Source organism: Trachurus trachurus (assembly GCF_905171665.1).
Source record: "Trachurus trachurus genome assembly, chromosome: 16".
Classification (NCBI taxonomy): domain Eukaryota; kingdom Metazoa; phylum Chordata; class Actinopteri; order Carangiformes; family Carangidae; genus Trachurus; species Trachurus trachurus.
The window spans coordinates 15,712,900-15,784,988 of NC_139902.1; the positions used below are offsets into that span (position 1 = coordinate 15,712,900).

Below are 72,089 nucleotides of genomic sequence, written 5' to 3' on the forward strand. Positions count from 1 at the left end.
ATAATTACAAACAAACTTTACATCATTACCATAATCTTTGTTACCAATCAAATAATTGCATTCAAAAGAGACAAAAAAAAAACTCCTGAGAGCTTGACTGTTGGCAATAACTGACTGAAAAGGCGTGACATGATAGTTACCCGTTGTTTTCTGAGCCATGAGAGGTTTGGTGCTGAAGGAATGTTTCCAAGCACAAAAATGTCTCTGTGCACTCTGTGCATTCATAAATAACCTCTGAAGAATTTCTTTTACCATTTTCAGTATGGTCCATATAGTCATCGTCTAGGTCCTCTGCATTAGCCTTTTCTAGAACAAGGTCCCCATTGGATGCACTACAGTTAGAAGTTTGTCCAACATCATCTGCATCTCCAGCATTTGGGTGATTTTGAAGGTGAAGCTCAAGAGATGAAGAATTCTTGAACTGAGCTGGACACTGGGGGCGCTTACTAGGTTCCTTTTTGTGATAACGCAAGTGCCGTTGGTACACACACAACAGTCCAAATCGCTTTCCACATTCTTGACACTTGTAATTAACTCGCCCTACTTTTCCTGATTGTTTCTCCTTTGGAGTCTGCTCCGGCGATGTAGATTGTTCATTGTCAGAGGAACTCTTGGTTTTCTCCTCTGGAGAGCTTGGTCTTTTTTCACCATTAAGAGACTTTTGGGAAGGTCCATTTTGTGGGGTTGTATACAGGTGTTTCAGCCCGGGTTTCTTTTCCAATTCAGTTTTGTGGTACATAGCGACATGCCTCCTCAAATCACAGCGCTGTGGAAAATGTCTACCACAAAATACACATGTGTGCATAGTACCCTTATGGTACCTCATGTGCCGAGATAAACTACTAGAATGATTGAAGACACGATGGCAATGCTTGCAAGGATGCAGCTTGCCATTTGGATTGCTCCCTCTTCTACACTTGCCTTTAGACTGCACTTTTACGTTACGTTCACGTTTTACTGTCTTTTGTGATTCTTGATTTAGCTGATCTATTTCTTCCTGAGTCTGATGTGTGAGATGATGCTCCTTTAGAGCTGTTAACTTTTGGAAACGATCCCCACATAAACCACACCTATATGGTGTGAAAGAGTATTCTGTATCAATGTTGCCACTTGCATCTCTAAAGATCTTAGTGTCCTCATTCTTGAGATCAATAGATGTACCATTGCTTTGGCAGTTTCTAAGTGGTACATCTAGGTTTTTAGAGTTCTCTTCCGTTTCAATTTCAGATGCAAAAGAGGCATCAGGTTCTTTTCCTTTGCAATGGTACAGTGAATGTGTCTGAAAATCTGACATCCAGAAAAAATTAAACTTGCACTTCCTACAGGGATATGTTTTCTCAAACCTCTTTTCCTGCTTATGCTCGGATTTACCCAAGGCTGTAGCCTTAGGAGAGATGTGGTTCTCTTTTTGATGAGCATTTAGTGCATCCACTTTAAGGAATCGCTTACCACAATGATCACAGCAGTGAAACCTTTCATTTACATGATCTTGGAGGTGTCCTTTAAGGTCCTGTCTGCCTTCAAAGATCTTACAGCACAAAGTACACTTGTAACCTCGCTCTGTGTTTCGATATTGCTGGTGACGATGTAAACTCTGCAGGCTGGTAAACGATCTGCTACATATTTCACAACGGTAATGGCCTTGGCGAGACTTGTCCGAGGTCAAGTCAGATGGTCTTGACCTAAACACATCTCTGTAAGGAGAAGGCTGTGGCCTTAAAGTAGGAGACAATGGTTTAATTGGGGCTAGGTAATGTGAGGGAAGGACTCCTGGAGATACTGGTTTGACAGAAGAATGTGATTGTGCCAAGCCATTCACAACTGTCAATGTACCATTTTCTTGTAGCACATACTCTCGGGGGACTTCAAAGCCATTGGATGAGCCATCAAAAGAAAATGTCTCCAATGGTCCATGAATGGCCATGTGGGCCAGCACATTAGAGTATTGACTGAACCCATCTCCACATTCTGTGCAGATGAAGGTACTTGGTTCTCCACCCAGCTGTGTTGAAGCAACATTAGTCACAGATTTCTGCTTTTCCATGATGGTATTTTGTCCATGTGCTGATGGCATCATTTTTCAATCTGCAAGTAGAATTCTATCCAGCCACCAACAAAATTGGTTTCCATGTGGGAGTCAATATATCCACTCTCTCGCAGACTGACTCTACAAAGATGTCCTTCTGAGCAGTACGTTTACTTCTCTCCTGAGGTTTTCCATGTTGCATCAGCACCTGAGTTGGGGATAAAAGAAATAACAATTACACCACTGAAGCTGAAGTTTGTTTTACAACATTTGAAAACTTACCAGAGCTCTATCTTTGTTAAGTTAATGTAAAATCACCTTAGCAAGGTTGGTTGACTCAGACTGCAACGACAGGTTTAACCTGCTTAACTGTGGCTGGTTAAGACTTTGTTGTCATGGAAGTGCTGCGTTTCATTTGAAACTGCATTTTTAAGGCTTAGGACAAACACTGCCTACTACTGCAGTAATGCCCCCCCCCCCCCCCCCTTTAATACCAGGAGAGCAACAACTGGCTCTTAAACCAGCCAGTCAGTGGTTGTGCTTTACAGACACTCGAGAGCTTGTCAGTTTTGGATCAATCTACAGCAGAATTAGGTTCTGCTGACCCAATTTCAGTCCCCTTTTTGGATCATACCGGTAGTTCCTCATTGGAGATAGTGATCTGATATGTATTTCATGTGTTCACATCACTGAAGACTAGGGATGGGTACCTTTCACATTTGAATCGATATGGTACCGATACTCGGTACCCGGGAATCGGTACTCAACGGTACTTGTTTTCGGTACTTTTTGTGTGTGTGTGTTAAAGTTATTTTTTCTATTAAAAATAGTCAAAATTATGAATTTTTTATATTTATTTCTCAACAACATCACAACTCCTCAACCTTTAGAGAGTATTTCATGTTTTAGGGATGGTCAATGATTTTTTAATAATCAAATAGTCATTAAATGAAAAAAAATTAAAATAAATAATAGCCTAGGTCATGAGATCTTGTCTGAAATATATGTACGTTCCCTTTGTTACTGTGGCAGAAGGAGAAACATGGAAAGATCAGAAAGTTGTGTGTGAAACTCTGTAAATAAATTTAAAAAATGAAACTGAGGAGCAGCACAAACTCTGCACGGTGCGGACTGTGATGAGAAGCTACCGGAGAATATTCACGGAGATTTCGTCCGTGACGAGGAGTTGAGGACTTAATTGAATGGTCATTGTGATGAGAGGCGGTACTGGCCTACCGATTCTCCTAACAGTAAACAGTCTGTTTCATTTTTAAATGACGGACGGCTGTTCTTCAGTTGGTGATCTAAAACGAAGGCAAGCGGTAGCGCTCCTGATTTCAAATGACGGACGAGAGCAAGCGAGCGACAGAGAGAGTTTGTGTGTGTGAGAGAGAGAGAGAGAGAGAGACGAGCGTGTGCGTGTATGAGGTGGTGGTGGTGGGGCTTTCATATTCGCGTCACGGCAGATCCATAGACTGGATGCACTCTTGCTGACGCACGCGACGTGAAGGTGCGTTCAGGTACCGAAATGTGGTACTGTTTGACTTCATGTGAATCGGTACTCGGTACTGAGGTAAGGAGACAGCTGTATAACCAGCGTAAATGGGGAAAAGCATCTCAATTCAATTCAATTCAAAGAACTTTATTTTTCCGTTAGGAACTTCATTTGTGGAAAAGCGTCAGTGCATGTTTAAACAAGATAAATATACAAATGTAAAAAGTTAAAAATACGAAACAAATGTTAAAAAGAGAGAAGGACGCACACACAGACACACACGCACTAGCTAGCACACACAAGCCAGACCAGGTCAGCTGTTCAGTAGTCTGATCGATGATGGTACAAAACTTGTCATGGCTCTCTTCGTTTTAAAAGTGAGGGATCTGTATCTCAGGCCTGAGGGTAGGAGACTGTAGTGGCTATGTAGTGTGTGTGCAGTGTCTGACGCTATTTGAAAACCTTTTTGTTTAGTCCTTCTGCTGTAGATGATGTCAAGTGGTTCCTGTGCCAGTCTGATTATTTTACTGCTCATGGTTATGATCAAATCTGTAAATTAGTTTACTGATAACTAAAACAGTCATGAAATAAAAGAATACAGACGGAGCTGGTTAGATAAGTAGCTCTAGGCCAGGGGTTCTCAACTAGTCTCACTCTGGGACCCACATTTTCCCATGGTCATTAAAAGTAGTCAATCAGTAGAAAAGGAAGTGCAAAATTGCATTTCTGAGTTTTTCTGCCTTCAAACTGCTGTGAACCAATGGCAGACACAAACTGGCAGTTTCAGGGAGACTGGAGCTGACGTGTCACAGCTCCAGGGGAGGGCACTAGTGCTACAAGCTCCCGCCCCGCTCTGCATCTGGCTCAGAGGTGAAAGGCTTGACAGCTATAACAGGTATAGCTCACCTGGTAGAGCAGCTTGCACCATGAGCAAGGACTATATTCCAGTCTGGGATCGAATCCCAGTGTGCAGTTTTATGCTAAACGCACTGAATCGGTAATTGTACAATGTCCAGCTGTCAGCAAGCGGGGGGTGGGGTGCGAGGAGGTGGCTGGGCGGGTGCAGAGCAGCGCAGTCTCCGCCCCCCCCTACAGAGGTGCATTGCTAATGAGCTGCTGGTTTTAAAATGACCAAAAAGGGTCGCGGGAGGGGGACTTTAAGACCCACTTTTATAGAATTCAAACCAAGATTTTTTTTTAAAGCCTTTAAAAACTCATTTTGCTCTTTATTGAGCAAAGTGCATTTCAGAGCACATGAATGAAACTGAGGAGGACCATGATAACTGCACAAAATGGAGACCAACAAAACGATATATTTGACTTCTAATGCATCTCTGCATTCAGAGCATATTCATAGAAGTGAATAAATATCAAATTGCACAAAATAAAGACCCACAAAACAAAACAAGATTCACTGCATTCAGGCCACAATAATAAGAAACTGATATCTTTGCATTCAGAGTAAATAATAAGAAACTGAGGAGGACCATTACAACTACATGTGTTCACGTGACGCGTGCCTTTCAATATAAGTTATTTTTCAAAATAAAAGACATGTCCAACATCAGATGGCCATTAAATATTATTTACTTTTTTGACCAGCTGTCCGTGACCCATCCAGAACAGGTCCGCGACCCACTTTTGGGTCCTGACCCACCAGTTGAGAACCACTGCTCTAGGCAACACTGCAAACTTACTTTGCTGTTCTCTTGAAAACCATTCATGTTGTGCACGGTTGTGGTTTCATCTTTAACCACTAGCCTATAGCAAAAAAAACAAAACAAAAACACAATTCTATCTTCTACACCAAGAAACACAGAGTAAAACAAGATATTAAAGTTCTTCTTTAACAGTCCAATGTTTCACTGAAAGTACTCTTAGCAGTGAGAAGCACATGAGAGAAGCCTTCTGCATTACCAGGCTCACGTGTCATGCCCCTTTCAGACATTATAGCAGCTAAAATCTGCAGTTACTTTACTTTGAGATAAGCGGCAATAGTTAATTTGCCCTGATAATAGTATAGATTAAAGGAAACAAGCCAGGAATCCTGCCTGCCTTGGGTCAACAGGGATTAGTGGTGCTAAACATGAAACCAACTATACTGGACCAAAAAATATGACAAGAGTGTGTAAGACACTGAAGACTGTGTCACTGTACTACCTAATAAAAGGCATAAAATGCAGAATAAAATCTAAAAAAATAAAAGCCCCAAAACTTAACATGAGACCTTACAGAACATGGAGGCTCAGTAGCTGCAGCACATGCTGTCTCTGATGCTTCTGTGTGCATGTTCCGCCCAAGCTGGATGAATGGGCAATATGAAAATAAACAAAACCCAAACAAGCCTCCTATCCTCAAAGCGGCAGCTCTATATTGCGCACAACAACATCCTTCTGCAAACGGTATGTTCCAGCCTGTGTCAGTTAATTCACAAAAACAAATGTGAGTCCTTGTTGGCTGGTAAGTTACCGGTAGTTAGTTTATCTGACAGTTGTTGCTGGTTCATACAACATGCAGTTCATGTCAAAAAAAGGGAGCTTATGATAAATGTATACCAAAACGTCTTCTCAAAAGGAACAACAAGCTAATGTCGTGCACGCTTTATTTTTAAACTCTATGGTTTCTTCGTCACCCAATGTTAGGGAAACTAATTGCATATTGCGCAAGCGCAGAACGTACACGCTGCTGTGTAGTTGGCAGTAGTCGATGCTGATTTCTCGGCATGAAACCTGATGTTTTAAACAGGTAGAGGACATATTTCTTTCTCATGGCACAATTCAAACGGATCACGAAATAAAACTTTCACTCCCGTTCACTTGTATGGAGCCTTTTTCCGAGTTGAGGACCCATGGGGCTGCTTCTGCTTCGGCACTCTATAGTCCTCAATGCAGGCCGCCCTGGTTCGAATCCTGCGCCAAGCAGCCCTATCCTGCATGTCATTCCCCCTCTCTCTGCCTCCCCATATCCTGTCTCTCTCAACTGTCCTATCAAATAAGGGCATGAAGAGCCCAAAAAATATACTTAAAAAAAGAAGAAGAAAGAAACAATGTATAATTTTCACATCTGATGTGAAACATTGATGGGAATAACAGGACATGAGGCTGAATGCCTGGGAAGCACTTCTGTTGCTTGAAACTGAATTTGTTTTCTTATTACTCCCAAGCAGAAGTCCAAACAGACTGGCATACAACTGGCCTGCTTCAGAGAATGTGGATAGATTATGGTTGATCAAGCCCATGCTTTTTGGTCCTGCCACTCCAACTAGATTTTCTGGAGGAAAGTGGCAAAAATCGATTCTAAGGTTCTGTGTTTCAATATCGATGTATGATTCACATCCCTCTATCTTGGCAATATGCCAGATGGATTGCGTCAAACCCATACAAGTGAGTAAAAAGGCCATCACCAAATACTGGCTCCAGAAAAACAACCTCACTATACTTTTGTTATTGTAAAACAATTGCATTTCCAAGAGCAAATAACTTACTCAATCTGCCTCCCAAAAGAACTGGGTGAGAAATAATGGCAAAAATGGCATGCTTATAAGAGAGACTGAATAGTATGGTATTGTCTTTCATCTGTGATCTCTGTCATCAGTGGATGTGTCATATTCTAGGCTGTGAAGATGAGCAAGGAGGAAAAAGGCAGCAACTGACAACCTTGAGAAAAATAATTTGTGGTGGTCTGCTAAAGAAACAAAATGTTTGGTGGCGATTTGAGCATCTTCAGAATTTCAAGAAAAGCTAGAAAGCAAGAAAACAGTCCAAGAAAGAACAATGAATTTCCCTTTTGGCCTTAATAAAGTAAGGAAATTCTTATTTAATTCTTATCTTGGGTTCAAACCCAAGCAGAACATGGGGCGATGTTTAGCTCAGTTGGTAGAGCACCTGCCCCATGTGTTGAGGCTGTAGGCTAGTCCTCACTGCAGGACTATAGCCTATAGCCGGTTCGAATCCCGCGTCGAGCAGCCCTATCCGGCCTGCCGAGCTGTTGTCTTGCTGTCTCCGATGTAAAAAAAAAAACTTTAAAAAAAAAACCATAAAATGTGCTCCAATGATAACAGGCTGGTGGACAAGGCCTTGCTGTGCGTTCACAACAAAAGCGTCGGGAGCGTCAGCAGCATGGTCAGTAGACGCTCTCAACGCTCTGTTCACGGCCTGCCAGCTCCAGTGGCCGGCAGCCAAAGGGGTGGGACTTTCAAGCAGCGCAGAAGATGTGTCCACTCAGTCCTCTCGGTCAGCCGGTGAAGCAGCGGGTGACGAGCGTGGCCAAATGTGACGTGATGCTGAAGCGATTTGCTCCGGCTTGAATATAAATTTATACGACGTGTCGACGTTATCAATTATGTCGACTAGCCTAATCGTTGCAGCCTTACTATACAGTCTATAGCAAAGAGCAAGTTGAATCGGTGCCAAGTAAACTAAGCTGCTCTGGATCTGACTCTTTCTTTCTATTTTTACTAAAACAACAATAAAACCATTTGATTATATTATATATTTTCCATCTTTGTTGAGGACAAGATTTGTGCAAAATTAAACAAAAGTCTGTACCATATAAACCAGGGCTATTCAATTACAAATTCAGTGGGGCCAGATTTTAAAACAGAGACCTTAAGCTGGGCCGAACATTTTCAGCGGTCAATAAGAAGGTTATGACAAATGAGGGGCATTTTTAAAACCCAGCATTAGCTATTAAAAACAAATCTACACAGCCATAAAAAAGAGAATAAGTCAATAAAAGTAGTACCTATAGTAGTAGTAAAGGTTTAGCTGTTAATGCTTTGAATTGGAGGTTTTTTTTTTAGGAACTAAAAGTTTCCTGAGGCCTACTGTCTGAGTTTCCACTGAGGTTTACAGCAGGGGGTTATGTAAATCACTAAATGTAGCGTAGTCTTAAAATTAGGCCTAAAGATGAACAAATATTTATTTTCTAACATATTTTGATTGGTCAAAAACAAGGAGCAAAAAGCCATTTGTGGCAAATTACTCTGAGAAAGTATTTGATCACGGATTATTCCTTTGAAAAGTAGCTATCCTAATCAAGTTACTGTTCTGATTCCATTTCAAGTATTTAGTTGCGTTAAAATTAAAATATTGGTTAGCCTACTTCATTCCCTCAAAAAGAAAAAAGAAAAAAAGGACAGCGGAGCGTGGCGTGCTGTCACTGCGTGGACGGTGTGACTGAAAGGAGTGGAGAGACTGGTGGAGTATTAACCAGCCACCACGGTTTATTGTTGGCTGATGGGAGGGCGGAGGATCGGTCAGCGTGCTCTCCACAAACACCGTGTCGTGCCACTGTGGCCCGCTGTGGAGTGTGAGGTCCGTCGGTCCTGGACGGACGGGGAGACTTGTCTCTCGCTGACCTGTAGCACTGCGCACCACAGGACCACGGAGGGCAGCCTCGGCCTCGGCCGTCCGGACATCCGCCGCGGCGAAGCCTCCCGTTCCGTCACGAGCGGCTGTGGCCCGACACGGTGTTTCTGGAGAGCAGCTGACCGACCAAGCCTCGGTTCAAAACAACGCACTGACTGGGTGGGTGGGTTGTGTGTTGCTAGGCTGCGTTGAGTGGTGCATTCACTGTCTGAACTACAGTAGGGATTTTGAGTTCTCGCAAAACGTGTTTCCCTCTGTGTCTTTTTTTTTTTTTTTGGGGGGGTGACCATGAGCCGGGCCACTCGGACATTGGTTCGGGGCCGGATGTGGCCCGCGGGCCGCCAATTGAATAGCCCTGATATAGACGCCTGGAAGGAAGACGGTTCAGGTCCCTGAAAAGTAGGACAAACAGGCTAAAGAACAGCTTCTATCCGTGGGCTGTCAGAACTCTGAACGTATCTGTTTCTCATGGCTTACACTGAGCACGAGGGCTCATATGGAGCTAATTTTGGGCTTATTTAGCCAGAAATTGCACTCTAAGAGTGCTTCTGATGTTTTTTTGTGTTTTCTAGTGATATTTAAATTGTGTACATTCTTGTACCCTTCTGGTTTTTATCTATTTATGCGCCGTCCATGGGTTGCAGCAAATTTCATCATGCATTGTATGATGACATAAAGGATATTCTATTCTATTCTATAAGACGGGTCAGTTCGGCTTATATAAGGGACAGTCTTTGGTGTGATCTCACACCGCAGGACAATTTATGTCTGGGCCTGTGAAAAAAGCTTATAAAAAAGTGGAATTTAAAAAAAAAAGAATCTGCTAAACACCAACAGTTAAAGAAAATTCATACTTTGAACATTAGAATATCATATAGGCTAATGTCATAAAAACACTGTTTCACCTTAATTTGTCAAGTAGCTACCCACCTGCACATTCACCACGCTATGAGATAATAACAGACATCGGGGACAGTTTTTCGGCAAGCAGTCTCTGCATTTACCTCAAAAACAACTCCGTCTCATAATGTTCCGTTATCTCATATCGTGGTGAATGTGCAGGTCACTACTTGTCCACGAGAGCGTTTTGGAGTTGTTGGATTGTGAATTTGATGAGTTTGATGAGGGAAACTAAGAAATTCCATGAGCTTCCATAGCATAGCTCTGAGCAGCTTGCAGCTTGGCTCTGCCGTTCTAAAAACAGCTTCCACCGACAATTAACTCATTGAGTGCCGCGCTCCTTTCCAAAGTTTTAGTCAAGTGTACCGGCAATTTAGACCATTTTTGACGATTTTTGTAGAGCCAGTGTATTCTATATTATTGCCACCAACACATACTGTGGCTCATTTGAAAGGTGAAACTTTCAAGCTAAACATGGCTGGGTTTCACCAAAATCCCTCCTTTTTTTCTAGAAAAGGAGATAGAGCATCTTTTATGAAAGCTGCTCTGTTTGTGCCTGTCGCTCTTTGACACTCGCATTTCTGGATCAAAGGGCTCGTGTAAGATAAATATATACAACAATGTTCTATTCACAAAACCACCATCGGGGGCGGGGGGGGGGGGGCGCCACTAAACAACAATAACACAGACGCACCGTGCCGTGTCACAGCCTCTTGCCGCGGAACGTGATGGTCTGTCGGCCACAGCAGGTCCGGAACACCGGTCCCACCGGTGGTCGCGGCCCTTCTGTGGTACGGGTCGGTGATGCCGGTCTGCTTTGACCGATGGATCATCACATTTTACCGCGGGAGGACCTTGGGGAGGACATGGTGTTGCTCCAGATGAAGACCGGGCGGGACAGTCGGCTGAGAGCTTCCTGTTTCGGCTCCGAGCTGCTGGAGCCTCGCCAGTGACAGCGGAGCAGCTGCGCTGCATCCACATGCAGAACTCCGTTTGCAAAAGCCGAGTTATGATAAAAAAAAACTTCCAGATCATGAGCTGTCATGAGTTTTTGATCGTCATCTATTTCAGTTCTACTCATCATAGAGTCCCCAAATTTACACATAAGGTGTGTTAAAGTGTCTAGTTTCATAATTAAAAAAAAAGCAAAAAACGAGAAATCTCGTTTTTGGCACTCAACGCATGGGAACCAAAAACGAGAAATTACGTGGTTGGCACTCAATGAGTTAAAGGTAACAAACCTACTCCTAAAACTATAGAGATTATGGAAATGGGCCAATTTGCCAAAATGTTGAACTATCCCTTTAACCCTGCTTTCTGAAACAGGGCCCTGTCCTCCTTGATGAAAGTTTTATGTTCCCTATATTATAAATTATACATAAATACATTGTAGTTTTGGAGCAAACCAAATTTTCACATTACAACAAGCGGCATCAAAGCACTGTTTAATGCTAATTTCTGATAACTCTAGTTAGTAGGCTATTTGTTTTCTGCAAATCAGCCTTTATGAATAATGGTTAAAACAAGACAATAACAAAAAACAACAACAGGCGCAGACCAAAATAAAATTCTAAAGGAAGTTTACCAAAGACACTGCACGAATCACAAACTGATCATATCCTACACATTTCATTACTTTTCGCACACCTGGCCTGTAGTGGGCATGTGAGGGTTTCAACAGTACTACAGAACTGAGGAGGACTAAAACCGAATGGGACAAAATGTCATGTTATCTGCTACACCACGTTTAAATGCATAAATCTGAATCATTATACTGCTGTTAACCCTTTTCCACCCAATCTCACCTGCCACCAAAGCAAACTCTATTTTCAGTAACTGTGCTATTAGTAGGCTACTTATTTGTCCTGTATTCCTTAATTGTAAGAATATCCTCACAGATAAAATGGAGCCATGAACTACTAGGCATTTAATGGACTGTCAGTCAGAGCAAAAGTACAAATAATCTACATGAAGGTAAACATACTGAGAACATTTCTTCATGAAGACAATAAGTTCCTTTATAACCCAATGCTTTGGCCTGCAGATAATACCAAAATAGCCTACAAAATATAAAATAAACAGGACATAATTTGATAATTAATTCCAATGAAAGAGAATGAAAGGAAAAACCTTGTTTAGTTTTATTTTATTATATATAAAAACTGATCGTTTGGGGCATTTGGCTGTAAACACTTAGAACGAAAGTCAACATGGTCCATGACCTACTCACAGACATTTCAGTCTACGATCAGGATTTCACATTTACCTTAAGCAGTGTGTTTGAGCCATAGACTGTATAAAGAGGTTTGAGCACAGATATGCCGCAAGAGGGCGACTCAATGCTGCACTGTTTTGTATCTCTGGTGCTAGCTAACGTTAGCATACTTTAAATCCTCACGTTAAATTGGACCGCATGTGCACAGATAACGTGAAAGACAAACGGCCACAGACAGACGTAATGTAGAAGCGACCCACAACTTGGATCAACGTGATGTAAAGCTGCGGGCTAATATTACAATCAAGCGACAGCTAACATTAGCTGCTACTAGCTAACGCTACATAGCAAGGGGAGAACTGGGATTTCCACAGAAACGTGACACTTAGGTGTCAGCCCGTATCATCAAACAGTAAACTTTGCCGCGACGTACCATAAAAAGCTCTTACATCTCGGACCACAATGAATCTCCTTTGACCTGTTCAGCTGGTTGCTGCTTTATTGTCGATAACTGCTCAATGCTGTAGGCCGGGGGGATGTCTGTCTCTCCCACAGCTCCTTTACGCCGATGACATCATCACGCATGCTGCTTACGTTTATTTCATTTAAATGTAAAACAAAAAGTAAAACAAAGCAACAAAACAAACAAGCAAATAACAACAACAACAACAACAACAACAACAACAACAACAAAAACACCGCAGTAAAATATCACTGTAAATCCCACTGTTAAAAATCAAGAATGCAGAACAAAATTCAGATTCAGATTTATTTATTTTTTAAAACATGGGAACAGTAGGCTACATATTGATGGACATTGACATGTGAATAGGCTATGTGGGATTATAGCCAAGTGGCTAAATTAAACTCTGTATACAGTATTCACGTTTATAATAAATGCTGTTCATTTGATCATAATAGACCTAATGCAGAGTGATGTCATGTTAATTATGAAGAATATTTAGGCTACACAATACATTTAGCCTACTACATCACAAACTGCTTATCCATCTGTAAAACAGCTCTCTCTGCTGATCAAGGAGCATCATGAAGAAAGTTTAGGCTAATGAAGTGTGAAACCCATGACACTGAACAATTCCTTTTCCATGTTTTTCCATGTTGCAAACTGTTTTCTTGTCTGTATTCAACATTGCACGTCTGCCCATCCAGGGTGAGGGATCCCTCTGTTGCTCACCCTGAGGTTTCAGTAGACTACCTCAAAAAAGACACTTCACGGTGGTTAACTGTGGGGAAATTACTGTAGGCCTACAGATCCAAAGAGGAAATTACAAAGCAAAATGTTGTGATTTCAACAAGTTTTTTGTATTGGTGGCCAATATTTCCTGTCAACAAGTTTTCTCACGTCTTGATAATAGAAGAAGTTGAGTTGAGTTGGATGCAAAGAAAAAGTGGGACTATAGGCTATGCTGTGAAAAAAATAAATTGGCAGTGGCTCAGATAAAAAAATCTCACTGCATTATTATATTCCTATGTGTGCTTCAGGTAACAATAAAACCTAATTTAATGTCTCCCTTTGATTAGAAGCTATGTAATTCAACATGATATTATTACAGGAAGTCCCAACACATGAGAAAAGGTGTGACGAAGGTAGCAATAAGCAATAAACCTCAGATTTTCATCACAGTTTAAAAAGACATTATGCCACAATACATTGTACAATATCACTGTAAATCAGCTCTACAACAACCAGTTAAGGGTTTTTAGTTCTGACCAGTTAGCCATCATATACAGGTATACCAATAGCCAGGGCATGATGAAATGTTGGACTACAGTACTTAATGAACCAAGAAAACACAGGATTCAAGTCCAATCTGTGGCTTTTTTTTTTTGCATTATTAACAAACAAATTAACTTAAAAACTTGACTTAAAACAGTGATGAACATAGCTGGGATTTATTACAGTACGTAGCCTAAATCCATGCTTGTTAAATGCTTTTAACCCTTTACAGGGCAAGTGACTGTTTTTGGACACTTCCGCACATGTTATATTTCCGCCCCGTGCTCCCCGTCAGTAAGAGCAAGAAACATGTGGTCTTCACCAAGCCAATCAGCAAAGACCAGGCTACATTACGGTATACGTCATCATAGCCTTTGACCAATCAGCAGAGACCAGGAATGCCGCTAACTTTCTCTTTTTTTCGACCACGGAAAAAGACGCTCAGTCGGCTCGGCTCGCGGTAGTAATTAGATCGATACATCACAACTGATCAAGCTAAGTTGATGACACTCACACATTTTACAGTTGATTAGTTGTGCTAAGTCATGACATAAGTATTGATTGTGGAGATCTTAGTGAAATTAGTGAAAATACACCATGAAAAATGCAGTGACCATAATTGATCATACGCCCGTTTATGGTAAACACTGAAGTGTCCGTTTTTGGACATTATGCCCTATTCAGGTAACAGACCATATAAGTGCATTTCTCTCACAAATGAGGCAATAAAATTTAGGAAAGTGTGTTTTAATGTTGCCTAATGTTTTTATATAACTTAACAGTGATTTAGAGAGAATTTTAGACATTTTGAAGCTATAAATAGTGAATATGAGTGATTTTTCTCAGTTTATGACTTATAAACAGCTGTGTAAATTCTTTAGATAAATTTGTGTTGTCTAAGGTTTTTATATAACCATTCAGTAATTCAGAGAGAATTTTAACTAATTTCAAGACATTTTGAAGCTATACATAGTGAATATGAGTGACTTTATAATCGTATAAAATACAATATATATATTATATATACAAATGCCTATATACGTATATATTATTATTATTACAATAATATTATAATAATTCCAATTTATAAGCCATACATGTTCTAAAACGTAATAATTTTTGCACTTTATGTGTTTTTCTTATATTTTCTATACATACACTTATTGGAATTTTTCTTTACCACAAACGGGCAAGGAACCAAAAATGGTCACTTCGTTGACCTTCAATTTCTACATGAAAATGAAAAATTTTGAAAAATGTCAAAATTGCAATTAAGTTTTGTTATGTCCTAGAATAACAATCTAAGGTTGGAATTTTGAATTTCAAAGTATTTCAATGAGTGCCCTATAAAGGGTTAAAGCAACACCTTAAAGGGATAGTTCACCCTAGAATGATATTTCGCTCATTATCTACTCACCCTCATGTTGACTAAGGGCTGGAAGAAGTTTCGGAGCCCACCGTCCCTTCTCTGAGTTACAGGGGGTCTTAGCGTAGCAGTGCATTTCAATGCCATGGTAGCAAAGGGACACCAGAGCTCTTCGTAAAAAAAACACACACAAAAAAACATCCAAATACCTCCATGATGCTCGTATGTAATGTCCGTCTTGTGCTGAAGCCCCAAATTGCGGAATTGTCCCGAAAAAAATTAAATAAGTCCACATTCCAAGCATGTTTGTAGCATTAGCTCCCAGTGTTGTTGTCCGGTCTTCCGCTGCCAGCGCGCATGCGCAAGAGCACATGAGAGCACTGAGACCGACTCGAGTCTCAGTGCGAACATTGCGCATGCGCGCTGGCAGCGGAAGACCGGACAACAACACTGGGAGCTAATGCTACAAACATGCTTGGAATGTGGACTTATTTAATTTTTTTCGGGACAATTCCGCAATTTGGGGCTTCAGCACAAGACGGACATTACATACGAGCATCATGGAGGTATTTGGATGTTTTTTTGTGTGTGTTTTTTTTACGAAGAGCTCTGGTGTCCCTTTGCTACCATGGCATTGAAATGCACTGCTACGCTAAGACCCCCTGTAACTCAGAGAAGGGACGGTGGGCTCCGAAACTTCTTCCAGCCCTTAGTCAACATGAGGGTGAGTAGATAATGAGCGAAATATCATTCTAGGGTGAACTATCCCTTTAAAGTGGTGACCCGACCAGCCTCCCTCGAGCCTCTGGAGCTTTGTTTGGCACCAGAACTGGCAACGAAGATAGCTACTGGCATGAAGAAACACACCAACTGTGTTAAAACACACCTTTTTAGCTTGGCTTTTGATTAGATTTTACTTATAGGTTTCACTATTTTATTAGTTTTCCTATCCTTTTATTGCATTTATCGATTTTTACTGTTTATTTAAATTTTTATTATTATTTTATTTTATTTTATTTTGTATTCATTTTTACTTTTAATCTTTTTAGTCTTAGCATATTTATGGTATAATTTTAGTCATTTTTTATCATTTCATTTAATTATTTGGTTTTATCCATTCCCTGGTGTCTCCTCATGGCAAATTGTAGAGTAAGATAGCGCTTCAGTTGCCTTCTTTTAAGCTTTATAACTGAGTGTGTGTGTGTGTGTGTGTGTGTGTGTGTGTGCGCGCGCACGCGTGTATCTGCGTGACTTTGGGTTTTATTTTTTGCTTTGTTTTGTCTGCTTTTATGGTGTAAAGCACTTTGTGCTACATATCTTTTGTATGAAAAGTGCTCTATAAATAAAGTCTGATTGATTGATCTACATTAGAGAGAGTAAATATGTGTAAGGCTTTTTTTAAACAGTTAGCACATTTGATATAAGACAAGTCATAGACAATTACAAGAGATAAACACTTCATATAGATATGACATGTAATTATTGTTATGTGTGTAATTTGTAAAAATGGTATATTAGGCCTACTTCCATTTGGGTCAATAAATTAAGTTACCAACCAGAGTGTCCAAATTAATTTACTAATGAAAGCAAACAAAACAATACAAAGAAAACACCTCAAGACAAACCATGTTACTCGGTGGAGCTAATCAGAACAGTAAATGATGTGACAGATAGCGGTAATCGAGGATTTAGGGACCAAAGCCTGCTCAAAAGGTGAATGTTTAATTATGATTGACTCATGTGGTACCCACTTCTTTACCAGTGCTGTAAGACAATAAGACTGAAAACTGTGTGAGCGCATCATTCTTCTTCCTGGAAAACAGTCTTCAATACATTCAGGATGGATTTGTAAACTTTATCCTTGAAATCTTGGCCTATGAACACATACAGCAGTGGGTTGATGCAGCTGTTGAGAAAGATCAGGCTGGTGGCTATAGGGAAACCAATACCAATGACATAGCCTAATGTTTTACTTGGATCAGAACTTGTGAAATAAACCAACTCTATTAGACGCATAATGTGAAAGGGAGCCCAGCACAGGAAAAAAGTGATGATAACAGCAGCGATGATCTTAAAGGGGCGACTTGAGTGGCTGGACAGGGTTAGGTTCGTCTTGAGACGATGGATGATCACAGTATAAGAGGAGACAATGACACCGAAGGGGACAAGAAATCCCAGCAGGAAGTAGGTGACGGTCATGGCCTGAAGGCGTTCCTGTCCAAGCTCAATCACAGATGGTGGTTTATAATCATCGGAAAAAGAAAAATTGTTGAGGCATAGACCTGCATCAAAATATGATGGTGCAGTGTCCTTGAAGATGAAGTACGGAGCGCTGAGAGTAAAAGCCAGGACCCAAACACCAAGACTCACATAGGAAGCCCTGCGTACGTTTCGGTGGTTCTGGGCCCAGACAGGCCACACCACAGACACACATCTGTCCACACTGATCACCACCAGGATGTAGACGCTGGCAAACATTGTCAGAAATGTAATAGAAGTGTGAAGTTTGCACATTAACTTGCCAAATGGCCAGTGATAATCCATGGCTAAGTAATGCACAGTCAATGGCAGGCATGCTGTTAAGAGGAAGTCGGCCACAGCCAGGTTGAGAAACCAAACTGTTTTAACAGTTTTCTTCATCTTGAACCCGGTCACCCAGATAACCACTCCGTTCCCAAGCACACCAAGAACAAAGGCCAGACAGTAACCAATGATCTTCAGAGACTTTCTTATCTCATCAAGGTTTGCATACATGTTGTCATCCTTATTATCATTCAAGGAGTCGTTTTCACCATGTAAACGTGATGTATTAATTTTCTCTATCATTGTCTTGAGACCAGCCTGTGACAGAAACAAGAAAATATGTTTTTTTCTGGTTTTCCAAAAGCTCAACAACGTCTGATGCAACAGAACATTGGTCTTCTTACTGTAATATATGAGACTGTGAAGGATTTATGCACTTTGATAGCACAAGTTATTTGAAAGATAGATTTTGCCTTACGGATCTGATAATAATAATAGTACATTTTATTTGTAACGCACTTTACATTTAACAAGAAATCTCAAAGTGCTACAACATTTGATGATTACTGCCTTAATCTAGGGTATTTGTGACATTAACCAAAAACAAACAAGGTATATTTTCAGTAGGCTACAATCTTTTTGGATTAATCTCAGATTTATACAAATTCAAAGGATAATATGTAACAACATTACCTTTCCTGAAGTCCGTCAGTCAGATATGGATGTGTCTACAGCAGAAGTAACTCTTGTAACACTCTGTCAAATCCAAAAAAATCTCCCTAGTCTTAAGACTCATATGAGCCAAGTTAGCGCCACACTGAGGTGGGACCACATATAACACACAGCATTTTGCAAGAAACACTCTTAGAAAAAATCTAGTTACTGTAAGTCCTTAAAATGTATAAATGTAACTGTTGTAACTTATTATCTTTTGAATAGACAGATATAAGAGATCCTAAATGTGGTGATCCCTGAATTGAAGACCCCATCTTAAAAAAATATTAAGTGTGAATGGAGTTTTTGAAGCCCAACCTACATTAATACCTAAACTATGAGGAAGAGCTAAAGAGTTGTGACTTCTCATGTCTACCATCGATCCTGCTAGCTGCATCATGTGGATTGAGCTCATATCTGTCTGATGTACACTAGAGTGTAATTTCTCTTACTGTTTGAACTGACATAGCAGCATTTGCAGCATTTGACATGTTTGATATGTCGTGCAACTGCTAAACATCCCTTGATAAAAAATCAGGTTGTTGCTCACAGTCTAAGTGAAATGTGTTTAATTAGCCTAAATAACAATATAATTATCATATTGTCACAATCTGTTAGATCTGTATGCTGTGATGATGTCAAAAATACACCCCAAACAATTTAACTGATGGTGACCAAATTCTTTATTAAACTGTCCCATCCATTTCACTAAAAGCTCTGTGCTTGAGTTAATATAAGCTGCTTTTGTTTCTTAACCATTTTAGCATTGCTTCAGACTCCTTCATCAAATTTGACAGTACATAAATTGCTAGTAAATTTGTTTTTTAGCCACTTAAATTTCAAAATACACATTTCCCCATTTTGTTCACGTTGAACACATTGTTTTACACTTATCTTAATCTATTCAGGAACTTATCATTTCACACCATTAACATCCTGTTTGCATGTTCTAATTTTACTCCTCAACAATGTTCCTCTGCTGTCAGTTTCCAATATTTAAGTAGACTTCAACAATTCGAGCAATTTCCAAACATTTCATTGTAAATGAACCTCCTTTTCACAAGCTCTATTTGAAATCTATTCTCAGGTATTGCTTCAGCTGTTAGCATTGCTTCATTGCTTCATCAGTTTTCTTTAGCTGTCAGGTTCCAGTGTATTGAAGTAGACTCCAACTCTTCAAACTGTGCAACTGTTACACTGAAGTGTACTTTTTTTTCCTGCCTCTTAAGCCCCTTTAAAGCAATTGATTGCGGGTTATACTTTCCAGCCAAAGTGTCAGCCTTTTCAACATTGCTTCAGAAACTTCTTCAATTAATTTAGCATTCAGCTGCTTTGAACATTCACATGCATTTTCCTTTTGGAAATGCTTTGTTTTAGTTTTATCAGATTTCCACTGAAATGTAGAAACTAATATCAGGTGGGCAGTTAAAGCAGATATCAGTGGAATGTTTTTGTTAATATAAGTCCTAAATAGTCCTATTTTCCGTCAGCAATCACTTACATGAAGTATTTCAGCCTAAACACGAGTCTCTCCGTCACTCTGCTCTGCTGTAACCCGAGGAGAAAATTTTCCTTGTGGGATACAAGTGTTATCCAATGAGGAGAGAGAACGGCATGAAGGGCTGTGTGTGCAGCCAAGGGATGCGCGTGAATGTGGTGACGTAGCACGAGGACCAATTGATGCCTGACAAGGGCGGGGGCTGCTAACTCATGGTGCGTTCAAAGAAACTCGTACTTTGTGTTTTTCCTTCCTGTGAAGTCATACCAGTTCGATCTGGTACGAGTTCACGGGTCGGAAGTTACGAGTGGCCGTTATAGGGAACTTTCACAGACAACAGGATGGTAAAAACACGAGCTACGGGTTACCTGGAACGCTACCAAGTCGTAGTTGTGACTTGAAGCTGTAACTTACGGTTTCAAAAGCCTGCCTTGAACGCAGCATTAGCCGAAACGGCCGTGAAGCTGATATCTGCTTTAAGTAAAGATTGATGTTTTGCCAACACTTCTGGTATAGAACCTTATTATAGTTTTCATGCACAGTTTTACACAGTAAACATTTATAACTGACTCTGCATGACTGAGTGTTTTTTTTGTTTTGTTTTGTTTTTTCAAATCACCTTCATTTTACTAATAAAATTGAGAAATTTTAAATCAATCAATTTAATGGAATAATTAACATTTTAAGCCAAGGGAACCGTACAGCTGCTAAATTACAAACAAAAACCTGTGAGCTCGTTGTTTCTTACATTAATACTTATTAGGCTAAAGGGACTGGTCTAATATGCAATTAAAAAACTACAAAGGTTGATGAAACCAGCAGGTAAATATGCACAGAAAACAAGAACAAGAACAAGAACATAGATTCAGCAAGCCAGGATCTATTATATGCTGCACTTTCAAATAAATTAAATTGCAAAATTTGCAAGTTGATATAGATTTTCAAAGGAAAAGGTCACGCTTCCCTGTAAATTCAGATTGATATTGAAAGGAGGCTCAGAGAGTGTCACACAGAAAATATCAGAGAAATCTAATGTAGCATTTCATAGTAAAAGCCCTGTCAAATCTTCTTCCATGTAAATTCTGATTAATATTAAAAGGAAACAATCGTACAAAACAATGCAGAGAAACTGAGAATCCCTGAGAAACTGGTTATCTGGATGATGTTCCAGAGATAGGCTAGCCGACCTATGATGACCTCTGAAATGTTACATCAGATTGCCCTGATCTTCTCTGAGTGAAATCTGACGACTATCAGTGGAATTGTTCAGTTATAACAGGTAGTTTACACAAACAGGAACCCTGTTTAGATATATACGTACATACATTCTGAAACAACCAAAATAAATAGCCTACCTTTTTTTTTTTTTTCATTTTCAAGTGAATGCAATACGCATCCGTACATCAGGTCTTTGGAGCTTGTTCTGCAACAGACAGATTAATCCATGCTGCAACACACAGTGACAAAGGAAATCACTCTTCCAACTGTTTGACTACATCATGTACATTGTGTACACTGTGTACACTTGTTTTAAATGTTAAAAATGCAGATAGGCTATGTTTTTTCTTCTTCTCTGGGGTATATCTATATTCTGAGGGGTGGTATATTTTCAGTATTCTTTTACAATAACAATTATCTTTATTTTTCCTAACCTTAGTTTACATATTTTCATTTTTCGATTGGGAGCTCTATCACAAAATAATTTTCCCTTGGAGATCAATAAAGAAAATGATTCTGATTCTGATTCTGATACTGATAATAACAAATTATTATATAACAATAACACAAAGCTGCTTTGTGTGAAAATCCTAAACATTTTTGTTATTCATTTCATGGCTGATCTAATACCGCAGCATCAGAAACTTGTGACTTGTGTGCCACTCTGACTGGTGGCCACTGAGTTTGTGTAAGTATGAGATGGAGACACCTCCTCTTGGAAGACAGTTTCCAATATATTCAGGACAGATTTGCGAACTTTATCCTTGAAATCTTGGCCCATGAACACATACAGCAGTGGGTTCAGGCAGCTGTTGAGAAAGGCCAGGCTGGAGGTTACAGGGATACCAATAGCGAGGACATGTTCAAATCTTTTCCTATCCATAAAATGAACCAACTCTATTAACTGAAAGACATGAAAGGGAGCCCAGCACAGGAAAAAAGTGATGATAACTGCAGCGATGATCTTAAAGGGGCGACTCGACTGGCTGGACAGGGTGCGGTTCCTCCTGAGACGATGGATTATCACAGCATAAGAGGAGACAATGACAGTGAAGGGGACAACAAATCCAAGGAGGAAGCGGGTGAGGGTCATGGCCTGATGACGTGACTCTTCTAGGTCCATCACATATGCTGTTTGATTATCATCAGAAAGAGCAAAATTGTCAAAACATATGATGTTCTCACCATATTCAGTGTCCTTGAAGATGAAGTACGGAGCGCTGAGAATCAGAGCCAGGACCCAAACACCAAGACTCACATAGGAAGCCTTCCGTACGTTTCGGTGGTTCTGGGCCCAGACAGGTGACACCACAGACACACATCTGTCCACACTGATCACCACCAGGATGTAGATGCTGGCAAACATGTTCAGAAAGCTTATTGTACTGTTCAGTTTGCACATGAAGTTGCCGAAAGGCCAGTGGAAACCCAGGGCTGTGTAGGTTATACTCAGGGGCAGGAAGGCTGTGAAGAGGAAGTCGGCCACAGCCAGGTTGAGGAACCAAACTGTGTTAACGGTTTTCTTCATCTTGAACCCGGTCACCCAGATAACCACTCCGTTACCGAGCACACCAAAAACGAAGGCCAGGCAGTAAACAATGACAGACATGATGTTGAGAGACTTTATCAGCTCATCATGCTCACTGTCGTCTCCATGAAAAGAGCCATTAACCCCGGTGAAGTCTGATGTATTCATGTCATCGAAAAGGGTAGTGGTCATTACCTCCATCATTGTCTTAGAACCTGCAACGAAAACAAGTAGTTACCCCGAGCACACCAAAAATGAAGGCCAGGCAGTAAACAACGACAGAGAAGATGTTGAGAGACTTTCTCAGCTCAGCAAGGTCATCACTGTTAAGTAAATCTGAACATGAAAAATATTATTTTCTCAATTCTCCCAAAACCTCAACATCCTCCAGCACAGAGCAAAGATTTTTTAAATAGATCAGTTCATGAGAGAGTAGCTGAACTGTTTCTCTTTTTAAAAAATATACCGAAATCATAGTATCTGTTTCTTACCTTATGATCAATAATAATACATTCCAGAAGGTGTTTGTCACTGTGGCTTTTACCATCACCTGATGCCTTAATTATCTTATTTTTTCAATACAATCTGTACACATTAAATTCATGTAAAGTCAATATAGCAAAATTACCTTACCTTAAGTCAGTCAGTTGGATGAGGAAGTGTTCAGCTGTGGTAACTCACATCGAATGCTGTCAGGTTTCAAATCAATTTGTAGTCCACATGACTTATATGTGTGAAGTTAAGACGTCATGGAGGCGTCAACATACTAACACAGCAATTCGCAAGGAAAAAAGGGTGGTACAAATGATACAACTATGTGAGGACAAGCGTTTTAAAATAAAGTTCTGTTCTGATCTGTTTAAAAAGCACATTTAACACATGGCAAATATATGATAAATGTGAATCACATCATATTAGCTCCACTACTAATGGTGTCTTGACCTCCACTCTGATAACATCATCCCCGTTGTAAGAAATCTACAGTAGGAGTGCCTTTAATTCTCCCCTTTGCTTCAAAACACAAATGTGCAGTCTTATTTCATGCACTTAAGAAATATCAGGATATAATTCCCCTTTTACTGTATCTGCCCATAATCTAGACAGAGTTGTCTGACTGTAATTACTGTAATACCCTTCATTCTGGACTCAGCCAAACCTAATTCCATGGTTGAAAATGCTGCTGCTAGATTGATTTCTGGTACTAGAACATGAACACGAACTCTGTCTGGTTTATATGTGTATTCACATAACTCATATGTGTCAAGTCATCACCAGACTGGAGGTCCTTAAATGTATGAGTGGAAAAGTTGTAATTTATAATCGAAATAGAAAAACTCAACAGATCCTTACTGTGCTGATGCCTGATTTAAATACCCCATCTTAAAAAAACATAGTAGGTGTAAAGTGAGTTTTTGAAGCCCAGCAACCTATATGAATACCTGAACTTCTCAGAAAGAGCTGGTGCTCATGGGACACCTTAACTGTTCAGTTTGCACATGAAGTTGCCGAAAGGCCAGTGGAAACCCAGGGCTGTGTAGGTTATACTCAGGGGCAGGAAGGCTGTGAAGAGGAAGTCGGCCACAGCCAGGTTGAGGAACCAAACTGTGTTAACGGTTTTCTTCATCTTGAACCCGGTCACCCAGATAACCACTCCGTTACCGAGCACACCAAAAACGAAGGCCAGGCAGTAAACAATGACAGACATGATGTTGAGAGACTTTATCAGCTCATCATGCTCACTGTCGTCTCCATGAAAAGAGCCACTGACCCCGGTGAAGTCTGATGTATTCATGTCATCGAAAAGGGTAGTGGTCATTACCTCCATCATTGTCTTAGAACCTGCAACGAAAACAAGTAGTTACCCCGAGCACATCAAAAATGAAGGCCAGGCAGTAAACAACGACAGAGAAGATGTTGAGAGACTTTCTCTCAAAAAAACTGTCCCTGCTACATCATGTGGTTGAGCTCATATCTGCCTGATGAACCGTAGAATAAAATTTGTTGCTGTTTGAACTGACATCTGAATATGCACAGTATTTGCAACATTTGACATTAATTTAGGGATAGTAAGCTGTCTTGTAGGCTAGCTACGCCATCTTTGCCTCTGTCCACTTGACACAGAAAATGCTGCCTTTGTAGATGCCAGCAAAAGAGATCTAAAGAAGGACTGTATCTTTGTCTGACGTAGAGTTGTCACATTGACTCACATCAACTGGGGTTTTTACGTCATGGCTATCTGCACGTCTCTTCCTGTGTGAACACTTAATCAGATTTCCACTGAACTTTAGAACTCCCACACAAGATTATATTTTGAAAATATGTAAGCTCATATTAATGTAGCTCATTCTAAATTGGTTGGATAATTTCAGTCACAAAATAAAGAGATTTACCTCAAAAGTTACACAGTTAAGGAAACGATGTTCAAGATTTGCTAAAACAAAAATTACTTTATTTCCCTGTAAAGTTTTGGTCCTGGGTCTGCAGCACACAGTTTTGAAGTTATATTGTACAACAGCTTTGTCTGCTGGTCAGCTTTCATTAATAAAGAAGTTCATAATAATAATATCAATATCATGTGATGCAAATACAACGTAAAATAGATCAGAATTAAGTTTTTATAAACAGTTTTATGTCACAATATTCACATCTGCAGTCTCACAAAAGTATGTGTGCATTTCAATCTTTATGTGAAGTTAAGTTGCCTGGCAGCAGCCTGGTGGTCCTCTTGAAACAGTTGAATCATACAGTTGCTGCATCAAAAAAAATGTAAACCTGTAAGCACCAAATCAAGTAGAGCAGTCCATGCTATCATAAAATGGACACATATGCATGTTTGTTAAATGGTCAGGAGCAAGGAAGTGGATTGATTGCTTCCAGGTCAAAAATCCTACAGTCAGGCCCATGACAATAGGATGGAAGTCAGGTTTACTTGCAATGAGGATTTCCTGCTGCTGCCACAAGTGGGCAGTCAATTACTTGACCTGATGCAAACAGGCAACAGATCCTTCCTTCTGTGACAGAGCAGGGCAGTGCTCTGAGGTCAGATCTAGACACATCGCTTCCACTTAACTGATGGGTGCTTCTTGCCACACAAAGTTTTGCACAAGTTCATAAACTGAAAAACACAGCGAATGTAGGACAATGTTGTAGCACTTTAATTGTGGTAGATATGGTAAATGGAGATAAAAGTGATAAATTCATGGTGGTTATTTGATTAAAGAGCGGTATAGCAATATTTACCAAAGTCATACAACATAGAGGCCTACTGTTTTGTATTTGTGACGAATCAATTCAAAGTTGATTAAACTGCTACAATCTTATGAACAAAATCACCATAAACATTAACATTGTCATCACAGCAGAACATGTACACAATGAGAATGGAGGCCAGATACATCTGTGATAAATAAGCAAACAAAAAGTGGTCAAAGAATGATCAAACCAAGCTAAGTTTATAGTACAGCTTCTACTTTACACATAATATTGTATTTTATATTACAAGGCTGACAGTTGTATGTTTAACAGGTCTTTTTAACATCATGCCGGAGGACTGTTGGAAATTAGCCTTTGACTAACACTGGCACATTTACATGTCCATTAATGTGCACTGTCCTTGAAATAAAAAAAAAAAAAAAAAAAAAAAAAAAAAATAATAATACATTAGTAACATGTTTATTAAAGCTTGCCTTAGATATGTAGATGCAGGTGTTAAAAGTAAAAGGAAGTAGATTATGTGGTGTTGCCACACACACACACACAGTCGTGTACCCAATTCTTTTATGTTAAGTCATGACTCATGTCGTAATTGGATTGAGTTGGTAACTTGTGAAGTGGAAGTTGGGAAATTAACTTTCAATAAGCCTTACAGTGGTCACACAACACTAGAAACTTTACAGCTCACAACAGTTTGTAGCACAGCAACATACGGGATATTTATTTGTTATAATAGCCCTCTTACTTCATGAGCCAGAATTTTATTTAGTTACATTTTAAAATTATAACCAATAACCTACTCATATTGGTGCTTTCCTTCCACACACAGGTAAGGGTATGGTCATTCAAATCTACCCTGCAAGTGAAAGATGTAAACGTGACAAAAAACTTCCCTTTTTTGGTATTACCAAATTTTATTCAAAAGGAAATGTTTGGAAATAACCGCTGGGTTTTCTTTCAAGACTTACTTTTTTTCCCCCACTGTTGAGCTTTGCATGGCATTGACACAAAACATTTGTGTGCAAAGACAAACAACATTGTAAATACAAGCACTCTTTGACAAACATGACCCCCCCCCCCCCCCCCCCAATTTCCAGCCTCACACCGCTGTGGTAGCAGCTGACTTGCCATTGGTCTGACTGGTGTCTGCTGACTTTGTGTCAGTGAACGAGTGTGTCTCATCTTCTTGGAAGGCTGTCTCCAATACATTCAGGATGGATTTGCGGATTTTATCCTTGAAATCTTGGCCCACGAACACATACAGCATTGGGTTCAGGCAGCTGTTGAGAAAGGCCAGGCTGGTGGCTATAGGGAAACCAATAGTAAGGACATAGTCGAATGTTGGACTGAATGTAAAATGAACCAACTCTATTACGCCCATGATATGAAAGGGAGCCCAGCACAGGAAAAAAGTGATGATAACAGCAGCGATGATCTTAAAGGGGCGACTTGACTGGCTGGACAGGATGCGGTTCCTCCTGAGACGATGGATTATCACAGCATAAGAGGAGACAATGACAGTGAAGGGGACAACAAATCCAAGGAGGACGCGGGTGAGGGTCATGGCCTTATGGCGTAACTGCGCCAACGCAATCACAGATGGTGTGAAATCATTTGAAAGAGCAAAGTTGTTGAAGCAGTTGATATACTCTTCATTAAGAAATGATGGCGCGGTGTCTCTGAAGACGGTGTACGGAGTGCTGAGAATCAGGGCCAGGACCCAAACACCAAGACTCACATAGGACGCCTTCCGTACGTTTCGGTGGTTCTGGGCCCAGACAGGCCACACCACAGATATACATCTGTCCACACTGATCACCACCAGGATGTAGATGCTGGCAAACATGTTCAGGGAGCTTACACCACTGTTAACTCTGCACATAAAGTTGCCAAATGGCCAGTGGAAATTTAGGGCTGTGTAGGTTATACTCAGGGGCAGGAAGGCTGTGAAGAGGAAGTCGGCCACAGCCAGGTTGAGGAACCAAACTGTGTTAACGGTTTTCTTCATCTTGAACCCAGTCACCCAGATAACCACTCCGTTACCGAGCACACCAAGAACAAAGGCCAGGCAGTAAACAATGATAGACATGATGTTCAGAGCCTTTCTCAGTTGAGCATAATTATCTACGAAGTAAATTCCATCTGTATTGTTGTGATTGAAAAGGGTCGTGTTCGCCTCCATTATTGAGCTGCAATGACAATATGACACAAACACATGAGTTTGAACTTATTTTATTTTGTCTAGTTTATCCACATTGTTTTCAGTATCAGCTCTTAATAATATAGCTCTTGCATGAATATGTAATATTCAGTACAGTAATAAATTAATCTTGACAGTGAACCTTCAAAATGAACTGACTAATCTGGATCCAGGACTGACAGAATCAGCTCTGAGTAGTGGAGATCTTGGCTTAGAGCTGCATCATCTGCTTGTGTTGTTGGAGCCAAAGCCACAGAAACACTTGTGATGCTTAAAGGTTCATCATTGGTGATAATTCAAGATCACCACTGTGCTCTGTCTGAAAAGTTTGTGAACCTGCTCTTCAGAGACCTTATAACCACCTTCTTGGTAAATTATCATGTTATATCTTGGGTTTGTTACCTTTCTCACTCCAGCGGAGCTATGAACTTGAAGTAAGGAAAAATGCTTTTGCTGTATTTGGAACAATCTAAACAACATTACCTAAAAAATAAAGCGCTCTTACTCCTCTGGAAATTTACGACCCTTTCTCTGTCTGTCTGCTTGCCTGAAGTGTTTGTCTTGCTCTCTACAGCCAAAATTTGGTGATATTTCCTTCGTCTTATCTCATGTAAAAAAAAAAAAAGGAAACATACCGTTCTCAAAGGTGTCCAGTTGGCTGGGTGGGAATCTGCAGCAGAGATTTCTTTGCAAAAACTCTCACAAGTTTATATACACTAGCCACGGGAAGTAGTCCAATAAGTCACTGCCCACACTGAGGAGGAACCACAAAAACAACAAAATAAAACCCTCCCTCTAACCCCAAGTCCATTACATCTCTGAAAATCACACTTGAACTGAACATGTCCTTATTTGCGCAACGCACATGTTGACATTTACTCTTTGTTGCAATGTGGAAATAGTGTGAATCAGCATCCTAACCCTAGATATAAAATCATCTTTCCGTTTCCCATTTATACACCCTTCACAATGTTACAACAAAGTTGTGGCAGCATCTGGCAGTAACGGATGGTTGCCTAACAGTATGATACAACAGCAGCTTACTATCCACTAAAGGTTGACATATAAACGAAATAATGAATTGCATTTATGATATTGCAATTCCACAGGTCTGTGCTGTCTGTGTCCTGTTTTGTTCTCATTACCTACGTACATCATTTTGAAAGACGCGTTTTTTTTTTTCATTTATTACACATATCTTACAAAAAGGTGTTTAGCAACAACAGAAACGGTATTGGCACCAGTTACCAGATTACTGGCCCTCCAATACAACTGATAATACCATAAAATAATCACAGATAAAATATAATATCATTGCTACTCTTAAATGTTACTTTGTTTTTTGACAGACTGGAAGAATACCACATATTAAAGCAGAAGTAAGCGATCCGGTCGTTTTGGCTAATGCTGCGTTCCAGGCAGGCTTTTGAAACTGTAAATTACAGCTTCAAGTCACAACTTACGACTTTGCAGCGTTCCAGGCAACTCGTAACTCGTGTTTTTCTGACCTGTTGCCTGTGAAAGTGCACTATAACGGCCACTCGTGTTTTTCCGACCCGTGAACTCGTACCAGATCAAAACTGGTACGACTTCACATGTCGGAAAAACACGAGTTACGGGTTGCTAACTTCTTGTCAGCTGATGGAGTTAGCAGCCCCCGCCCTCGTCATGGATCTATTGGTCCTCGTCCCTACGTCACCACATTCACGCGCATCCCTTGGCTGCACACACAGCCCTTTATGCCGTTCTCTCTCCTCATTGGATAAAACTTGTAGGATACAAGAAAAGTTTTCTCCTCGGCTCAGAGCAGAGTGACTGAGAGACCCGTGTTTTGGTCCAAACACTCCATGTAAGTGATTCCCGTCGGAAGATATAACTATTTAAGACTTATATTAACACAAAAATATCGCTTACTTCTGTTTTAACCAACCCTCTCTACAGAGTATCATTAAGTTACAGAGCTAAAGGAGCTTTTCTGTAAGTTTTGCTCCCGCTACAGCTAATGTTGGCGTTTACTCAGCAGCCTTGACAAAGGCTTAACAATAAAAGAGGTTATAATCGAGTGTGCTCTCTGAGCAGCACCCCCTCTTTAGGGCAGCCTGGATGCTACGGTAGCTCAGTATCAGCGAGTGATGAGAGGGCCTGGCTGGACAGGGGCTAGCTGGTTAGTGTGCTCACATCAGTAAAACAAAAGATAGAAATACAAGCAAAACAAGAAGGTTGTTTTTCACAGATTTAGACGACTCTTGGTGAGTAAGGATTTAAAATTTGATGCTGAACTTGCAACTTTTCTCCTCAATTCTTAGTAAATACTTATTCATGCTAATGTTTGCTATGGCAAAAGGTACGAAAAAGCTCCTTCAAAATGTGTACTCTTTTGATAAAATTTTGACACGAGTTTTCTCTTGACTGAAACTTTCCCACAATTCATTCACAGTTCAAATGGTCTGCTCTCTTTAGGACTTGTGGCAGCAGCGCTCTGTTCCACAAATATCTGCTTTAGATCATATCAAACAGCAATATAAAATTAACAATAATGGAGGATTGCAAAGTGCTCTCCTAACTTTAAGAAAAATATACTGTGGAAACTGAACTGGAACTGCAAACTGTATTGGGCAAAAATTACACCAGTGTCCAAATGATCTCACTAATAAAATGAAGACATTTATCACACATTTTGCCTACTTAAGTCAGGCACCAGAGGAGGTCACAAATTGCACAAATTCAAAAATATTAATTTAATACATTATCAAATGATTGTTTACCTGTATCTTAGCTACACATGCACTGATATGCATCATTTGTTATGAGATTAACATTATGGAAAGTTGGTAAAGTCTAAATAATATTTTAATAATTGAAATAATCATGAGAATCATAGTAACAGCTATCATCATCATCATCATCATCATCATCATCATCATCATCATCATCATCATCATCATCATCATCATCATCATCATCATCAACAACAACAACAGCAACAAAAAAAGTCAATTATCATTCCCCTTAAATAGACTTTTCATAGAGATGATTGATATCAGGTCACATACGGCAGATAAAGCAAAGCAACGAAGAATACATTGAATAATTTAGCCATTATATTTAGTGACCCAACAGACAGTTTCTCTGTAAACATTCTGATAACTGACTGATCTCGCAAGATGTTTTTTCTAGACAACGAAGCATAAAACAAGCAATCTGATTCTTGCCTCTCAAGTGTGAGTGTTTGCTCAGTTTGCTTCATCTTCCATGATAGTAACCGCAAATCATACAATTAAATGATCATATTATAGCACAACATGCATGCACTCAGGGTGGTGGTCAAAGACCGGAAAAAAAAGGAAAAAAAGAACAAATATAAACAACATCAAACTAAGCTTTACAATTAAAGTTTATAATGTATTACATCTCATACTGAGGAATATTTGTAAGACTCCCATTAGCCTGCCCTTGTGTGGAATAACATGTTAATCAAAGCCTGCAGGAGATATATAGTAGTTGAAAGGCTGAGTTTTTATGGTGTTGCCACACACATGTGCACACAGTAAGTTTGAGTGTGGACTTTAGATTACGTATTCAGTAAACTCTCTATTATACTTACAGTACATTATGTTGCACAGTTGGTGTCTTATATACTGCAAAAATTCTTCCACAGTATAAATGAATTGTTTAACATCTCATTTTCTGAGAAAAAAATGCATAATATATAGGCTATTCACTAGGTTTAGCATAGTATCAAGTGGAACTAACAGGACACCTGCATAATTAAAATAAGTTTGTATTTTGTATGTGTTTTCTGTTTCATTTCTTTGTTTACATCACTTTTAAACCACCTCCAAATATTAAATACCATAAATGCATTAGGCTACATTTTGATCTTCAGAGTATTGCACAATATCACTATGAGTCGTTCTACAATGTGTATTTCAAAGGCGGAGCTCTTTCTATCTTTCCTCTGGGCAGTTGGCCAATCAAAAAATAAAAACTCAAATCATAACAGACAAAATGTTGCAACGCAGATAATGTAGAAAGTGTTAGATGATACAATTATTAAAAACAACAGCAACAAAAAGTTATATGTTACATAAAGTTACATTTTCTATGTACAGTTACAGTATTTTTTATGCATATCATGGATAACTTTATACTTCAGCATCAGAAACCGACTTCTCTTTACTCCGACTCGTGACCATTGAGTTTGTGTAAGTATAGGAGCGAGACACCTCCTCCTGGAAGGCTGTCTCCAGTACGTTCAGGATGGATTTGCGAACTTTATCCTTGAAATCTTGACCCATGAACACATACAGCAGTGGGTTCAGGCAGCTGTTGAGAAAGGCCAGGCTGGTGGCTATAGGGATACCAATAATAGTGACATGGGTTAATGTGTCATTTGGATGATCCGCCGTGTGATTTACCATCTCAATCAGAACCATGATGTGATAAGGAGCCCAGCACAGAAAAAAAGTAGTGATAACTGCAGCGATGATCTTAAAGGGCCGACTTGACTGGCTGGACAGGGTGCGGTTCCTCCTGAGACGATGGATTATCACAGTATATGAGGAGACAATGACAGTGAAGGGGACAACAAATCCAAGGAGGAAGCGGGTGAGGGTCATGGCCTGATGACGAAAATGTCGCAGCTCAACCACAGATTGTGTTTCATAATCATCAGAGAGACCATAGTTTGTGAAGCAGTTGATGACATCTTCACTATACGGTGCAGTGTCCTTGAAGATGAAGTACGGAGCGCTGAGAATCAGAGCCAGGACCCAAACACCAAGACTCACATAGGAAGCCTTCCGTACGTTTCGGTGGTTCTGGGCCCAGACAGGTGACACCACAGACACACATCTGTCCACACTGATCACCACCAGGATGTAGACGCTGGCAAACATGTTCAGAAAGCTTATTGTACTGTTCAGTTTGCACATGAAGTTGCCGAAAGGCCAGTGGAAACCCAGGGCTGTGTAGGTCACACTCAGGGGCAGGAAGGCTGTGAAGAGGAAGTCGGCCACAGCCAGGTTGAGGAACCAAACTGTGTTAACGGTTTTCTTCATCTTGAACCCGGTCACCCAGATAACCACTCCGTTACCGAGCACACCAAGAACAAAGGCCAGGCAGTAAACAATGATAGACATGATGTTGAGAGACTTTCTCAGCTCATCATGCTCACTGTCGTCATACTCTTCGTCGTCTTCATAAAAAGAGCCATTGACCCCGGTGAAGTCTGATGTATTCATGACATCGAAAAGGGTAGTGGTCATTACCTCCATCATTGTCTTAGAACCTGCAACGAAAACAAGTAGTTACCCTTTAAATCAAAATTAGTTGTTAATAATTAATGAGATTAGTGATTTCCTTTGGTATTTAACTTACATTGTTATTAAATTAAATTCACTTTTTTTTCTCTTTTCTTTTTTTTTCCAAAAATGCTAATTTTGGTTTAATCTATGTCTGTTGACTAAAAGGGCTCTGAGGGGATGCAGTTCACAGAGGCATGACTGTAACTGCATGGGGACAAATCCTACTGCTTCACAACCTTTTCCTGTACCACAACAGACATTTTGCCAAGTCTTAATGACAGTTTGCAGAAAGTACGCCGACTTACTCTGCCAGAGGCATAATAATAAGTCAGAAAAAACACAAAGCCAAACTAGATACTTTTTCTTGCACAGTATGCACAGCACCAAATTTTCGCACTGATGGGAATCTATATCAACGCGTTAAAGGGAATAGAAATTGTTGCGCTTAAGTGTTTCCTTTCTTATCCAAAGAAAAATAAAACCGCTCGTTTAGTAAACGGAGCTGCAGCAGACATAGCCTGAAGGCACAATTTACATGCTTATCGTATCTGAACACTGAACAGATCATTGCCTATGGAGATCTGTGTCAGTCATACAGCGGCAAGCAGCAAGGGAAGGATGACTCCGCGATCGACAAACGTGATGCGATTCCCTATAACCTCATCTGACAAAACTGACCTGAGGGTAACAGCGAAGATGCATTAGCCTACCTCTCTCCAGGCTCCAGTCCGACGAGGATGTGTCCGTCTCAAAAGCTGCTCTGGAAAACTCCGACTACGAGGGAAAGTGTGGAGATCTGATCCCAGACTCCTTACATATGTGACGTCATTGCTCACACCAAGGCGGGACTATACAGACAGTACTTTTAGGGCACTTTGCAGACCATTAAAGCTTATACACTATCACACTTGTAAGAAAATAAATAAAGGAATATTTTTATTAAAGACACATGTTCGACTTAACATGGATGCACAGTTATGCTGCACAGTTGCACAATATGAGCAGCCTACACCACGCAACACATTCAGTTTACTCCCTCTCTCAGCAAATTATCTGCTTTTAATGCCATGAGAAGTTTCTTGCTGCAACACATTTGTTCTCTTCAAATGTCACCACAGGGATGAGCCTTTGTTCTCTGAGAAACTCAAAAAGAAGTGAGAGCAACCACACTGCGGTTCTGATTGACTTTTCTGTCATCATTTATGTGGTCCAGTAATTGGAGTTAACAGGAGTTCACCTGGGTGCAGAATAGTTTTAGGATTCCCCCCCCCCCCCTGCCCCTTCTGACTTTCACTTCATCACTAGACCTCTGCCTTGCACCACATGACCTGTTTCATTTGGTCATGTGCTTCTCTTAATCGTCCACCACTTCCCTTTCATACATCTGCCAGCCAACACTACTGACTGACCATTTCTTATGCTTAATGATGTTACATTCACTGTCCAATTATGCAAATAGATGAGTTCCTACTCAATACAACAGTGTCAGTTTTCCTCTTAAGAGCCAGGTCGTGACAAACTGGAGGAAGTTCACTCAGTAGTTTTGGGAAGAAGAAACAAATGTCAATTATCAGTTTTGTTACTGAGAGGATTTGGATCCAGTGATTGAGTAAGAAAGACAGGGCATAGCTATGTATATATATAAGCATAGCTGATTCTCTATTAATGTGGATGGACAAAGCTAGTAGCCGAGAAAAAGACCCAACCCTACAGGTCATGGTAGAGCCGTAACGCCGTCACTTTAAATTGTGGGTTGTAGCAATAACTACCTGAGAAAGAGCAGAGCTGCCACTTCTCATGTCCACCAATGATGCAGCTGCGTAATGTGTTTTTCTCCATGTGGGTTGAGCTCATGTTTGCTTGAGGTTAAGTGTAATCGCTCTGTGTTGACTGTGCGAATCGCCATCTGAACATGTAGGTAACATATTTTTAATGTCCCTTCACACTATAAGACAGTAAAAAAGGTGGTCTTTACTACTGGGCACAAGAATGGTGCTAAACTGCTAGGAAATCATTGGATTGCAACATTTTAGGATTAAAGCTATGGTTAAGGTTGAGAAAGATTGATCATTATTAACGTCTGCCACTCAAAAGGCAGAGACGAAGAGGAGATGCGACAAAATGAAATAACATCGGGCCTTAGTTTGCCCGGAGAGCCTGAAAAACGATGCTGATAGAACAGTGTTTTTGTTGAACGGGTAATCTTTCGTTTTTATTGTGGAAGTTGTGACTTATGAATCCGACACTGTTACTCCGCATTCAAAGCTGGCACCGTGTTTGGTTTCTGCTGGCAGGCTTGTTGTAGGGGGTGTGTCGTTAGAAGGCTCCGAGGGGAGGGCGATACGAGCTCGGAGGGGAGGGATGTGTGTGTGTGGGGGCATGCTTTTTTTTTTTTTCCCAAATCTCTCTCATTGTCTTTCACAACGTTGACCATAGCTTTAAGTGTACAGCCCCTCAAGTCTAAATCTCCTCTCTGTCAACATCCTGTTTTAGACTCAGATACTGTACATTAGATAGCACTTGGATCTAAAATACAGGTGTTTCTTTGATCTGTTACAGAACATGCAAACTGATTAATTAGGAAACAAGCAAAAACATGACTTAATATAAGAACTGAATATCTACATTTGCATCTTTTAGCTATTTTTCTGTTGTAGTGAAATGGAAAAAATGGGAATTTCTTGGGGAAAGATGAGGATGGGATTATCAAACCCAAACCTGAGTGGAAATTATGTATCCACTGAAGCAAATCTCAGTTTCAACTTTAATTTTATTTCTTAAATGTGCCTGACACATTGCTACTGTTTTCCACTTCACTTCTATCACAGTCAAAGATCCAAAAGCTGTAACATTGCCCAAGATCTTGTGAGATAGCCTATATCATGTAGTTTGCATTATAATAAAAAATCAGCCGGAATCTGCAGGAAATGACAGCAACAGTAGAAATATAATAATCAGAACAAGCTGGACATGGGGGAGTGTTGGCTGGAGAGTTTGAAGAACGGTGTCATCTCCCCAGAGTAGAGCCCTACCTTTCACTGGGGAAGAAATGTTTCATCTGAGTTTGACTTCATGGTCATATTTCCTCCCACATGGTTCCTCTTTACCCTTGCTGCCGCACAACCCACACATTTGCACACTGTAAATTGCGTGTATGCAGAATTTTCCATTTAGAAAACATGACAATGAAGAATTAGCTATTTCCTTACTCCATGTCACAATGTTACTTCTCATTTCCTGAGCATAGAGAAAATGCCACTAAGCAAGTTCTACTCTGATGACATTGCCCAGTTTGACACCCATCTATCAAATCTTGATTAAAATAGGAGCAGATGTTGCAAAGAACAGATGTTATGAAGACCATGCCAAAATCTGAATGCCATTTAATACAATGAATCTTATTCAATTTAAAATATTTTTGACATCTACAGTGTAACCTTATATACATTTACATCTTAATTAATCAAGGTGGATATCTGTGTAAATGATGCAAATTTTTGGTGAAATTTTGAATCATTTACCCAAATCTTTACAGACTAAATAGTTTCTCAGGCCACAATGATACATAATAATAATAATGATAATAATAATAATAATAAAGAAAGAAAGAAAATGAGACCAAGAAGCATCCTGGAGATGGTGTTGGCTTTGATTGTCCAACTTGTCCAACTTCACAATAAGACTTGAGCTGATCAGGTTTGCACACTGCTCGAACCTGCCCAACCCAAGAACTGAGCCCCCTGCTAATGTACACACACACCACACAGGAACCATGTCCTGCCAAAAGTCCAGATGTGAGGGGGAGGAAGAAAGGAAAGCAAGAGGGGGAAGAGAGAGAGGGAGAGAGTGAAGGAGTGAGAGACGCTACATGTCTATGTGTCTGTGTGCAGAGCCTCTGCGTGAGCTCAGAGCAACACCCGTGAATGTGTGGGATGGAGGACTTTTTTTTTTTTTTTTTTTTTGTTGGATACATAAATATTCAGCATTTGAAAAACTTCCCCACTGAGAGATCTTTCAGTCCAGGACCAAAACCAATTCACTCTAACTACAGGAAACTGTTTTAAATAACCTGACCCAGTTAACTTCTTTTTCACTCCTAAGAACGACATTGCTCCTGTTCAGCTCCATTTGTAATACTAAAGGATGTGCCAGTTTTAGCAAAAGTCTAGACAGCATGACTGTGCTTACTTTGTTTAATTTGGTCATGATCCTCTTTTGCAATACATCCACCAAGTCTCATATCTGCACTAAAATGTTTTTTTTTTCAACATTTCTTGTAACAGAACTTGAAGTCAGAGCATTTTGCTGCTGTCTGTAGGGGATATTAATAGCTAACCCAAGGCTATAGTTTGAGGGAAGCCTTCTGAGCCCAGGGCTTGCCAGAGTTCTTGATTTACCAACCAAACATGCAATTATGTGTGTGCCACACAAATACCAATTTGGGTGTGTAAAACAACGAGTGGAGGTTTAAAGGGAATTTAGTTTTAGCGGTGGGTGACAAATGCGATTGGAGTTTGGGGGTTTATTATTCACTAAAGCAGCTGGGAATGTGGGGGAAGTCACCTGAAAGGCACAAGTAAAATGTATCTCGGTCGTTGTGTCTTTGTGTGTGGTGCAATGAAGCACTAATGACATACTGCAGCTCCCAGCGTCACTGTAATACACCCAGTATTTTTCGCTGCTGTTGAGTGCAAAACACTGATCTCACAGCATTTCTAAATCCACAGCTCCTTTTGCAGGGGGCCAGGGTGAAATGGTGGTATGCTGTCTGTCGTGCTGAAACCTCTCCACTGCAATAATGCTGTCATACAGACACAAATAGTGGGAATCTGATGCAGCATTGAAACCTCAAAGGTTTGTTGATCTTGTTGTGGTGCTAACTGGAAATCAAACCCTCTGTCTCACGGTTGCGGAGAGGTCAGGAATTTTGTTTTTTTGAGTCAAAGCTGGTGCCAACGCCTCGTTCATATGGCTGAGTGAAGTTTTTTTTCCATGAAATACACCACACGCAGGAAAAAAAGCGGAACCTCAATAACTCAAACCACTTCCTTGCATTCGTCCCTGCTTTCGACCGCAGCGACTGGTCCCCTCTCGGCTGACCTAAGGGATATGAATAATCAGCCTGGACTCTGTCTGACAGCAAACAAGCCTGGCAATGCAGGAGTCGCACAGATCTCTGACACAGTGCTCTCTCTGTCTGTTGGAGGGTATTTTGAGGCACAGTGGAATGGGATTAGGGGACATAGAAATGGTTAAACATGCAGGGAATGCCAGATGGTGAATTAAATGGGAGTTTTTATCCTCTCCATATATTCTAACTAAGGGGTAGGGTGGCAAACACTGGAAAAAAAGTCTATGTGGTGCTGGAAATTATTGAAGGTCAATGGTACTTTTAGAGACAACCGAGACAGCAGGGAGGTTTTCTCTTGTTCCTTAATTCATTCCACTGATCAAGTCTTGAATGCTGTTTTGCAGCTGTGCAGCTGAACAGAAATCTGGCTGTCACATGTGGCAGAGTCATTTCCACCTTTGAGCTATTAGCTTGGGGGCTCTTCACATTTGTAGAGCGTTTTTAATGATTTTGGCAATTTAGTTTTCTCTCATAAATGCCACTGGAGGTTGCTGTGATGTCCTGTATAACTTCATGCCTTTTGTTGAAAATGTAGTGAAATGTAGTGAAATGTAGTCAGTACAGGAGAAAAACAATCTTTACACATGAGTATGTTTTGTAGCAACTGTGCCAAGTTGTTGCAATTATCAGCAGTCAAAGAAACGAGCAATGATATGCAGCTTGGAAAAGGAATGAGGCTGACGGTGTGTGCCACACAGTAATGAAGGTAGGAGAACTTGCCTGTGCTGGATGGGAATGTGTTATATTCTAGTCTTAAGTGTATAATCACAGGGTTTGTGTAAATGTACCCTCACATTTAAATGTTTTCCTGTCTGGTGCTGATAAACACCTATGCTCATACATGCGTAACTGAGCCTGGTGCCTCCCTACTACGTCTCCATTCTGATACATTGACTCAGCAATGATGCAGTTTGGCAGTGTTGGAATATTTCTCTGAGAGTGCTTCGGCTTCCTTCAAATATTTCATACCTCAGCCCAGAGAGAAAGTGACACAGAGAAGTTGCCGACCACCAAGTTGGATTTCAGAACAGGACTGAGATGAAATGATGAGTTGTGCTTTACAAACATTCATTTCTTTCTGCCATTTTTAAATTGTGTATCTGACTGCCAGAATTATCAAGTTGAATAAAAATCAGTAGTGGTGCAAAGAGACCTTACATGTGTCAGTTATTGATGTGTGTGAGTAACGGACACAGTGCGTCAGTTACTAAAACTAAGATAAATCAAGAAAGAAGTAATGGCTTTTCGTCAGTAAGTACTTCCCCGATGAGAGAAACTGCTGATACTATATCACATTTTCTAACCACATCATATTTACCAATGTAACAACTACTGAGTGTGTGAAAAAACATGAAAATATCAACACCTCCATATCTTGTATTGCAACATAGTGTTGAAATGTACTTTCCAGGCAGCAGGTTGCTGATAAGTGGACATCCAATAGAAAACATACTACGTATAGAAACAAACAAGATAAAGATCTTTCTATAATCTGCTTAGTTGAAGAGTTACTCAGAATCTCCTTGAATCACTGTATACGAAAGAAAAAAAACACATAAAACAAACACAATGTGAACTGAGTGAATGGATAATTCTAAATGTCAATTCAGATAGTTTTTTCTTTAAAGACCCCTCCCCAGGTTATTTTCACAGTACTGAACTATAGTGCTTTTCAATCTTAAATGCTGTGCATTAAAGCACTGGGGAAATGTAACACATGTTTAGTGTTTGAGGTGTACCTGTGACGATAGAAGACCTTGAGAAAAAAGAGATAAGAGGACTGAAATACGTGAAACTAAGAGCGAGAGGGCACATTAATCTGCCAGCCAAACAGACAGAAGGCATGAGGCTTTTCTTTCTTCTCACTCTCCTTGGGGGGGCAGGTATGGTATGAAGCTGATAGAAACAGCAAAACATCTACTAATTATTGGGCTTCATCAGGTGGACACCAGAGATTTGCATGTAAATAGGATTAGTGATTAAAAAAGGTGACAAATCTATGTCATTTGTTTGTTTGCTTCTTTATTTCTCCTTAGTTGCCCTGGAGGTAGATGACAAGATTGTTGGAGGGTATGAGTGCCCCAAAAACTCTGTGCCCTACCAAGTGTCTCTCTTCACCGGGTACAACTTCTGTGGTGGGACTCTTCTGTCTGACGAGTGGGTGCTCTCTGCCGCACACTGCAAACCAAAGTAAGAAAAGTGACCACTGGCACTTGAACCACAACTCTACAACGGCTGCTTATCACTAAGGGATTCACATATGTTGTGTTGCTTTCATTGTGAATCTCTCTTGATCTTAATAATGTGTTTAATCCTGCCAGGTCAAATGTAGAAGTTCGGCTGGGAGAGCACAACATCTGGGAACATGAGGGGACTGAGCAGTACATTATGTCCGCCGAATTTATCCGCCACCCTGACTACAACCCCCGCACGCAGGACAGTGATATCATGCTTATCAAACTGAGTCGCCCTGCCACCCTGAACAGCTTTGTGCGACCTGCAACTCTTCCCACAAAGTGTGGCAACGATGGGACCATGTGCAAGATCTCTGGATGGGGCAGTCTTCGTGCCAGCAACGACGGCTGTGAGTTAAAAGGCTGAATATGTTAATGGATTTCATGTCATAAGAACAGTCGTGCATATTTTTTTCTGTCTTTTTCAGCAAGGTACCCCGATAAGCTGCAGTGTCTGGATGCCCCTCTCCTGAGTGATGACACATGCTTTAACGCCTATCCTTTCCAAATCACTGAAAACATGATCTGTGCTGGCTACCTGGAGGGAGGGAAGGACTCCTGTCAGGTAACATGATGATCACAGCTAATGAAATACAAAACTGATAGGCTTGCATATATATCAGTGTGTATAACCTCATCTTATTATCCCCAGGGAGACTCCGGGGGTCCCATGATGTGTGACGGTGTGCTGCAGGGAGTTGTGTCTTGGGGACATGGTTGCGCTCTGAGAAAGAAGCCCGGGGTGTACACAAAAGTTTGCAACTACACATCCTGGATCAAGAACACAATGGCATCTGGCTGAGCAGCAAAGAGTTCACATGTAGCAACATCAGTAAAGTCAACTATTGGACGTGCTGTGTGTACAGTGTGGTTTATATGGGTCTATTACACACGCACACACACACACACACACACACACACACACACACACACACACACACACACACACACACACACACACACACACACACACACACACACACACACACACACACACACACACACACACACACACACACACACACAAATAGGGCAGCTGCATTTTTATGCATTTTATGTGAAATTGTCACAGTAAAGTGTCATAACATTCTATGTGCACAGTGGTTTATGCAGGTCATTAGAATAAGAACATCTATAAAACCAAATATCTATGAATATAACGTGTGAAACTGCACTTCTTCTCTCTCTCACACACACACGCACCCACACAGCCACCCACACACACACACTCATATATACGCATACATGCACCATATGCATATATGCACCATATATATATAGCATATATGCATTAATGCGTATATGAAAATGGCCAATTTTATGTATGTCACATATATTCAAACCTATATTAAAACGTATAGGTTCTTTCCGTGTGGGTGGTGGCTAATTTAGAGAAAGTCCCATCCAGACCTTGCATTACAGTAACCTGACAGACTGAGGCTTCGGCTGAGAAGTGTCTTTAACAAGTATGAGCACTTGAAAAGCTTCTTGAGTCACTGGCATGATTCATAGCTTTGTAGATTGACTGTAAATGGCAAGTGCGGCAACTGCAAGAGTGTAATATACTGTAGGTGCCTCACTGAGAGTCTACAAACTCTGAACAACTTCAGGGGAATGGGGAGGGACATGTTTCTTGCTTGAGGATGCCTCAGAAGAAAACAGAACAGTTGAGGAACCAATGACATTAACTGTATCTCAGAGGCTGGAAAATGCAGCTACACTGCTCTCTGTGGGTTGAAAGAGCATAGCATTTTGCACACTCCATAATCAGTGTGTATTGAGCACTGGGACAATAATTGCACTTAGCCAGTTTACTTTTCAGAAACTTGTCTAATTGTCACTAAAGCTAAATGAGATTACAACTGGAGTACAGTGTGTTGGTTCAATCTGATTAGCAATATTTGTGCAGTCAGTTTGAGTTGGGTTAAAATGAAAATACAGGTGAATATTTACAGAGAGTTGTATGTCTTGAATCCTTCGAGAAGGACGCTGTTCTGTAACATCTGTGTGAAAATAAAACAGCATCAGGTGCACATATGAGGATACTCCATCATAAAATCCCAAAATGATTTGTAAGTGGATTTTGGTTGCTTGGGTGTGGCGGGGAGAGGAGTGAGTCATCAGGCATTTACTTGACCACTGAATAAAGACTGGGGCCTAACGAGGTTTCTGAGGACTCAACCTATATACAAAATACAGCTCTCGTTGCTGAGAAGCATGCTGAATGCTGCGCATTTCTTGTTTTTTTTCAAAACATGGCCTTGGACAGGATGTTGATTCTGGCAGCACAGATGTCCCATGTTTTGAATCTTACAGAGTTCCACAAACCGCATTTATAAGACACTACTTATGGCCCAATGGTTAAGAAGAGCCTTTATCCCTCTGAAGTGTCCTTTACTGTACATGCACCTGACGTGGCCACAGAGCTTTGGCCGCTGAACCCTCAGACTCTGCAATCACATGCCAGACGGAACAAACCACAAGGCAGAACAAACCAGGAGTTTGGCCGAGACCTCTGAACAAATACACAAAATAAACCAAGTAATAAAAAGGAAATAAAAGAAAATAAGCCTTAAATAAGCTTAATGACTGAATATTAACCAAATTATCATGAAGTAAAAAAAAAAGAAAAGATTCAACAAAACACCATTACAACACTCCCTGTCACCGCAGCAACCCTAAGGATAAACAATATGGCTGATGGATGGATGCTACAATGATGTCACACTGCATAGTGCATAGGAAAAGTTAACATTAAAATCCATTAGATTCTCATCAAACATCATTTGACCACCCCTATAAACAAGATTATAATACTGATAGTAATATGATGATGAAATAGCAATGTGTCATCATGGAGAAACCCCTGCATATAATAACATGTCCCGTAAAGGCAAGTCAGGTCATCGTCCCCTAAACACTGGCACAGTCTCCATACATGACATCAGCTGCCTGGTGGTGGCTTCTATTTAGGGTCTGACATGGAGCATGTTGACGGCTCAGGCAAGCTCCTGTGGCTAAAGGGTGTGGACCCTCATGAACAGACTTCCCTGTAAAGAAAATCTGCTGGGATGTCATCACGGTTTAATTAGGACTGTGGCAGCAGCTCAGAAAACCACGTGGGACAGCTTTTGTCTTTTGAAGTCAGAGATTAGTGGCACAGAGACGAGATTTCCTTCTACTCTCAGCTTTGAGTCTTCCACCATGCTTGTGTCTCGCCTCCTTTTTTCTTGCCTGTGTAGTTTCAGATAGGAACCAGCAGAGGGCAACATCGGATCAGCTTGACTGCAGAAGCAACTTCTCTTTTCCCACCCCAAGGTCATGAATACCTCCACTTTCAGTATGATGATGATCGCACAGCTTCTGCCAGCTGCCTAATCTGCTGATATGCTATGTGTAATAAAAATATAGCATCTCTAAGGTATAGCTGATGAATTGGAGATATAAGTCAAATCAAATCAAATTCATGAATGAAATAATATCAGGTAAATATATTAGATTTGGGATGGATGGGATGGATAGAATAACATTCCTCATTATCTCCACTGTTCTACACTGTGAGTTGAAGCTCCTAGTCCTGCCGCGAAAAGTTTGCTTCGTTGGGAAACACGTGGGAGGTCACAAACTTTGCATCGCGACGATGAGGTAAAAGAAACAACAAAGGAGGTCTCTACATCGCTCACATTGATACCTTGGCAGCGGAACCCCGCCTTTCTCCTGACGCACGGCTGAGTCAGCGGGGGCGCACTGGACTGATAAACGCCCCAAGACAGAAATAGCGCGCACATGGCTCCATCCCATCCTCATCCTAGTTGGATATAAAGACAACCAACTCCTGGCCAAGTTGCCAGACAAGAGAAACATCGAGTGGATGTCACGCACATTTAAAACCTGGGGAACGTAACATCAGGTAGGGTCAAAGAAAAACAAAACTTTTATCATTTGTTTAGTCATGTTTTTCTTCTTCTTCTTATTTTTTATTATTGTTATATTACTAATTAACTGAAAAATATTAATATGGTGCAATTTATTTTAATATAAATTGTTCCTAATTTAAATGAAAACAAATGGATTGTGTAGAATTATTGCATTGATTGTGTACAATAATTCAAAGAAATACAAACTTGAATAAAAACAGATTTTTAGATTTACGCTACTGGTTTGCTTTTCACATGTGTTGGAGCCAGAATTTATATAATTGAAAAAGTTAAAGTCTACACAACCTCAAATAGTTAGACATTGGAAACTGACAGCTTTAAAAAACAACAACAAAAAAACAAAACAAAGGTGTAACAGCTGAAGACACATCACCATGTCTCTTTGAACACTGGCATTTAGGGAGCTGTCAACCTGTGTGTAAGTGTGTGTGTTGGACTTTAATCACAATGATAAACTGAAAAAAAAGCCAAATGTGTGACTGAAACATACAGTAGTCACTGATCTGAATCTGATGTTGGACTTTGATTGTTCCTAATGAGCTGATCTAAAACACCTGTTGCAGAGGTTGCCATGGTAAATTTGCCTGCTTAGATAGTATGGTATAGTAGACAATTATACATGTAGGCTATGGGAGAGAGTGGTCTTCCTAAACATACAGTCATTTTGATGTTTCAAGAGTAAAAACTGTGGAAACAGTTTTGAGTTTTTTTCAAAAGAGGCACTTCAACTTTTTTCTAAAGAAATCAGTATTTGATAATATCTTGTGGTTAATGGGCAGCTGAGTATGACTGGCATCACTTTAAGAAGCTCAGAGTTCGAAAGTCTCCCTGCTTTCAAGCTCATTGTCCGAAAGACCCTACACTCGTCTACAGCTGTGGAAAAATCCTGCGTGCAGCTGGGGTGTAAGTTGTGGTGAGGTGGACGACGTAAAGGGAAAAATTTCAGTCGGGTCTCAGACCCTCTCCCACTCTAGCGATGATATCACCCACTCTAGCTGCTTGTCAGATGCAATACACACCCATTATAAACTTAAAAATGTTTCAAAAAAGAGCAGGAAACTTCATCGGTGGGGGCAGCTAGGATTGGTGGAGCATTGTAGTGTGTGAGTGTGTGTGAATGGGCGTCTGTGTTTCTATTGTATCATGTTTTGTGTTCACTTTCTATTATGAATCTGTACCATTGATGACTGAACTCCTGTTTTGTGTTTTTGTTGTTATTAAGGAACACCTCGAAAATGAGATGGCACATCATAAAAAACATAAAAAGTTGCACATAACCTTAATAGCTGAAAGTCTTGTGACCAATTTAAGTCTTGAATGAAAAATGTAGGTTAAAGTGTGCCTGAGGAGATACATTTCAAACAAGACCAGGTTCCAGGGGGAACCACTCCACCATGAGCATTTGTGTACATTTTTAGTATGACAATTGACAGCAGGAATCCATCCTTCACACATGTACAAACTATACTGAGATGTGTTGTCTTTATTTATCTTCAAGGTAAAAAAACACAATGGAGCTGAAACCTTTACTGAAGAAGCTGGGCTCAGCACTTCGTGCCATCTTCACTTTCCTCTTTGCTCTGGTGGTCCTGGTTGTGATGGTTTGGGCCTATGTTCAGGGTTTCCAACTAGTGACGTCTATGTATGGGATCATCTCCTTTGGCTTTTATGGACTACTCCTCTCTCTCCACGTGCTGGTCCAGAGCTTCTTTGCTTTCTTGGAGCACCGGCGAATGAAAGCCCGCACAGATGCGTGCACCTTCACCAAAACCATTGGCCTCACAATATCAGCTTACCAGGAGGACCCTGTCTATCTCAGAGAGTGCCTTAACTCCATCAAGGGTCTCAAGTATCCTCCCGAGCTGCTGCGCATCATCATGGTGGTAGATGGGAACTCAGACGATGACAGATATATGATGGAGATGTTCAGAGAGGTGTTTGCAGACGAGGATCCTGGTTGTTTTGTGTGGAAAAACAACTACCATACATGGGACCCCACCCAGGCTGGCCAGAATGTGGACAAGGTGGCAGCGATGGGCCCAGGAGGGGATGCTGATAATGTTATATTCGAAGATCCACAGCGAAAAGAGGTAGAGCACTTGATCCAGAGCCAGAGATGTGTTTGCATCATGCAGAAATGGGGCGGCAAACGGGAGGTGATGTACACAGCATTTAAAGCACTTGGATCAGCAGTCGACTATATACAGGTATCTATTTATTCTTATTTATATCCTAAAGTATTTCTTCAGCTAAGATAATTTGAAATTAAACAAACAAAAAAAAGACAACGTTGCCCAATATTAATGTCCTAAATCTCTTTCTCCTTCCCCAGGTGTGTGACTCTGACACTAAGCTGGACCCCCTGGCCACACTGGAGCTGTGTAAGGTGCTGGAGAGCAACACCAAGTACGGCGCTGTGGGAGGAGATGTGATGATCCTCAACATGAAAGACTCATACATCAGCTTCATGAGCAGCCTGAGATACTGGATGGCTTTCAACATTGAGAGAGCCTGCCAGTCCTTCTTCAACTGTGTGTCCTGCATTAGTGGGCCTTTGGGTGAGTAAAAAGTGTTTTCTACTGTATGTAGTAGGTTTGTGGGTGAACGAGGCAGCAGCAGTCGTATCTTTAATGCAGAATTGTACCCCGTTGTAACTAATATTTCTTTTTTCTTAATCTGTGGCTCCTTAAATGGCTCCATGAAGGTCTGTACAGGAACGACCTCCTCCAGCAGTTTCTCGAGTCTTGGTACAATCAGAAATTTTTGGGAACTCACTGCACATTTGGTGACGACAGACATCTCACCAACCGAATGCTGAGCATGGGCTACGCCACAAAGTAAGAACCCACTCACCGTTGTTATGTACAGAAATTACAAAGGAAACAGATCACACATCAGATGATATTAAAATGTAATGAACAGGAAAGAGTTCTTATGCCATTTTCTGATCCTTTTCTTCAGATACACAGCCTGCTCCAAATGCTACACAGAGACACCTGCTCAGTTTCTGCGCTGGCTGAACCAGCAAACTCGCTGGACAAAATCCTACTTCCGTGAGTGGCTCTACAATGCAATGTGGTGGCACAAGCACCACCTCTGGATGACGTACGAGTCCATAATCTCAGGTGTATTCCCCTTCTTTGTCACCGCCACTATCATCCAGCTGTTTTGGACTGGCACACTGTGGGACATCCTCTGGATCCTGTGTTGCATCCAGCTGATTGGGTTAGTGAAAGCAGCTTACGCCTGCATCCTGCGCAGAAACTTCATCATGGTGTTTATGTCGCTCTACTCAGCCCTCTACATGACCAGCATGCTGCCTGCTAAGTATTTTGCCATTATTACCATGAACAAAAGCAGCTGGGGAACATCAGGGAGACGTAAAATGGTAGGAAACTACATACCCCTTCTCCCTTTGTCTGTGTGGGCAGCCATTTTACTAGGTGGGCTCGGATACACAATCTACAGGGAGAGTCAACTGGACTGGTCAACTCCAGCCAAGATTATGGAAACTCAGTTTCTTGTCTTTGGCTGTGTGGCTTACATTTGCTACTGGCTGCTTATGATGTTCCTCTACTGGATTTGGTTCCGCAGGTTATGTAGGAATCGCTCCCAAACATACAAAGTGACTGTGTAGGCTTAATGAAGAACTACACTGAAGAAGTTGATGTATTTGAATTTGACTATTTACTTTATTTTATGAACTTGATTTCCTTAATTTATTGTGTGTTGTGTTTTAGTAAATGGACAAAGACATTTTATGCAGCTACAGCACCAACAAGAAGAGTAAATATTGGTAATAATGGTACCAAGTGACACATATTTAACTAATATATGAGGACACATGTTTGGTTAAAATGGAGATGTTGAGCATTTTTTGTGAAACTGTACTCAAGGCTTTTTGACTCGTGCACACTTCTCAGGTTTCTCTCTATCAGATGATAATAGAGACAGCCTTTAATCAATTATTTATTCATGATATCCAAAGATGGGAAAACTGTTTTTTAGTGAACCTTTTTGTTTTAAAGGGTGTTGGTAGGATTCTGGGTTTGGTGTATTTAAAAAATAGTAAGAAATATGTTCACATATGTGTATTTAGAACAGAAGCAACTCACTGTGCCACTTCAGTGACCATTTCTTCAGCACTGTTACTGGTATTGCACTGGATCCTGGGCCGGCACTTCGTTCTGCTGTAGATTTACTTGAAAACAGAGAAAATTGCAGTTATTGTACTGTGGGTAAAATGTACAAGTTGGAGATACCATACCTCTTCGAGAAAAATTGACATTGGCAGTGATACTGTGGCTGAGGACCGGAGATGGAGTCAATTAAAAACAGTTTCATTAAATATTATACTTATTTGCTGTACACTACTTGTGATATGTGAAGTATGGACCTTCTTTATATGATGCACTTTCTTTCTTTATTTTTTTTATTACAGAAGATAAAGGACAAAATGTGTCCATTTTGTATACTGTATATTTTCTAAATAATACACTTGTTGTAAGTTGTTCTAATGGCTGGAAAATGTCTGAAAATGTGAACAAATTGATGGTCTGGGGAGGGGTGAGAAATAAAATATTTTTTCTAACATGCATTATTGTGTTTTACTGTCTAATCCTAAAGAAAGGTATGTGTTGTATCTATTGTGTACTATTTGCAAGGAAAAAATAACATCAGCTCTAATTAGGCATTCTTCTTCTGTATCAGCGTGAACATCGTTGCTAACATCCACTGGAAATGAGTGGCACATGTTCATGGTACAATACAATGCAGTGCCATTAACTTCATATAAACACAGATTTATGAATGATTAGATTTCACACCTTATACCGTTATCTGTCAGCTTTGTAGCATTTCACCCTAACCCTCCTTTTGAAATTCAGTTTGCTGAGAAATGTGTGTATTGGTTTAATGTATTTATGGCAGTTATGGTTGTTGTGGTACCCAATATCTGATCATTTTTTGTTCATATTCTTGTCATGAACAGTTAATCTATTACAATAAAATACACAGGGGAGAATAAGTATTTGATCCCCTGCTGATTTTTTTGCTTATTTCACTTGATCAAATGTAAATTAATTTAGAACCTTTATATGCTTATATTATTTCTGGATGTTTTGTTGATATTCTGTCTCTCTCTGTTAAACTAACCATAAAAACTATAGACCGCCAATTTCTTAATGGGGGAGCAAACTTACAAAATCAGCAGGGTATCAAATATTTATTTTCCCCACTGTATATAAGGACCACAACTGAAAAATATTCCATTACACCTCTTTGGTTTATGATTTGAAGAGTGTAAATAGTATGTATAGTCATGCTAGTGATGCTTTAAGGAGCAGCTGTCAGCATACATGTAAGCTGGGTGGGACAGAGGCTTTATAATTACATTCAAGTTAATGATCTGACATTGTGACGAACATCTTTGTTTTGCATGGAAAAGTTCTTTTTACATAATATGTAGGATGGAGCTGTTATTTGTAGTTTTAGAGTGCTGTAAAGGTTCAGAGGGGGTGACTCCCTGTTTTGTAGAGCTGTCATTTGTTTTTGTTGGAGGAGAAGCAGTGGTTTAGCAACTCCACTGACAGTCAATATGCAGGACTAAATAAACAGGCACATGTTTATGTTCAATAACATCATAAATGTTCCCGGTTGCATAAGCCTGAGTGGTCATGAGTACACAGACACCTGAGTGCATTATTGTCAAGAAAATGTCAAGTGTGTCTATACATTCTTATGTTAGGTGTGGATGAATTCTCAGTCAAAATTGTATTATTACAGCTATATGGGTATAAGAAACTCACAAGAGTTTATTATTTCTAAGATTGACAGTGGCTTCCTTGGGTTTGGTCTGGGTTATGTCACACGCATTATGGCTCTGCATGAGAAGAAGAAGAAGAAGAAGAAGAAGAAGAAGAAGAAGAAGAAGAAGAAGAAGAAGAAGAATACATTTTTGCCCCCCTGTCTCCCTCAGAGAGTTGGAGACTCTGTGTCCATCTCTCCAAAGGAGCTATAGGAGCCAGGAGACGGGTGCGGGCCATGGGCATGGCCTGTTGATGGTCCGGTCTTTGATAGTAAAGTAGGTTTTTAAGACCACAAACATCCCAGATGTTACTATAAATATGATTCAAAACATGGTGATTTTTACCTGCTAAGTCTTTACTGAGTGATATTTGGTTAAATGCACCTCTAAAACTCAGGCTTGTTAGCACTGAGTTAGCTCTATGAAATAGCTATAGAAGTCAGTCATTCCTTTTCAGCTCTATTATCAGAGCCACAAATGCAATCATGGAGATGGTGTATGTATGATTCCTGGTGTCCCTCTACTACAGTTTTTAAATGTTGAACTGGTGTTTCAGTGCAAATAAAAGCTCTGAATATACTTTTTCTACCACTGTGGAAAATTCTCCTGCATCACAACTTATCAAGACAGACAACTGGTTCTTTGGCTGTTTCTTTGGCGCACAACTGATGGAAGCCAGACAAACAGTCAAACATTTTGCTCATCTAAGCTTTACACCTCGCTTCTGATATCATAATAGATTTTGCAACAGCTGTTCAAAGTGTAAGTGGGAGTTTACACAATATGTTGACTCCGTGACCACAACACCACTGGTAACATCGGGAAACATTTCTGAAACAATGCACCGTTCACCATTATTTGACTTTCCAGCAGATAGTCAGTGACTCATAACCACTGCTGCTGGAAGTAACGGTAGTTTGGTTGGCAAGATTATTTTCTCACATGAGTAAAAATGTCTGGATTTCTTCAAGAGCTGCATCTACGTTACTCATCAGATTTCAGAGCATGTTTGGTCTCTAATATCCACAGATATTCCACCCAAACTGTAAACCACACAGTTATCATCAATAAATCAGTTTCTGTGCACTTAGAGAGTCTGAATGAGTCAGGGAGAGGGGAGAGAGGGGAAAAAAGGAAAAAACGAAAAAGCTTTGGAAGGGCAACAGAAAGTCTGACGAAGCCAAACATCACTTCCCTAAGTCTGTTTTCAATTAGCTCGCACTCCCCCACCCTGTCTGGGTCTCCTTCCCTGATAACAGAGGGAGGGACAGTTTCAGCACATGTTGGGGAACACGTTTGATCCGCAGTAAAGAGGAAGCAGAAGCCACAAAATGTTGTGTCATCTTTAACACTGACACTTTAACAGACTTCATTTGTCTGGGTCCCCCCCCTGAGAAATGAAGCTCCCACAAAGAGCTGGAGGAGGATGGGGGTGAACTTATACAGAAATCTATAGCAACAACCTCCCCAAAAATTACCACAGTGGTTACGATTTCTTCATCATCATGACATTTACTGACGTCAAAAGGTGACAACTGCAAACCCTGTGGGTGACACAAAAATGTGTATTGCTGCATTATGATAATGCTCATAGTATATCATCAGAAATAATTAAAAACTGTAAAGAATGACTTTGTTTTCACTTTCTGATGGTGTGGCCTTTAGATTCATAGTTACGCTATTTTCCTTTTCTTCCGAATCGGAAATGGAAATGAGGATAGAATTCCGTGAGATCATTTAGTTTCTTTTGGCACATATTTAGACAAATTGAACTATAGGGGTGTTCACCCAGTCTGCAGAGACGGCTTTTATCTGATGACCTCACGCTGAGCTGCAGCATGCACACTCATAATGGTGGAGCTGCCATCATTTACAGGAACTTGCGCAAAAACTCAGAGTTTGACGCTGCATGCCAGCTGAAACCAATCAGAGTCCACAACTTTTCCCAGAGTTCCCAGAGTCACAACGTAGCAGTCAGGGCCAGATGTGTCTTTGTTTTAGAGCTGAACCAGGGGTTGGTCCTTGGTCTTTTCAGGATCTGTTTAAATACTGGATAAGAGAACAATTAGCCCCAGTCCCAAAATTTGTGAATTATGATTTGGTCTGCTATTTACCTTAATTTGTTGCAAAGTGAAACAAGCGAAGAAATGGTATACTGTTTCGACTAGCTAATTTTGAAAGTACCAGAAGTGATTTCCATAATCACAATCAGATCATTTCTCCCATGTGTCACAAACACACCAGAGGCAGGGAGACACGAGTTGCCACTGCATATTTGGCAAGAGTCAGCTGCAGCAACAATAAAAACTTTGTTGAGTTGAGTCGACTCATCAATCATAATAGTTTATTCTACAATAGAGGAGTTTGTTAAGTCATAAAGTGTGTTCAGATTATGATAAATCACAACTAAACAAACACGTAAGTACACCATAATTGCTTTCTAGTATTGTGATGGGTGTGTACAAAGTTATAAACTTAGATGAAAGCCCAAAGCAGTTCAAAGTTTCACATTAGGCACAAGGATGACGCCTTTAATCTATAATTCTGAGAGAAAAGAAAGTCAACATGTGAGATTTCCTGAAGGAACTTTTTTTGACGTGGATCCATTATGATGCCTTTAACCCCATGGGCACTCCTCTCTGTTGCTTATTACCAATTTAGCTGTGTAGAGTGAGTTGGGATCCAAAAGAGAGAAAATGTGTTGAAGACCCAGTGAAGAAGCACTACACAGCATAGGCCCAAATATGTTTTTATAATCTGAGTAATCCACAAAAACAATCCAGATAACGCTTCACATTGGTGTAATTCACATTCTCTGATGCCTTTCACAATGCATCACTGTTTGTCTTGGCAACTGAATACCCCAGTGGAAAAAATACGAGCAATCTGCCCATTAAATGACAAGATGAGTGTTGAGTCATGTCTGATTTATATTTAGTTACTCGACAAGTGCTTTATAAAGCTCGCAGATCCCAGTCTAGGCTCACAGTGTGTGTTCTCCTCCAGTGAGACACTGTATCTCTGCACTCATATAAACTAAGTGTAAATTATACCAGTTTAGGGTGAAGAATAAGAATTTCTTATAAATGTTAAAAATGTCATACACCTTGATCTACCTTGATTCTACAATGAACAACAACACTACATGCACACAGCCTACAATACAGGTTTGGTAGCAGAGAATGAAATTTCATTGTTTGTGTTAGATTGCATTTACCTATGAGCTGGCACATTAACAGTATAAAACAAAGAAGCTGGTATTTGTATTTCTTTTTTGTATTTAGTTTTTGGAGCTTCTATTTTCATATTTCAGTTCCCAGTTATTTAATCAATCAGTTGTTTCGAATTTTCTCTGAATATTCAAGTTAAAGTTGTAAAAACAAAACTTTTTAGAGTGGATTTAGATATAATATTCAAAACAGCTTAATTTGGACATTTTATGCCCTATTCTATAAGCCAGAGACCCCTGCTAGTATTCAATGTGGAAAATGTTCCCGTGATCTGATATTGCTGTACCATTTAATTTGAACTAAATTTAAATATGGAAATGTATTAGAAACTCCATGATGGACTGCTTCAGGGTTTACAGTAATCTATATGTGCCACACAGAACAGGACCAGAAATTTACTACACACTTCCAATTGTATGAATTGCCACACTGCCACTTACACATGCACTAGTTGATGATCAACAATTGCTTTACTTACTTAATCTCACTGTAGGTCTGAATGGATAGTTTGATCATAAATATATTTTTGCTTTGCGATTGAGGTTCATACTTTATACATTATCACAATTGCACTCAGGAACACCACCGTAAGTATAGAACGTGTTGTAAAATCCACAGAACCAGTGCCATACAATCCCCTTTCCTCCTCCATTTGTGTGTTTGTATTTATAGTCAAACCATTACACTGGGGTTCTTATTTTGAGTCCTTATTAATTGTGTTTCTACTTGAGAACCAGTACTTTATTAGGGGAACCTCCCTATCTCTGTTGTAATAACATCCCGCGGTATATTGTCTCTCTGTTGTTTCCTGTGTTGGTTTTTGTGTTGAATTTGAAGGTGAACTTTTAATCTCACATCCAATCTCTCACTTTTTGTGATCAAACTGGTGCAAGCTCCAAACTCTGTTTTCAGACAGCGAGTCATCTGATGATCTCCTGTCACTGATCCTACAGTGGTTATGAAAGTGATATACTGTCTCGCTTTGTATCCACATTATTGTTGTAGTGTAGGATTTCCCCAAAGTAGCTTTGCTCTTTTCTCTAACAAAAGAACAAAAGTGACCTTAATCTACATGTTTTGAGTTTTTGGACTTTTTGCCTTGTTTTGGCCTCTTTTTCGATATCTGAGGAGAAAGCTCATTTCAAAAGTGAAACTATACTCTGCAGAGCTCTGTCCAGAAGGATGATAAAATACATGAGATAAAATGATATTTCAGGCCCTGAGAGACTCCATTGATTTCTCTTCAGTTGGAGCAGTTTGCCTACTGACCGTAGCTCTCATATTACTCTCACAATCACAGAATAAAAGCAATAACTAAATCAGGTTAATCATTTAGCCACTTGATTTAGGTATAGTGTCAGAAATCATGCTCTCGTTCACTCGTTCACTACTCCCTTCACAACGGACAATAATGAACACAGATGTTAAGCACCAGCCAAAAACTGCCATTATCAATTTGCATCATGCCTATTAACTGTTGAGTTGTACAACCTTTGCCCATGTAAGTCAGGTTTTAAAGATGGGTGTTGACAGTGAAGTTATTGTTTGCAAAAGGAAAGTGTTCCATCTGAATCACATTTCTGAGTTAATTAAAACAAAATGTTAAAGTGTTTCCATGGTGTAATAGTATGTGTAGGGCTTAGACACAGCTCAGGTTCAGGTAGACTCAGTGGCATGACTCAGAGACAGTTAAAAGTTCAAAACAGTTGTTGTGCTGCCAGGGTAACTATAAGCATGACATACCGAGACAAAGGCGGCATATGGTCCCATATACTGCCCCAACCTTCAATATACCAATGAAACATTTAAACCCAAAGAGTACTAGAGCATTCTTAAACTGTGCACTGCAATGCCATTTGCAAGAAAAAATGAAGTATACAGTGCTGTACGAATATGCTGTAACAGTACTGAAAACCGATGAACATTTAAAATGAAAAAAGTCCAAGATTTACAACTGTCCTTCATGGATACCACAGAATCATTTTGTGTTGTTAACTTGACTTGTAATAGCGTTCCTTAGCACGGGTGTAGCAGTCTGCTGCTGGAGGAGCTGCTAAGAGCCGCATGGTCCCACATGGTCCCACATGGTCCCACATGGTCCCTACAAACCACATTATTGCCTCAGTGTGGATTACAGACAACTACTGTACAATGCTCCGAGCCACAGGGCACAGGAGAGCGAGGGCCCGATAATCACTGCTTTGAGACCAAACACCTTCATGGTTGGAAAAAGGAAGCTACACTAATGAAAACTCTTCTCTTGTATTTCTTTAGACAAAATTGCATTTTCTTTCAGTTTTCCTTTAGTATAAATCTTTGAGGGGTTTATCTGAAAGTCCCTTTCTCACTAAGGATGAGGGCTGTGGTTTCGAGGAAAATAGGCATTGATGCCAATGAGAGCAAACTGTGCTGGAGCTGTTCAACACCTCCTTCTTGTACCTGGAACCACTGACCACCGTTTCAGTTTGTTGCTCCTCAGGTATCGGAACAAAACAAAACAGGAGGTTCTCAGTATCTACTAAAGAAAAAGTGAAACACTTTGTGGCCCAGCATTTGTCAGTAACGTGGCTGTTATCATCTGTGTGGCTAATTTACCACCAAAGTGTACAAGCTTCAGACACGCTGTTCTCTTCTCTCCCTGAGGACTTACTGACTGTTGTCCATATGATTTCACTTGCTTACTGTAAGTGAAAGTACATTTTTCTCTGTAGCTCTAGAGATAAGGCAGTGTTGAGCAGCTCAATGGAGAAGAAATCATTGCCAGCAACACTTTTGGCACAGCAAATCAGTGAAAACTGCAAGAGCTGATTTTTACAAACTATTTTATGCTTTGCACCTGCACACAGATGTTCAAACAAGCACTTCTTTTGCACTGTGTTTTCATGTAACCTCACTTCTGATAACCATTGTATACCAATATTATACATCCTGCAAATAGAAATATTTTCTGCTCATGTGCAAACTTGAATCCCTCATGCATTTCTGATCATTTGTTTAAGCTTTAAACAAGTTGGAATTCTTTTTCAAACATCACAATAACTCATACCAACCCTACTCTGAACCCACATCTATTAGCAAGAAACAGTGAGTGAGTCTCAAGGGAAAGCTCAGGCTCCTCGTGTTTAAGGTCAGTTGTGAATACCGGTATTTCAGACATGACAGATTATTAGAAGAGGACTTTAAGCAGGAGGGAAATTTTCTTCACTGCTACAAAAGTATAAGGACATGTGTGTGGGAGGATGACGGTGGTGAGGTCAGGACCTGGGGAATTGTAGCCAGATTAATCAGACGAAAAGCACAATCCAAAAACAGGGAAGTTTAAAACTGAAATGTAAAGTGACGACTTTGACCATCCAAGTCCTTAGAATTCACCCAAATGGGCACCAATCATATCCGTACCAAATTTCAAGGCAATCCATCCAATAATTGAAAAATAAAGAACTTGAACACTTATAATAATAACTTGTGAAAAAACTGATATTATATTTGCTGATTTCTGTGCCTTCACTCAACATACTTAGGTCCTGATGCGAGGACCCTATTGTTTTCAGACTGTTCATTATTATTATTATTATTATTAGAAGTTAGAAGATGTATAGGTTAATTCTTTGTAGGTGTGTCTCAGTATTTCAGTAGGGAGAATTGGTTTTTCAACAGAGTGGCTGATTTCAGTGTAGCCTGTAAACAAATTGTCTGACATCTGATTGCTGAAAACTATTTGAAGGATAACATACGTTTGCTGCTTATACACCCATAAATATCAGAGAATGATATTGACCTTTCACTGACATGGTGCTTCAAGGACTCCCTAGGAGTGTATAATCATGCAGTCCTTTGTGTTTGTGTATGTAAGTGTGGCAGAAAGGTTGTCGTGTTAGAGTGAAATTCATATTGACCCTAGAGCCTTCCTCTGCTGTTTAAAAGGAGAAACTAGGCAAAGTACGTAATCACTGAAAGACATCTGTCACTGAAAGAATAATGATTATGGTACTTTTTAGGTCACCAAGAAATCCTCATCAAAGGTCACTGTATTCAGCAGTTATTTCTTCCTGAGTGATGCTTTCAGGTTATAATGACTGGGGCGCAACAGTACGAGTGGAATATGTTATGTAATAACTTCTGCCTCTCTAGACCAGTCCACAAAGGCAAACTCAGACATCAGAGAGCCCTGGGTGAGGCTTTGAGGGTTCACTTTAGCAATATTTACTTATTGGCAAATATGCAGTGTGACTACAGTGTCATGTTTTAGGATTATTCCATTGTGCAATTGCAGTACTTCCCCATCCTAATAGGTGATTCAGCTTTGTTTTGAGAGATTTTGTCTTTTTAGTCTTAGCAACCATATGTCGTTAGGACCACATGTGACAATGTAAATCTAACAGCAAGGTTCAATGACAGTTTAAGATAGATATATTGTAAATCATCTGACATTGTCTTGTGATAACTGGCATCAGGAAGAGAGAGAGTGTGTGTGGGTTTATATCTGTTTGTGTGTTGCTGCCTCCCTGTGGTCACATGAAGAACTGATTCTCATTCACGCCCCTTCATGGTCATTACATGAAATGGGACATGATGATGCCTCTACATGTCTTCTTGTCAAAATGCACATCAGTGTTGACCCTATCTGAACGCAAAGCCATTTGGACTGCTCTTACCCTAATTTTGTCTCTCATACAATAGAGCCTTACTGGCCCACAAGCATCATTAATAACATTAGTGATGGACAAAGTAAGATCCTTTACCTATGAAAAAGTAGCATCGTTCACTACATCTAAAGATTATGCCAGTAATTCAAGTGTGACAAAATGTACTTTGCAGTCTCCAAATTGCAGGGAGGTTATAATGATCGTTTTCACTATGTTAATAGTTAACAAATGGCATTTTAATATATTGTGTTGTATCTTATTTATTGGCAACTGAGTCAACAGCAATGCATCATATTGTATGAGCTTTCATCTACTTTTATCTGTCAAACTTACTATAGATGTGATGTGAGATATATTTGATGGAATAAAAATATATTTCCCTTGCTAATTTTGTAGTTGTCTGGAATTTGAGCAAAATTACCTACATTTACAGTCTTTTAGTACAGAAAGAGAGCCAATGTACTGGTAGTAATAATATCAAATACGGTACAGCACATTTTTGACCAAGCACCACTGATCAAAATGTATATCCTGCCCTCTAGTGGTGGAAGGAGTCACACACAGGTTTTCTGTAACTATGACGTAACAGTCTCGCAAAGACCAAGGGCTTGTTGAAATGTCTTTATTTCACTGCGTGTAGCTTCTAACCCTCAGATTCTTCATCTCTATCTGCTTGTTCAGGGGGACATGTGTGCTCTGATGATGACCAATACAGAACCCTACAACAGACAAAGAGTAGACCAACTAAGTATATATTTACATATCCAGTCTGTAGGCTATATATGAGTATATTATGCAACTATTTCTATTTCTAGATCCATACCTACACCCCTATACATTTGCATAAAATACTGTATACAGTATTAGCCCAGTGCAATCTGGCAAAGGGCATCTTACATCCATAAGTGTTTTATTCTGTTTATGTTTCATATTGTGCAAATGATATTTGTGTTTTACCCCAGGGAGAGGAGCAGCAGCAGCAGCAAAGCAGTTAAACAGGCTGTGAGAAGCAGCGGAGATGGGGAGAGGGGGAGGTGGGGTGGACCACCAGGCACAGGGAGTAACCGCCCTCCTGGGAGCAGAGACAGGTCGAATATCTCCTGCAGCTCTGTGTGGCCTGCCACAACCTGGGGGGTCACTTAGAGAGAAGGATGGAGAGAAGGAATACAGGTGTATGTACGTGTAGTCGTTTACCAAGAAAATAAATGCTGTGTAGAAGAACAATAAGATACCTGAAAGATAAGTATCACATTCTTAATGTAGAGAAGCCCAATAGACATTTACAATAAAATCTAATATAGCCTATATATAGTATATATATATACACATACTACATACAGTATGTAAACAAATAATTCTCTATAACTATATCATAAACAAAGATTTATTGTCTCATTTACTTATTATTGAGTTTGATTATGTGAGTGTGGATTAATTTAGTTTATGGTCTCTGTTTCACTCCACATTTTAAAACCAGTTCACTTAAATCTTTAAACCAATTCAATTTGTTTCAATAAATTGTTCCGTTTGTCTGTTACTGGGCCTCCCTTTTGCCTCCAGTGTTTTCTAATTGCTTTTTACTCGCAATTCCAATAAAATAAGCATGAATCTCTATTTGTTATCTTAACTATTACATGTAGTAAAACCTGTATTTAAGATTTTAACCTTTAAAACAATCATTTGTATTTTTTCAAAGTCAAAAGACAAACCCCTTTTTATATATTTACTGAAGTTACTAAGATGCTACGTCCACACCCGCATATTTTCTCCTTAAGTGTGAAGGAGTTGTATTATCTCCCAGTAAATATATTCTACCACCAATCGATATAATGTCCAATTGTTTTCCTCAAAAGCAGTGTATCTTATTACCTGTGAGATAGAAGTACAGTCTCACAATGGAGCGTTGGCCTGAGTAGATCTCACACAGGTAGGTGCCCTGATGCTGCAAGCTGGCTGAGGGGATGGAAAAGAGTCTGTCCACCCCTGCAGTCACTTCTTTAAACTGATCCAACTGCGTGGTTTTCACCTGCAGGAATAAGTACTCTCATCTTACATGCACTCAATACAGGTATTATTTATTCCTATGTGTATAGCTGCAACAACAGTTTTAATAGTACAACATTAAGAAAGCTTTTTTTTTTTTTTTTTTTTTTACATTTTGGAATAAGGTCCCTTAGATGAGAGAATGGATTGTTTGATATTTACCACAAGCGACAGTCTGCAGCTAGTTAGCTTAGCTTAGCAAAGCCAATCGGGAAACCCCTGCTTAGTGACGTGGCATAATGCTGACCAGAGGTGGAAAAATAATGACTCAACTCCATCACTTAGTCAGACAGTGACAGACAATTGTGCTTATAGGGCTCGTCACATTGTTGTGGTCCGGCCAATAATCGACTTGTGGCTCGAGCTTCCTTATTTACCAGACAAATCTCTCATATTTGTCTGGTAAATCAGTATTGATCTGGTCTGGCATCGATCTTCTCTGCTAACTCTTGGCAAGAAAGTCAATATCCCTATTTCCCAAAATATTGAACTGTTCCTTTAAAGGTGCTGCAGTGACCCTGAATGGTTCATCATATGTCAAGCGTACCTCTTCTGCAAACCTCCAGATTACCTCGATGTCGTTCGGAAGGTGAAATGGCACATCACACCACATTCTGCTCCTGCTGTTCTCCATTACTTTAATTTCTTTAACTGAAATAAACATATAGCCACCCACACAGGGAAAAACACACACAGACACACACATACAGATAACGTTCACAGGGGGGCAGCTCTTTCAGTCTGAGCCCTCCTTAATGATAATACTTAAGCCCAGTCTCTGAGGAATGGAATAAAAGTGATGATATGCTAAACAGTGGCTGCGCTGTACAGGGTTGATACGAATACCGTCGTGTGTGGGAGTCAACTGTCACCTTGCATAAAGAAGCCAAGGACTTAAAGAGTACCTTGGGGGCTCTGTGCAAAAGATATAATGTGTGGAAATAAAAACCTTGCCTGAGTCTCTTTTTCAAATCCTGACTTTCTGCTAAGAGCATTTTAAGGATCAAAAGAGGAGCATTTCAGGGATCAAGAGTGGATGCTTAGGAAGGTGAAAATATAGTTATGTAAGGATGTGTCAAGTCAGGATTAGTACACCTTTTCCCCCACTTGAAAATTGTGATGTAACAGTATCAGTAATCCAATATGTCGGATGGATAATTTATCATTAATACTCACCTGGACAGTCGAGAGGGAATTCACAAAAGTCGTATTGGCAGGTAATACAGTTGTATACCCTACCTGCACTCTGAAAACCTGATGGAGGCATTGAACTATTAAGCTGACATGTGGATTAAGGTGTCATGGTTGTAATAACAAAAATGATGATTAAAAGACAAAGAAGGTGAAGTCAAGACACTAACCGCATGGTGGGAAACATCCAGTGACTGAAAAAAAAGAAGGAAAGACAGTTAACTCAGATGACCAAATTTTATTTCCATCAGGTGACTTGATTTGACATTCAACATCCAGGAGTCAGTTCAACCCGACTGCTTCCTTTACTCTGCACAGTTTCTGAAAGGCTGTAACTAGCTTATTACAGTGAGAGTAGAGAGATCAGATGGAGCTGTAATGACCTAATATGGGCCTTACTAAAGATGAAAAGATGAAGGAAAGGGGAAGAGACCATGTCTCACCTCTAGGCAGTTTGGAGGCAGCTGCGATGAAATTGTCTGCTGCTGTCTGCAACCTTTCCTCATACACTGTGTCTGATAGATGGGAAGGAGGAGAAGAAGAAGGAGGAGGAGGTGGAGGAAGAGGAGGAGGAGGACAGAAATATTTGGCTCAACACATCCTGGTGAATAGTGTGCTGTAGGGCATCATTTTGAAATTTCTCATTTCTTACTCCCCTCCATTTCTGACCTTGCTTATCAATTCTGACGCTCTAAAGACTGATTCACTCATGCAGTCGGAGCAGGTGTTTAGTTACCATTGTTCTGTTTGTTGTCGAATTCTTCTATTAGTGGCTGGATCTCTGCATCCAGATGTTCCTTCAGCTGTTTGTCGTAACCTTTACCTGAAAGAGGGACATACAGTATATGACACAAGTTTAAACCAACCATCCTCACTGTATTCAACCGGACTGGGCTAAAACTTATTGTTTAGCCGGTTCACTAATTTTAATTGTGTTCTCCTGAGGGAATAATTGTAAAAAGCGAATTTTCCGCACCCACTCTGCCGGCCTCAATCACTCTCTCATTGTTGTTGAATATACGATCCAGCTTCCTGTAGCAGGCGTCCACATTTCTAATATTGTGTTCAGTCAAAATGTGACCCCAGCACAGGCGTTGACTGTCTGGCGCATCAACAAAGCACTGATAGCAGCCTAGAGAGGTGCTGAACAGCCAGCTAACACACATGAGCAACAGAGCAGATGTGCACATTTTCCAATATGAGCATCCAATTCAATAAAGGTTTTCTGCGTAAACTGTTTTTATTCAAATCCCGATCTCTCAGTGACCACACATGTAGAAGTTCCAAGGTTTTGTGTTCCAGGGAAAGCTTGAAAATTAAAAAAAAAAAAAAAAAAAAGCTTTCAATATGAATTTTATATGCATACGCCTCATGTACTAATTAAAAGCGGGATTATGAAAGTATCCTCCTCGTGCTCTCTCAACAGGCTTGGGTTTGAGGGGAGAGCATCACAGACTCCCCTCTATACTTCCCTCCATTCTATTGTCTCTAGTCCCCGTTTCCTGCTGCCTCAATGCACCAGTTTTACTGCAGAGCACAGAGATGGAGTGAGCCAAGGAGGGAGGCGGTGGCGGTGGCGGCAGGGGGGAGAGAGAAGCAGATAAAGAGGGAGTTAAATGCTTATGTATGTGGAGGGATAAAGTGGGAAATGTGTTGGCAAGAAAAACTCAAAACTCAAGAGAAATAAAAAGTCTACAACCGGTGGTGTGGGGATGGGGAGATGGAGAATTAAAAGCCAAGTAGAGGACAAAAAAGGGAACAAAAGGGATGGCCAAATCAATAGAATAGTTAGCAGCCAGACAGAGAAAGTGCACATTCCTGGTGGAGTTTAGAAAATTTGAAAGTAGCCTAGAAAGGATGTGAGGGGGAAAAATACGATGAAGTGAGAAGAAACACAGAGAAGAGGGAAAAAAAAAGGTGCAAGAGGTAAGAGAGGACACAAGTGACAGAGGCAGGGGAAGAGGAAGAAGGAGCGGGACTACAAATCAAGTCGACTGCCTCATCACATCCTGTATCCCCCACTCGTCTCCCATCCTCCCCACCCCCTGGTCCCTCACTCCCGGTGCATCTCCATGGCAACCAGACAGGGTGCCTAATACATGAACTTAATATATTTCCAGTGGCAGGGTGAGCTGGGTACTAATGCATTCATCTGTCTCCGCACAGACAAGCCAATCAATATTAGGCAAGAGTCTGCTCCAGGACTGCCAAAGTCAGATAGCTAGTCAGATGGTCGGACGGAAAATCCCAAATATGTTTGTGTGTGTGTGTTTGTGTGTGTGTGTGAGTGCCTTTCATTGTGCCTGTTTGTATATAGCATGTGTGTGGTAACAGGGGCGGTTTGATAAAATGTTTTCGTGCAGATCCAGAGAATAAAATCTGCCCACTACTTTATAAAATGTCTAGTTTTATTTATGTGAATGATGACACAAAGTTTTTCATTCAGAAAAATAAATAGGAATAATCTTCATGAGATATTATCAATTACACTTTATATGAAAGAGGTGGTGCTTGATACAAAATTAAAGGAAATGTGGGAGATTGCTAATTTAACACCTTTGGTGTTATTTTGGGTGTCAGACAGAGAGACATGTTTTTCCATAAATTCACACATTGTAACTTTTTTTTTCAACATTTTATTGAGACACAGAAGTACAAAACAGAGCAACTTCTTCAAGGCAGTGTATAAAAACATGCACATGATGCGCTAATAACAACTCCACTGATTTTTGAAGGTGACTTATATGACGGGGTCACAACCCTTGGCTGTCTTCCGACTGGCCCCCACTGAAGGCTATAACACAAAGCCAGCCAATAGGGTTGGCCCCCTGAGAGTGTCTGTGCTGCAGGAGGTGCAATCGTCTTCTTGTCCAACCTGACAAGTCTTGATATGACATGACAGGTAAATATGGTGAAACATACAGAAACAGCTGGATACTGAGATACATTGGAGCCGCAAGAAAATGTTACAGTGTATACTCAGAGGGTTTTCTTGCATTCAAAGGAGAAAATAATGGAGAGAATATTCAGATCTATCAGATATTAAAATAGACATTTATTGTGTAAAAATATTTTGTCAAATGCGTCTTTGTTCATAGGACGTTGAAACTGAATGCAGCCCTGTTCCCGAGGACCTCACCTGTGACCTGCTTTGACCTCACAGGTTAAGGGTCTCAGGGACAGAGGGGCATACTGGGATATTAAAATACAGTGGGACGGATTTAAATATAGAGCAAGTTGCACAAAACAACAACAAAAAAAGGCATCGCTGAGCTGAAATGCATTTAAAAAAAATAAGAACCGCAGAGTCGCTGCACCGAGACAAAGACATGACCTCATCTGACATTTGGATTCTGCGGCACCGGCCGGTCTCCTGGTTTGCTGCAGATCTGAAGCAAAACTGTTTAGTTCAATTAACACATAATCACATTCGACACACTTGTCTAAATTTTACCCACACTCCTCTTTTGTTTTGCAGAGCAACAGTCAGAAGGAAAGTAATATTTTTCACAGCAGGCACAACTAATCTCAGCAGAGCAGCAGTTGAACAAATTGTGGAGGAAATGCAATTAATTTAGGAGAAACAATTCATTCAACTTTTGTTAAATGTCATGGGCATTTCTAACGTGATTCATTGACGTAGTGCTGACAAATTACAGATTATAATAGCTTTTCAGAGCTCAGTGACCTAAAAGGAATTTATATACATATATATATAAATATATTATATATACGCATGTGTGTGTGTGTGTGTGTGTGTGTGTGTGTGTGAACTAATAACAGAACAATAGCACACAATTAAATTAATAGATGACAAGTTCTTAAAAAACTACTCAAACCTTATCCCTTTGTGACAGTAAGTATATAAGATCATCATCAGCATTAATCGTCATTAATCTTTATTTTTCAGTCGTCGATTATCTCTGAGGTACGAATGTTTAACACCCCACAACTCCCTGAAAAAGAAAAATGACATGTTACAGTCTACATAGATTGACATACATGTCTATTCACTTGTATCAAGTCAGAGATATTTCAAGCTGCAGGTTTGTTATTATCTATATGCATTTAAAAAAAAATTATATCAGACTGATAAAGGAGCGAGGGACAATCTGTTTTGACTTACCAGTGAAGATGAAATTAGTTTTAAATGGTTAGAAAGAGCCGGGCGCAGGCTTCGGTCCACCTGTAAATGAAATAATATGATGCCGCATCAGTGTGAAGTGCAAAACTTCCTGTATATTTTTGGTAATGAAAGAAAGAAAATTCATTGTGTAGAAATATAAAAAGACAATGCCACCCACTGGTAGACAGACAGAATGACATGTAGTGACTCGGTAAGACTGAAAACGTTCATGTGATGTAGAGAATGGAAATTTGCACATTTTGTGACTCATCTGTCGAGGGGCAACATGTTTTCATCATGTGAAACACCTTGGCGTGAATGTGAATAAAACTGCGATAAGCCTGCGTCACATCCTGCATCAAATTGAACTGCGTTAATGCATGTTAAGTCCTATACCTACAGGTTGACTTCATGAGCTGTAGGCCTTAAGAATTTCGAAAAGAGGGGTGCGCTTCTCAGATCAGTTAATGTCGCATGTGAAAGATTGGGCAGTTGAGAAGGAAAAACGTATATTTCCCATCACTTCACCTAAAAATGAATTATGGATTTGTCTGCAGCGAAAGGTTGCTTTACTTTAGAAATACTTCCATTCATGTCAGCATCAGTTAAGAATTAATCACAGCACAACAGACACAGAGATTTCTGTGTTGAATGCATTCATGTTAATTGCAGCAGTAGCAAATGCACATTGTACAACACTTCCATTCCTTGACAGCTCCTTATTTGACTAATTCAGCCTCCTGACGTAAAAACTGCTAATTATAATGAGGCAAATATTTATCTGAGATTTACATATGAAGTGTGGAAGGAAAGTGAGATTTAAAACAAGCCGCAAATCGAACGTGAAGCGTAGACATGACCTGTCGACAACACACAGACTAGACGCTAATTGAAAAGGCTTTTCAGCGTGGGCAAACACAGAGAGAATGTCACATTTATCCAGCAAATACACACAGCAAGACAAGAGAGATTATTGGCAAAAGAAGAGAAAAAAGTTTCAGATAAAAATGCATTTCACCTCTGCATAAAAAAACAAACATACAATCCTTAATCTAACATCCACCTTGCGAGTGAAAATGTATAAAAAGCAAAGACACAGTCACCTTAAAGTCAGCCTCTTCTTTTCTTTTTCTCTCCCGGTCAGAGTGAATCTGTGCTTCCTCTCAGCTCTCCCTCTCTCTCTCTCTGATGGTCTACGCCGGGGCCAGACAGAGAGCCCAGCGGCAGGTAGGTTACAGACAATAGTATTGATTCCATTATTCTGCTCTCTACCTGACTAACACCGACATCTACACAGCTCCTCACCTTTTGTCTCTGCAGGGCTGTCGTCACAAACACACGGAGCTGCAAATGACAGGAAAAATGAAGAGAGAAAAAGCTTGCTTACTTGTGCGTTCACATGCCCGCTTACACACTACAGATGACAGACGACACACACATGCACTCTCTCTCTCTCCCGCTCTCTCTTTCTCTCTCTCTCACACACACACAAACTAATTTACCCTCTGTGCTGCATTCATGGTCTCCAGTCGTCCCTCTTTGCTTTCATTGTACCTCAAAGTCTCTCCTCTTCCTTTCTGTCTCCCTTCTTTTACACTCTCTAGTCGTCAACCCTCCATCTCCTTCTTTTCCTCTCACGTTTTTCAAGCCTCACATTTCTACTAGCCCAGTAAACCCCCACCCCCCACCCCCCCCTCACACACACAATCTCTCACACTCACGCTCTCACACACACGCTCTCCCTCTAGTCTGTGAGCTACGTGTATGCGTGTAAACGTGTGAGAGATGGAAAGCGAGAGTGAATAGGAGTGCAGTGAGCGTGTGTGTGTGTGTTTATATGTGTGTCTACGAAAAAGAAGTGTGTGTGTGTGTGTGTGAGAGAGAGAGGGGGGAGCAAGACAGGGGGAGATAGGGGGAGAGGGGTGGTGGTGGTGGTGGTGGTGGCAGAGAGGCTAGCAGAAAGTGGGGGATGGAGGGGGAGGGTCAGAATCTCTAATAGGATGAGAATAGAGAGAAAATATGAAGCCCAGGAGTCTCATGAACCTGAGAGCCTGACATTACTGCCTCCTCCTATGTGTACAGCAATCATACCATCATCAAATTGATTACAGGATTTATGGCATTGGCTTCAACACAACTGTAAATTGCAGCTGGAGGGACATCAAACACACTAAATAAACCCATCGTGGAAAGCTTCACCATTTACAAGAATGTGTCTTGATTATACAGCTTAACATCAGAGGTGGACAGTGCGCCGTTAGCCGCTAATGCAAATGATGGAGAAATGGAGGCTATTTAATGCACGCGTAAACAAAGAAATTGCAACAGTTTTGCATATTTAATGTGGTGCTGTGTTTTTCAATCCTTGGATATTTTCATATTTCTGTGCCTAGTCAGTTTCACATGTCCAAAGGCAGTCTGACTCTAATATTTGTGCTGCTCTCCGTGAGGACAGAGTTGCAGTTGTGTTTGTTGGATAACAGAATCATACGGCCCTGAGGGAAATTCAGAAATGAAAGTAAATCTAATTTAGGGCCACTGATTGGCTGTCTGTTCAGCGAGATGGAGCATAAACACTACACTTGATGTGTAAGCATCATTAATGGCCCTAAAGTGTTCTGACCATGTTGTACAACAGAGAATATCACCGATGTGTCACACATTTAGAGCAAATGAGGCTAAACTGACAAAGAAAATACATTGCTCTTGGCCAGAAGGAGCAAGCAATGACTGAGGCCTGTAATAACACCTCCCTGACGGAGAGCTAGTTAAATCCTGGGCTAACAAAACATGAAAAAAGGCTATGAAATTAAGAAAAAGAGGCAAATAAACACATCGGCCTCACGTAACATTAAGTGAGAATTTTTGAAGCGCCTCTCTCTGAAAGCAAGACTGGGCGAATAGTGTATGATGAGAATCTATTAAGACAAACTCATCCTCACCTTCTTTCAAAGGGCTTTCAGATGAAGCTCCTGTTTCATAAATATGCAAAATGAGGAGCCGAACCTCTCAGAAATGTGGGTTACAATAAAAACACCACACTATATACATTCATAATACCTCATGAATATTCATGATGTACCCACATTGCCTATATACTACTCTGTGTCAGTTCAGCAGCAGGTATTCCAGACACATACCCTGTACGGCTGAATTTATTTCCTGCTTTGATCCCATTCTGTGTAACTGTCTTATGCACAGCTCCCATGCATTATAGGGCTCTTCACATCCTCCTCCGTAGCCGCAATCGTACTGTAATTCCATGCCACCTAAATTTGCATAGAAACAACATGCTGAATGTGTTTACACTATCTGCTGTGATATGTGTACTGCATGTTCTGCACTGTCTGTTTGCACTGAATGTGAGTTCCTGTGCAATACGTGCTCGTGCAGCACATACATTCTATGCGATCCGACGTTAATGTCACTAAGACGAAGTGCCGTACGTTTACTGCACATAGATTGTGATTGCGAACGGATTACAGGGCGCAGGAGTCTCTGCCTTCTCTCCTCTGTCTGCCCTCTTGCCAACAGACTACGTTATAGCACAGTTTTCCAAGACAGCAGCGAGCTGGACGCCATTTTGACTTAAAAAACAAGGAAAAAGCAGCCCTCTCTGGTACGACCAGTGTCCGAACCTGAGTGACGAATGCAGAATGTCACAGACAGGTGTGTGTGTGTGTGTGTGTGTGTATCTGTGTGTGTTTGGGTGGGTGTGCGTGTATGTGTGTGTGCCTGCGGCTGCACTCTGCAGTGCCACTGAGAGACAAAGCACTGGGAGTGCTCCACAGGGATGACATCATCAGTCTGGGATGATGTCTGCCTTGTCTGTCTCGGGATCGGGATGCTCTAGTTCACCGTTACATCCCGAGAGACTGGAGACAGCATCGTTTTTGGCAGCACGTTCATATCATCACACATGTTTTTAGAACTTAGTGGATGTACGCAAAGGCAAAAAAAGGGTAAACCGGGCTTCAAGGAACCCGTGATGTTTCCCACTGGGAGAAGATGTGGTGGTGTACTCATGGTTCCAACCTTGAAAGACTTTTTTTTTTTAGAGCAGCGTACTTGCGTGTGGATGAATATTTGTATAGGAATGTGCTCTCACATATAAAGAGTGTGCAGCAGCATCTGCCAAGTGGGAAAATGAGTATAACAGGTCACTGGTATAAACAATCTTTGGTGTGCCAGAGGAGAGGATAAGGAAGGACAGATATCGTCCTTCCTCCCATGTACATTATCCTTGCCCTGCACACCTTGCAACTGTCAGACGTTCAGCTGTCTATTCTGGCAGGAGAGCTGCGTTGTGCGGCGGATGATAAAGAACGCCACCACTGACAGTGCCGAATCAGCACTATTCCTCCCTTCCAGGAGAGGAGGAGAGCTGGCTATAACGCACTGCAGATGGCTGCTGTCTAAACCAGCAGTCTGACATACTGTGGGGATGGGAGGGAGGCGAGGGGCGAGGTTGTGGGGTAATGAAACTGGATAAATTAGTGCGTGTTGGTGGATGCAGGGGGACTGCACAGAGTGGTAACATGGAGGCGGTATGTGTGTGTGTAAAAGTTCAGCAGCGCCAGGCACACAGCTCCTCTACCTGTTGTAGCACACATAAAATACATCACATGAATGACCGCCAAGCACGGCAAGGGTGGCCATGACTCCCATGGCGAGTCTGTGTATAATGCATGTGGCTCATGTAATTTAAATGTATTACATGTTGTGCATTGTGTTGTGTTTGACGAGGGACTGTGTAATAACTATTGGGCATGCTATGTCAGATTTACTGCATACAAGCTGCCTTTTTGTCTACATGCAGAGGAAATTCATCCTTTCTCTGTTTCAGGCTGTATTTCCACTCGCTCAGTTTCATTGTAGTAACAGCTCTTTTCTCAAAAACAGGGAGTGGTAGGAGTCTTCTTGTACCGTTTTCTTAGGGTCTAGCATGAGAGGCTGGGGGAGGGTATTGCAGTTTTTTCCCATGGTCCAGAGAAAATATTAAGGGAATCAAAAAAAAATGATATAGTAAATCCAGCCCCCATCCCTACATTAGCATTTTGCGTACAGTCCCTTATCTGACTTCCATGTAGGTTGCTGGATGAAGATGGGGGTTTGGCATCCCGTCTTATAGGTTGTTTTTTTCTTGCTGCAGTGGGAGCCACTGATCACTAGTATACCACCACCAACAACCTGTCAACAGTAGGTGGTCCTCCTGACAAACATGTCCAGTTGCTACAAACACTGTGCACAAAGTGACACACAAACTGATGGCTAAGTTGGAAAGGCTTCATGAAGACTTTGCCCAGGGGGAGCGTATCTGATTAGACCATGAGAGGATGAAAGGATAAAAGCAGTTGGGGGAAAAAAAAGGGTGGGTGGGGGGGTGGGGGGGTGGGTCATGTCATTAACCACTAGGAAATCCTCTGGCGGAGTAACAACATACTTACCTCTCTGCTGGGGGTGCGTTAGACGTGGCAAGAAGTGACTCCGCAGGGAAAGCTAGAAGGTTGTACAGTTATCTCCGTGCTGTTTATTATGCGAAACCATACAACCAACTACCTCACACTGCAGAGCACAGACTGTAGAGCTGCTCTCCAGACAAGATCTTCACCAGCAGCAGGACGTAGGTGTGCGTTTACGTAGTCTATACACCTGTCTGGCTTCTGCCTACCAGTCAGCCAATTATTCCATTCCTCACGTCAATGTAGCTGTTAGCAATACAGTCAAATAATTAATGATTTACTCACTAAATTATTTAGTGCTTTGAGATTGAGACATACAGACTCAAAAGGGATTTACCCCTTTGATTTTCTCTGGTGTATGCTTTTGTATGCTTAAGAATGGTCTCATGCTGTTCTCTTTTTTCTTTGGTTTTGGAGTTGGGCAAAGAAATTTTGATTCTCTGACATAACAAAGTATCGCATTTTCCCTCTGAGCTCAGTTGGTGGTGTCTGTCAATTTGTGCATGTGGTTACAGGAGATGAATTGGGCTTTGATCAATAGCTGGAAAAGAAGAAGTCTGAATGATGGGTTTCGTTCGAGATACGAATCTGCAATCGTGACTGAACAGGGGAGGGTTGATCTACAGGAAATATACCGAGTGCTGCAATGGCTCTGAAATGGAAGCGGCCAGTAGCTGCAGCAAGTACAGGAGCTCAGATGAAAGGAGGTAAGTTACACAGGAGCAGGTGCATATACATGATACATGTACAAGCCACAAGAGCATCATCACCCGGATGAATTACTTATAAACAATGGTGGAGGAGAAAGAGGAGGCTAACATAATCAAATGTACCGAATGAAGGCTTGATTCAGGCTGGATGAGACAAAAGCCGTTGATCTGAAGTTCGATAATGATGTCAGAACAGAGCTATGAAAATCCATTTCCACACATGTATTCTGCTCATGCAGGTGTGAGTACTACAGAGGCGTAGT

The 72,089-nt window shown here is 40.5% G+C and overlaps 7 protein-coding genes across 7 annotated transcripts in view; 2 read left to right on the forward strand and 5 right to left on the reverse strand.

The window, feature by feature from the left end:
* The window catches only part of LOC310999546 (uncharacterized protein), a 12,949-nt gene extending 388 nt beyond the window's left edge, over positions 1-12,561 (reverse strand). The window contains exons 1-2 of the mRNA XM_083990014.1: positions 12,439-12,561; positions 1-2,234 (exon numbers count right to left, since the gene is read on the reverse strand). The exon at positions 1-2,234 is cut by the window's left edge and continues 388 nt beyond it. Of these exons, the coding sequence (XP_083846140.1) occupies positions 137-2,077 (1,941 nt within the window). The 5' untranslated portion in view covers positions 2,078-2,234; positions 12,439-12,561 and the 3' untranslated portion in view covers positions 1-136. The remainder of the gene's footprint in view (positions 2,235-12,438) is intronic.
* Positions 12,562-16,909: 4,348 nt separating this feature from the next.
* On the reverse strand, positions 16,910-17,863 carry LOC310999713 (chemerin-like receptor 1; the record flags this gene model as incomplete). The annotated part of the gene is made up of 1 exon (XM_083990269.1): positions 16,910-17,863. The coding sequence occupies one exon, from the start codon at positions 17,861-17,863 to the stop codon at positions 16,910-16,912; it is 954 nt and encodes a 317-aa protein (XP_083846395.1).
* A 3,836-nt stretch (positions 17,864-21,699) lies between these two features.
* On the reverse strand, positions 21,700-22,678 carry LOC310999714 (chemerin-like receptor 1; the record flags this gene model as incomplete). Its single annotated transcript, XM_083990270.1, has 1 exon — positions 21,700-22,678. Exon 1 carries the CDS (start codon positions 22,669-22,671, stop codon positions 21,700-21,702), a length of 972 nt encoding a protein of 323 aa, XP_083846396.1. The 5' UTR covers positions 22,672-22,678.
* A 3,050-nt stretch (positions 22,679-25,728) lies between these two features.
* Positions 25,729-34,117, reverse strand: LOC310999715 (uncharacterized protein). Its single transcript, XM_083990271.1, has 4 exons — positions 34,020-34,117; positions 32,155-33,293; positions 29,934-29,938; positions 25,729-27,992 (listed from the first exon to the last, which is right to left on the reverse strand). The coding sequence occupies exons 2-4, from the start codon at positions 33,280-33,282 to the stop codon at positions 26,903-26,905; spliced, it is 2,223 nt and encodes a 740-aa protein (XP_083846397.1). The 5' UTR covers positions 33,283-33,293; positions 34,020-34,117; the 3' UTR covers positions 25,729-26,902.
* A 2,964-nt stretch (positions 34,118-37,081) lies between these two features.
* Positions 37,082-41,476, forward strand: LOC310999716 (trypsin-3-like; the record flags this gene model as incomplete). Its single annotated transcript, XM_083990272.1, has 5 exons — positions 37,082-37,103; positions 40,477-40,630; positions 40,762-41,024; positions 41,103-41,239; positions 41,327-41,476. 5 exons carry the CDS (start codon positions 37,082-37,084, stop codon positions 41,474-41,476), a joined length of 726 nt encoding a protein of 241 aa, XP_083846398.1.
* A 4,647-nt stretch (positions 41,477-46,123) lies between these two features.
* Positions 46,124-48,249, forward strand: has1 (hyaluronan synthase 1; the record flags this gene model as incomplete). Its single annotated transcript, XM_083990017.1, has 4 exons — positions 46,124-46,819; positions 46,945-47,170; positions 47,317-47,449; positions 47,574-48,249. The coding sequence occupies 4 exons, from the start codon at positions 46,124-46,126 to the stop codon at positions 48,247-48,249; spliced, it is 1,731 nt and encodes a 576-aa protein (XP_083846143.1).
* Positions 48,250-59,247: 10,998 nt separating this feature from the next.
* On the reverse strand, positions 59,248-62,718 carry spaca6 (sperm acrosome associated 6; the record flags this gene model as incomplete). The annotated part of the gene is made up of 8 exons (XM_083990035.1): positions 59,248-59,432; positions 60,164-60,320; positions 60,885-60,988; positions 61,514-61,591; positions 61,699-61,722; positions 61,972-62,043; positions 62,265-62,351; positions 62,505-62,718. The coding sequence occupies 8 exons, from the start codon at positions 62,716-62,718 to the stop codon at positions 59,248-59,250; spliced, it is 921 nt and encodes a 306-aa protein (XP_083846161.1).
* Positions 62,719-72,089: the final 9,371 nt, after the last annotated feature.

Excerpts from the sequence above, each read along its gene's own strand:
- LOC310999715 (XM_083990271.1), bottom strand. The coding sequence starts at position 33,282 with ATGATGGAGGTAATGACCACTACCCTTTTCGATGTCATGAATACATCA.